Raw genomic sequence first — 71882 nt, forward strand, 5'->3', positions numbered from 1 at the left:
CTCAAGTAGCCCAATCTATTCCTCTGATCAGGATGCTCTCTTACCTGGATAATGCTAGAGGAACAAGGAAAACAGAACTTTCCAGCTCATCCTTTTCAACATTCTATGTCAGTCCCCCAGAAGTACAACCCACACGATGAAAATTTTCTAGATTATGGCTCCTCTCCTGTTTAGTGCATTCTGCACTGGCACCTTCCTTTAATAGGGAGGTAGCTCAGGGTATCTTTTCTGACTGGGGAAATGTCCTTGGTTGAGTACCAGCAACATGTTGCAATAGGATGACTTTTAAAAATTCTTTCCCCAGAATCTTAAAATATAGTCCTCCATCCTCAAGATTGAACTCAGGGCTTCATATGTTAGGCAAATGCTCTACTACTAAAGCTACCTCCTATCCTTGTTTTTTTTTTTTTTTTTGGTAGAGGAGATTGAACGCAGGGGCACTCGACCAATGAGCTACATCCCCAGCCCTATTTTGTATTTAATTATTATTATAATTTTTTTTAGATATCAATGAACCTTTGTTTATTGATACGTGGTGCTGAGAATCGAATCCAGTGCCTCTAGGCACTGTGCTCTGCCTCTGAGTCACAACCCCAGCCCCTGTATTTAATTATTTAGAGACAAGGTCTCACTGAGTTGTTTTGTGCCTCACTTTTGGTGAGGCTGGCTTTGAACTCATGATCCTCCTGCCTCAGCCTCCTGAGCAGCTGGGATTACAGGTGTGTGCCACTGGCCCCAGCAGAGGCTATTTATATATGGTAGCAAATACATCAATTTGAATAGGATGCAAACAAGTTTTTCAGAGTTCTTAGAATGATTTATTTGCGTGTGAAGAAGTATGTTAGCAAAGTGAAGGAAAAACAATTTTAAGGACATTCAATTATTTTTTTTTTGTACAGTATTCTCCTGGCAAAAGCCTTGGATGCTGAGGTTGCGCCTCAGCGGTAGAGTGCTTGCCTAGCACATGAGAGGCCCTGGGTTCAATCCTCAGCACCACATTAAAAAAAATATATATATAATATAATCTGGGTGAATATAAGAGGCACAGATCATCAACAGCTTTCAGGTTTCCATGCACAGGAGAAATGTCTGAGTTCTTGTTAATACCAAGAGATTCCCATGTCCCAAGTCCAGAGACAATGATTTATTAAATCCAGAGTTGGGCTCAGGAAGCTGTAATTTCAATGACCTGTCTACCTGATTCTGATGTTGAGGAGAGAACACTTTGAAAAACACAATGGGCTTGGGATATGGCTCAGTTGGTAGTGTGCTTGCCTTAAATGCACAAGAAGACCCTGGGTTCAATCCCCAGCACTACAAAAAAATTCCAAAACCCAACAAGACAGGTCTTAAAGGGGGATTTCGGCATACTCCCCCACCCCACCCTGCAGTACTGGTGATTGAGGCCAGGGGCACTCTATTGCTGAGCTACAATTCCAGCCCTTTAACAAATTTTTATTTTGAAACAAGATCTCTCTAAATTGTCAAGGCTGGCCTTAAACTTGCAATCCTCTCGCCTCAGCTTCCAGAGGTGGTGGATTAGAGATGTGTATCACCATGTTCCTCACAGGGACACACTTTTTAAAAGTAAAATAAAAAACCTTTTTCTGTCTTATTGCTAAGCATGTAACTTCATTTGGATTGAGATATAGTAACAAAATTATATTTTCTTTTTAAATTTATAGATTTAAAGAACAAATTAACATTTCACTGTCCTAAGCTGGGTGAAAATAGGAAGAAAAAAAAAAGTCTCAAACAACATTTCTGAATATAAAGTGCTGGTTCTTGCTTTACTATTATTTTGAAGGACAATTGCACAAAACTATCAACCATTCTATTGAATGGCCAAATTTGGTATTTGAGTCCACATCAATCTGTATTTTAACAGAGCCTTTAAAGTTTTCTAGTTAGTGCAAATTAAAATCCCCATAACATAAATTAGAAACAATTTTACTTTATAGTACAAATGCAAATTATTTTTCTTGACATGCTGGTAGTATTAATTTTTACAGTGCAAAAGAGATTATGGAATTTCTAAGTCACAGTATATTTTACAATTCTAGGCAAATACATTTCAGAAAGTAAACACTACATGTTCTTGACATATCCTAAAAAAATAAAAATAAATAATTTTAACTATAAAAAAATTTACAAACATTAGCATTACAATAAAGGTTCACATCTAATTGTTGCAGAAAACCTAAATAATTTAAACCATGTAATCTTACTACTAGACGACTCCTATTAAATATAACAAAGCACTGAAAATTATTATCTACCTCAGGGATCTATAAGAGCTGCCAGGTAATCAGTATTTAAGCCACTAAATTTATGAGGAATTAGGAATGTATTAGGGCAGTAAAAGATGAGAGAAATGTGAAAGTATATGGAAATATGATTTACTTCACATATTTCTTCCTGAGAATGTAGAAGTTATTTTTTAATATCAAGACAATTTTTAAATGGAACAGAAAAATCTTATGGTGAATTATTTCATAAAATGTAGAATCCCTGGTAATATAAACAATTAATACCCTAATATATAACTTGCAAACATGAATTATTACAAAATGTTTTTATTTAAACAAGGCACAGGCCTATACATTTATCTGAAGTGCTGGGCAACTAGTGCTAAAAAAGTAAGTGAATTTTGTTAAAATTAAAGATAGCAATATGTTTTGTGATATAGTATTCCGAAATAACTTTCCTAAATAAAAATTAAACCTGAATGAATCAATAAGGCAGCAGAAAAATTTCATGAAGGGTCAGCAGGAATAAAAAAACCTCATTAGATTACAACTGAAAAATGTGTTTAAATAAATAAAGGCATTGTACATAAACTTAAATCCAGTGTAACATTATGGTAGAGTAATTTCAACAATTAAAAATTATAGTTATTTTGATTATTTTAATTCTGATATTCCAAACTATTTACTTTGCTTCGATTACAATTAACACTATGAATTATAGGTATAACCTACAACAAAGTAAATATAACAATGTATTAATAAAGTGTGGTAACTATAAAAACTTTGATCATGAATTAAAGGATAAACTTCATTATACTCAAAACATGATCAGCCCATAAAAGAAAATCTTCAAAACTCTCCCACTATGTCTGCCATGGTTACCTGATGTGAAAGGTGCCTGAATAAGTTGAAAGTAGACTTGTGTACAAAATCTTTCAATACTAGAATTTAGCATCACATGTGGACATCTGAAAGAGGTTAATTTAACAATGTAAAAGTATTTTACATAACATACTGATTACTGCATACATTACAAAGTTCTTTCAAAATGTGGTCTGGGCCTGGGGTGACTCAAATTGAAGTTTATGGTTCATGTGGGTCATAGCAGACCCTTAAAGGGAGCCACTGGGATTTTCTAGTTTTTCAGAGATTACTGTCATGAAAGACCATTAAGCCCACAAATAGGCCATTTGTCAGAAAAACACGAGGCTGGAGGCCCACTGGGTGTGCCCAACTGCAGACCCTTAGGGTAAAGCTGGTTAAAAATGGCAGAAGAGCACCCTCTAACAGGCAGCCATGGAACTGCCCCTCATAAGTTTTTGGTATTGAGGGACAATGTCTGCATTTATCCAAAAGCACTTTGCCAGTGCTTTTCATGCCCTACCCACTTTAAACATAGAGGAATGAGAATATTTAGGTAATATTTCTGGGAGAATTAAACTAGGATTTTATTACATGTATTTTTTATTTTTTGGGACTGGGGATTGAACCAAGGGCCACTTTACCACCGGGCTACATCCCCAGTCCTGTTTTAAAATTTGAGAAAGGGTCTCACTAAGTTGCTGAGGTTGGCCTCAAACTTCTGATCCTTCTGCCTCAGTCTCCTAAATCTCTGGAATTACAGATGTGTGCCACTGCACCTGACTTCAGATTTTTATCTAATTATAACTAGGATCATTTATGTGACCAATTTAACTTATTAAATAAAACTATATAACACAGTGTAAACACTAAACACAAGTATCACACAACAAGGTAAATAATAAATAAGTTAAAAATATATCTCTCATTTTAAAATAAATAGAACATAATAAACATTTTAGCAGTGGTTTCTGTCCACTTACCTCCCCACTGAGAAATTCTTTTAAGAGTTTTAAATATGAAAGACTACCCTATTTTAAAATCTTAGAAGACCATTGAATATTGAAAACATGAGTTAGTCTTGAACATTTTTGAGCAATTAATCTGATCAGTAAGTTTCTTTTAACCATTTTTTTTTTAAAATTGTTGGAACCTGTAGCTTTTAATCCAAAACGCTCTAAATCTTATTTTAGATTAATCCCCCTATCTGGTTCTCTTTTGATATAAAAAAAGATCCTTGGGTTGGGGGTGTAGCTCAGTGGTAGAGAGCTTGCTTAGAATCCGTGGGCACCTGGGTTCAATCCCTAGCATTGCAAACAAAAACAAAACAAAATGAAAAAATACTGAACTTTAGCTCAACATGGTCATGGACAGGATTAATATCAAACAATAAACAGTATCTAGAAGTCTAAAAATGACCAAACAATAAAAATTATAACACTTTAAGCAAATTTTGATCATTGTCTTTCTTTTACATTTCTCCTTTAAGGGTTTGAAAAAGCATGCTGCAGGAGACTGCCTAGCATTCACCATTCCAGTTTGACATGAACCATTTCCATTCAAAACAGCAAGCTATTTTTTTAAAACAATATGGTGTCACCACATTAAAAATTAAGATGGAAATGATCTTTCTACCCACATCCTGTCCATCAAATATTTTATTTAAGATTAAGGAATGAGAGTGCGTATTTCAGAGTAAGCTTCACTCTCAAAATATATAACCATGAAAAACATTTCATGTTCAAGTAATCTTTAGTGATTTTTCCAAAGTTAGTAACATGGTCAAAGTATGCTGAAAAGAGAATAGGCATTTTGTACTAACTGGAAGTTTGACTGTTTTGGGAATGCTATTTACATAAATGTGTACCCATTAAATACTGTATTTTTTTTTTTTTTTGCTGTGATGGGGATTGAACCCAGCGCCTCATGCATTAGGTTAATACTCTACCACTGAGCTAGATCCCAGCCCTTACATGTATATCCATTATACTATGAGTGAAATTAAGACTGAATAGCTGATAGAGAATTTCTGCTTTTGGATGAACATGTTATCTACTGGCTTGTGCAGATGCTATACTAAGTTTTCATTTTCTCATTTATCTACTCAGTTTCCTTTATGTCCTCTTGCTCTGAAGTACTAGAGATGTCATCGTCCGTCTGTTCTCCAGAGAAATACAGCATTGAAGCATGTGTCTTGTGAGTTATGGTGACAGTGCAGGGACCCTGGGCCCATGGCTCTCCATCTACCTGCATTGGCATCATCGAACACTTCAAAATCAGCTGATGTTAGGAAAAAAATAATTAGAAAAAAGTCAGTCCCAAGAAGTTCAGAAAGATCTTCCTTACTAATACCACCTATGGTCCCTTAATCCTTCTGCATCTCATTTCTAGAAAACTAAACTGAATATATGAAAATATTCATGGATTGTTTAGGGATTCATTTTCAGGAGATGCTTTATTTCTTTGACTGGATTAAGGGCCATGTTTCCTGTTTCTTTCCCACCCACTTGAGCCTCTGAAGTAGGGTTACCAACAGCATGGGCCATAAACCTGTTTAGATAAAACACCACCATGCATCCTTTCTTCAACAGATGAATGGTCTGAAAATAGAGTATTACAGCATATTTTACCTACCCGAACTGTATGTGCCTGTCCTATTCGAAAAGGGTTTGCGAGTTTCACTTGAATCTGAGCACAATGGAACGACCCATACACTCCTACGACTTCCAGTAAACCATCATCATGCCTAACAATGGAAGAAGGAAATATGGATCATATTATGCAATGAAATAAAATCAGCCAAGTAAGGGCAGTTATTTTTTAACACAAATGGGGCCATCAACCTATTAAATGTTTATATTACTGCGCATATAAACAAGAAAAGCTGAAAAAAATGTGAAAGTCTATAATAATAGGGTGTTTTAAAGAAAATGGTGACATAAAAGAGATTGTGAATACACATACCTGGCTAGTGGGTAAGTCTCATCTCCCATTCCTTCCCATAATCTGCAGCCACCACCCCAGTAGCCAATGTTCAGAACAATGATGCCTTCCAAATTAGGCAGCTGTACTTGCTCACCATCCAGTTCTAGCTTTAAAGAAATGTAAGCAGTTAGTTACCACAGGGCGCATGACTTCCACACATACCCAGCTGGAATCACACAGAAGACATGAGAGAAGCAGGTGTAGGAGAAGACTATTTCCCACCTCTCACTGGAGATGGTCTGGGCTTTCCCACCTCCTCAGTGAAACATTTTTAAATTTGAGAGGGTCTCACTAAATTGCCCAGGCTGGCCTAAAGCTTATAATCCCTCTGCCTCAGCCTCCAGAGTGGCCAGGATTATAGGTGTACAACACATCCAGTCAGTGGAATTGTGTTTAATTAAGACATTAATAATGTCCTTTTTGTTAAATTCCATCATTCTCTTCAGGCCTTGTCTAACTCACAGCTTACCTTTGACCTGACACTAATGAAGCCTCTTTTGCACCTGAAAACTCCTTTGCTCGCTGGGGACTTCTACCTCTGGCCAGGACGTTCCTCTTTGGTCAATCCTGAGAACTTCACATCCTGCCTCCTGTTGACGGCATTCCTCATGGCTCTGTACTAAGCCCCCTCTCTCCATGTTGCAGGCTTTGGGGGGCAGTCTTAGCCATCTCTGTGTTGACAGTTCTACTTTGCTGGCACAGTTAGCTGGCAAGTTGGGCCATATTCAAAGGCCCACAAAACACTTCTACTAACTGTGGTATTTATTTTTTTATTTTATTTTTTTTTGAATTTTTTTAATATTTATTTTTCAGTTTTCGGCGGACACAACATCTTTGTTTGTATGTGGTGCTGAGGATCGAACCCGGGCCACACGCATGCCAGGCGAGCGCGCAACCGCTTGAGCCACATCCCCAGCCCTGACTGTGGTATTTATTATGCATATACAAAACAGACAAAACCCTTCTCAGCAACCTGCTTCCCCTCACCAACCTATTTCATATGGAAGAGCAACACACCCCTCACCTTCCCCAAGCCAGAAACATGGGATTTATCTTGGCCCCCTATACCTTTCTCCTCCACATTCATCAATCTGAAAACAGGTGAGGCTACTTTTCTCTTTTTTTGGGGGTACCAGGAATTAAACCCAGGATTGCTTAACCACATTTTGTTTTTTGAGACAGTGTCTCACTAATTTGTTGAGGGCCTTGTTAAGTTCCTGAGGCTGGACTTGAACTTGTGTTCCTTCTGCTTCAGCCTCCCAAGCTGCTGGGATTACAGGTCATTGTGCCTGGCTGATACTACTTCTCTATCATTTGGGACAGTACCTTAGGGCAGAACCATCATCTCCTTCTTCTGCATGTTCTAACCGGTCTGTTTATTACTAGCTTTACTTCTCTCCTGTGCACTCCTCACAGAGCAACTGGATTGACACAATGCACCTAATCCCCATGTTATAACCCTTCAGTGGCTTGACTCTACGCTCATGACAAAATTCAAACTCCTTAATAGGCCAATACAAACCTCTGTGATTTGGTTTCTGTCCATCTTTAGCTTTTGCTACTATGCTTCTGTTTGAACACTACTATATCATGTTCTCTCTTCGGCCACGTTTGCATGGCTGAAAAGGCAAGGAGAACATACCATAGAACAATCTTCTCTACCTTCTTCACTTAGCTAATTCTTAATTTTTAGATTTCAGCTTGTTACTTTTTCTAGAATGACTTCATGTTATTGTCATTTTCCTTAGAGAAGTATCTGAAGTTCCTAACTCCTATAAGACCACCTGCTTTTTTATATCGCTTCTCATACTATGTTGCAATGTGATTTAAGTACCTTTTTTCTCTCTGGGCTGTAAACTTAGAGAAGGAATTTATCACTGCAACTCCAGTATTTAGGACAGTACCTTGCATTTTGCAGGTGGCTTCACAAACACCTTTGTATAAATTAAAACTCAGACAACAAAATAAAGTGCTATTTTATATGTGCTACCAATATTATCAAAGCCTAGAAAGAAGGAAATATAATAAAGTATTCCGAGACCTTTTTTTGGTACTGGGAAATGAATTCAGGGGCACTCAACCATTGAGCCACATCCCCAGCTCTATTTTGTGTTTTATTTAGACACAGGGTCAGTGTTGCTTAGGGCCTCGCTAAGTTGCTGAGGCTGGCTTTGAACTCACAATCCTGCTGCCTCAGCCTCCTGGGCAGCTGGGATGCCCAAGACCTTCTTTTTGGAGAACCTGACTATTCTGTGTGGTGTGGCTCCCACAGGCTCTTGAGTGTTTGCTAACAGCATGGCTTTCCTTGGCTAATGTAAATTTGGCTCCTTACTCTCTGCTCACTTTATTCTCTTTTTTTCTAATATGTTTATTATCTCTTCCCATCTTACTTATTCCCATACTTACTTTACTAGTTTTGGGTCTCTCCATTAGCATCTTTGTTGTTTTTATAACCATTAGATTATTGTTATTACTTTTTATGGACAGAATGCCTTTATTTATTTTTATGTGGTGCTAAGGATTGAACCCAGTGCCTCACATATGCTAGGCAAGCATTCTGCCACTGAGCTACAGCCTTAGCTCATAAGATTATTTTTAAAAGCAAGCAAGAAATACACATAAGGTTTTGCCATCTCATGTTATCAGGTATACTGTAACAATAATCAATAACTAGAATTCTACTTTTACTGTTTATACATTTTTGCTTTGGTGGTGGGAATTGAACCAAGGGTTCATGCATGCTAGGTGAGCCCTCTATTACTGAGCTACATCCCTAGTCCTTATCGTCACTCCTTTACCATCACTCCTTTTTTCTGTTTTTTTTTTTTTTTTTTTTTTTTTGGTACTGGGTGCTGTACCACTTAGCTATCTCTCTAGATCTTTTTATTTTGAGATAAGGTCTAGTTCTCCATTCTGGCCTCAAATTTGCAATTCTCCTATCTCAGCCTCCTGAGTAGCTGGGATTACAGGAATGTGCCACCATGTACAGTATTATTTTGTTTAGGTATATAAGAGAGATATCGCACCAAAACAGTCTGAATTGAACTTTGCATTTAAATGTCTTCTGAGCATTTATGATAAATCAGGCACTCACTGTAGTAGACAACTTAAAGTGCAAATCATTAGAACATATCAGTTAAACAGATTTGGGTGTTAGATAAACCTGGGTTCAAACCTGACTACCCATGCCTGTGAAACCAACTGTGTGAATATGGGCAAATTACTTAAATTTAGTTTTCTCTTCTGTGTAATAGCAATATACTACTACTTGCCTTATAGATTATGGGAACTGTTTAGAGGGATAATGTGTTCAAAGCACTCAGCAAAGTGCTTGGCATACAAATAAATATCCCACATATGTTAGCAAAGTAACTTAAAAGAATCATCATCACTTCTGTTAAAAAACCTTCATAATCCTGAAAACATCTAAAACTTTGTGGAAGGTATTTGTGGCTTACCTCAATTTTTTTATTCAAATCTTTACATTCTTGCACTAAACAATCTTTGGTTCCATAGAATAAATAAACAGCCTATGAAAAATGAACAAAAATATGACATTAAAACAAATCTCACAAACCCTATTAAATGTTAAGAAAAAGACACTGTACAAAGTTCCCCATTCTGCCTTGAACAGCATTTCCTTGGAGTGGAATGAACACTGATGGACAGAAGGGCACTCCAAGGGATGCTCTGGTATATGATTCTCTATTTATTTATTTTTAGTTTTAGGTGGACACAGTATCTTCATTTTATTTGTATGTGGTGCTGAGGATCGAACCCAGTGCCTCACGCATGCTAGGCGAGCGCCCTACCCCTGAGCCATAACCACAGCCCCGTATGTGATTCTCTTTTAGCAGCCTTTTCATTTTACATTTCATTCTATTATGCTACTACTCTTGGCTTAAAGAGTACTACGTGAGCACATGCCTTTAGTCCCAGAGACTTGGGAGGCTGAGGCAGGAGGATTCTCCTGTTCAAAGTCAGCCTCTGCAACTTAGCAAGGTCCTAAACAACTCAGTGAGACTCTGTCTCCAAAAAAAAAAAAAGTAAAAAAGGGGTGGGGATGTGGCTAAGTGGTAGAGTGCGCCGGGTTCAATTCCTGGTACAAAAAAGAAATAAGATCAGTAGCCCCAGTTTAGGATGAGTCCATGGTCTCTCTTCCTAGGTATGCTGCTCATTCTTCAGGAGACTCAAGTCTGGCCCTTGCACCTGAGCTTCTTTGGAAACTTTCCCACCTTTCTCTTTCCTAAACAATTCTGACGTTATGCTGATATCACATTATACTGCCATTTAAAAAATTTGTTCCCGTGAGCATTATCTCCCCAGTTGGACTGTACACTCAGGGCAAGATTCCAATTATACAATATTTATTAAATTATACATTTTCTGAAAATGAAAACAAGAGTTGAACTGTAGTAGAACAGAGGAAATGTTAATCATCCCTCTTTTGGGTGACAATAAAGGCCATACTTTTTTTTTTGGTGGTAATGGGGATTGAACCCAGAGTACTACACCACTGAGCTATAGCCCAGCCCTTTTAGTGTTTTAATTTTGAGGCAGGGTCTTGCTAAAGTTGCCCAGATCTTGAACTTGTGATCCTCCTGTCTCAGCCTCCAGAGTAGCTGGGATTATAGGCTATTAGTTTAAAGTTTAGTCTGTTTTTCAGAAGGAATAGGGGTGGTGTATGTTTAAATGATGTTTTTCTGCTGATTACTCCAATTACTTAAGGAAAATGCAGATAAATTAAGCAAATATTTAATGATTCATTTTGAATATAAATATTGAATACAAGGTTGACAGAAGTACAGAAAAGTTAATTATCAGTTATATAAACAGCAATATTTATTGCTTTAGTAACTATAATAAAAGAGAATGAAATAAAATTTGAAATATTTGTAAAATAGGCCCAGGAATAGAATTATTTATTTTGCTTTAATTTAATTTTTTTGTACTGAGAATTGAACCCAGGGTTGCTCAACTACTAAGCCACATCCCTAGCCCTTTTAAATATTTTATTTAGAGACAGGGTCTTGCTGAGTTGCTAAGTGCCTCATTAAGTTGCTGATGCTGGCTTTGAACTCACATCCACCTGCCTCAGGCTCCCAAGCCACTGGGATTACAGGCATGCACCACCATGCCTTGCCAGCCTTTTTTTTTTTTTGAGACAAGGTCTTGCTAAGTTGCTGAGGCTGGCCTTGAACTTGGGTTTCTCTGCCTCCGACTCCTGAGTTGCTGAGATTACAGATGTGCGCTAACATGCCTGGTTGTATTTATTTTTCACATTCTTTTGTTCTATCATTAAAGTCATTTAAAAAAAATTCTGAGCCCAGCACAGTGGTGCACTCCTATAATCCAGTGGCTCAGGAGGCTGATGCAGGAGGATCATGAGTTCAAAGCCAGCCTCACCAAAAGCGAAGTGCTAAACAACTCAGTGAGACCATGTCTCTAAATAAAATACAAAATAGAGCTGGGGATGTGGCTTAGTGGTTGAGTGCCCCTGAGTTCAATTCCTAGTACCAAAACAAACAAACAAAATCCAAAACAAAGCTTCCATTAAAGGAACTGACTGTGCCCAAAACCAGAGCGATGACCTTAGCAAGAGTCATAGTAAACAAGTGCTCTTTTCCTTACCTCATCTGTCTTATGGATATAAGCCAATGGTTTATATTTTTTCATTAATGACTTAACTAAAATTTTACTCTGACTAACTGCCTTTCCAATTTCAGTTGCCATTTATATAAGTTATCATATATTTACTTTTCACCTAAACAAAATATGTTGAAAAACATTCCAACATTGAATTTTCAAAAATCTGCACTTGCCTAGCATGTGTGAGGCACTGGGTTCGATTCTCAGCACTGCATATAAATAAATAAATAAATAAATAAATAAATGTCCATTGATATCTAAAAATAAAATAAAATAAAAATGTGTTCCAGTTAATAAAATACATTTAAGAATCTAATTCGAGGGCTGGGGTTATGGCTCAGTGGTAGAGCACTTGCCTAGCACATGTGGGGCGCTGGGTTCAATCCTCAGCATCACATAAAAATAATAAAATAAAGGTATTATATCCAACTACAACTAAAAAAATATTAAAAAAAAGAATCTAACTTGACAGTCCTACACAACAGAGCAGGTAAATGTTTCTATAAGTTAGTTCAACTAGAATCTAAGAGATCTAAGAGTACTAAATATAATTGAACTATTGATTTTTACTGTACCTTCAGTGATAAGCAGGAAATGTTATTTTATCCAACACACCTTATTAAGAATTCTGCTAGAAAACAGAGATGGTGCCTTCTCACGATGAGCATGAAAATTGAGAGCCATGAGAGCATCAGGTCCAATAGAAAAATAGTTGTTCATTGTGAATTCCTGTGAGAAAGAGTAAGGATAAGCAATAGACTGTGCTCTCTGCAAGCCGGTGTCACACTTCAATATGTAAATCTTAGTCTTTTGGTCCTTTTTGAAAATCAAGTACTTTTAAAATTTTTCACACAGAGCTACTTTATACTCTCTGGTGAAGTTACTAGAAACAAACTTTAGTTCTAGGCTGGTAACTATGAATATGAATCTGACTTTCCATTTCTATTTACTATGCCACACTCATACCCCAGCATCTAGAAAGGCTCTCCTCTGTGCACCGAGGGTTTCACTTTGACAGTCCCAATGCATTTGCTTCAAACCTTCTTTGCAACTCTCAGTTTCTATCAGTCTCAATCCAGGCTATAGTTAGTTAGTTTATCTTATTTCCCGACCTAGCCTGGACGCCCCAATCTATATGTCTAGCTCTGTTCTTATTCCTGAGTTAACAAGCTCAAACTTCCAACTTATAGCTATTTGAGTTGCTATTCCCCAAATGTAACTATTTTCTTCCTACCTAAGCCTGAAACTTCCTGTTTTTCTTATCTTGGTTAATGCCGTTTCCATATATCCAATAATAAAAATCAGAACTCTAGTAGTAATATGCGTTTTCTCTCTCTCTTCTTATATCAATAAATTGCCAAGGCTTGATCAATTCCAGCTTTAAAATGTCTTTGAATTGTCCTCATTCTAAGATTCTCCTTGTTAATGCTCTCATGCGGCTTCTAACTTATTTTCACACTATCTCCAGAATATTTTTTTGAAATACAGATTTGGGTTGGGGCTGTAGCTCAGTGGGAGAGTGCTTGCCTAGCATGAGCAAGGTCCTGGGTATGATCACCAGCACTGCAAATAAAAACAAAACACAGATCCATTATCTCTGTACTATTTGCTGTTTGCTAACCACGCCTCATACTATTTAACTATTCCTTCTGTGGAAAGCCCTTTGTTCCTTTCTCTGTTGATCTAAACTGTATTAATCTTTTAAGGACCAGCTCCCACATCACTTCCTCTGTAATTTCCTCAGCCTTATCTGCCAAGGCAGAAGGAGGTATGCCTGCACCTTGTTCTTCCCCACAGCACCTTTTACAGAAGCTAGTGAGGTGGGCACATGATCTCTTCTGTTCCATTACCAGCTCCCTCCAGATAAGCACCAGGCCTCTGCATCCTACTAGATAGTGCTGCAACTTATGCACTGTGGACATTCCATGTCTGTTTGCTAAAACTATTCATAACAGAAGCACTAAAAACATACCTTAGGCTTCCTTAAGTTGTAGTATCCTTTATTTGTTATCTGAACTTTCCATCTGGAAGATAGTAAAAAAAAAAAAAAAAAAAAAATCAGAACTTTTAAACCAAAAACAGTACTCTGGATGGAGGTTTTTCTATTAAAATAACATTAGAGAAAGTAACCACATCTGAGAAAGAATGCAAATTTTGAGAAAGTACTCAGCATACTTTGCCTTTGGACCTTACAAAATAACAAAGACAGACATCAGCATCTACTTATAAGTAAAATTAATATAATCTTTTACATTCAAATTACATTTAAGTTCACAGCTACACAAGTCTTCATTTACAAACCAAATACTATTCCCAATGCTCAAGAAATACACTTTTTGGCAAAGTGTAACTTACCGATCTAGTTTGATTCCATCTGCTTCCATTACATTTCTTAGGACCTGTGTAACTGGTATTTCTCCAGCGTAACCTGTACCCCAACCCAGTGTATTGGACAGATCGTTGCCTGTTCCTAGAGGCAAGACTGCAACTTGTGGAATGTATTTTTCTTGTCCCTAGAACATGGAAGACATACTTCAGATTTTCTCTTTAAATAATGTATAAGATAATATTTTGTAAAACTTGAAAACCAAAGCAATAAAGACACAAATATAACAATTCTAGGTTGTACTAACTACTTTATCACAATATCCCATCCTTATCCATTTGAATTGATGATGTCTTCTAATATTTACCTTCATAATTAAAACAATACTGTATAATTAATCTTAGAAATGCTTCTGTAGTAGTGGTTTGTTTTTTCTTTTTCTTTTTGTTTTGTTTTGGTGCTGGGGATGGAACCAAGGTCCTTGTACATATTAGACAAGTGCTCCACCACTGAGCTACATCCCCGTTACAGCGGTTCTTAAAGACAAATACCTTAATCTTCATTTCATCAACTGCATCCAGGACCCAGCCCACAGTCCCATCTCCTCCACAAACAAGTACTCGAGCTGAATAATAAGGAAGAAGAGTACAAAGTTGTAGGGCTTTGAAAGGAGGAGTTTTCGTTACATCAAAAACCTAGAAATGAAAGAACAAGAAAAAAATTATTTTTATACAAATTGTCCTTCATCTGAGAGATTATTTCCCTGTAGATGAGTAGGCATACGGTTAACTAATACTGGCCACTGTGTATTTATCATTAATAACATGTCAGGTACCATGCCAGGCACTTTATATATTCACTGAGGCTTATGCCCCACACTGACAAAGTAGGAGTTCTTCTTATTCTATTGGCCAGGAAACTGAGGCACGCAGGAAGGTTAAATCATTTGCTTGTGTAAATAAATGAATGCTTGAGTCCATTTATGATATCATATTGCCTAGTTTCCATTCTAAAATTTTAAAAATGAAGTTATAATTTACATATCATAAAATTCACCTGAAGTAAACAAGTCTACCATTTTTATTCAGTTTATCAAGTTGTGAAACTGCCACTATAATCCAATTTAGAACATTTCTATTGCTTTAATAAGACTCTTCAATGGCCCTTTGCGGTCTCTCCTCCTTTCCAACCTTAGCCTCAGGCCACCAACAATCTACTCTGTCACTATTGATTTGCCTTTTCTGGACAGGTCACATATATGAATTGTATAATATGTGTTTGCCTGAGCCTGGCTTCTTGCACTTAGCATAATGTTTTTGAAGCTTATTTACTGTAATAGATAACTTATTCCTTTGTATCACTGAACAGTATTCCATTTTATTTGAGGGCACAGGTTTTGTGAATCCACTCACCGACTGATTGACAGTTGAACTGTTTCCATTTAATGTGCGATGAATATTTGCATACAAGTTTTTGGGGAACATGTTTTCATTTCCCTTAGGTAGATTAACGGAAGTAGGATTGCTAGGTAATATCGTTTCTGTTTTTCCACACATCTGAATGGCTTGATAGTTTTATAATTATCATTCTTTCCTGTTACTACATGATTAGTGACTTAAAGAATTAGTAAATGCTGAATTCAAGGGAATTGAAAATGCAAAGATTAATAAAGAAAGGAAGGTGATCTGTTTAATTACCTGGACTGGATTTAACAGGATCCTAAATTCTCCCAACAGTCCTTCTCCCATGTTAGTTCCACTGCGGGAGTTGGCCAGGATTATTACTGGGGTCCACTGTTTTCCAAACTTGGAGGCTAGCTAAAAATATTAAAATGAGTAAAAAAAGTCTCAGAGATGACAAACACAACATTTTTCATTCATTGATAACAATGGTGCTGGAATTTGCTGAAAAAACAATGATACCAGTACTATCAATGTAATATGAAAGTCAAATAGTTCTAAGAATAAAAGAAGACCTTAAGAGATTAACCTTCCAACTTAATGTACAATTTTCCTCTATGTTACTTTAAGTAAGTCCTCCAGCATATGCTCAGATATGTTAGGAAGGAAATAACAAGGCAGTCCATGCCACTGTTAAAATAGTATCAAGTTCTGGGTTAAACTGAGGTGAAAGTCTAAAGTCTTTCAATAACTTGCATTCATTGTTCTAATTTTGCTTCTAAAGCAACTGGAAATTACTTATTCTTCCACATAACGGCTGTGTTTAAACATCTGAAGCAATGTACAGGTTAAATATTCCTTTTCTGAAATTCCTGGAATCAGAATATTTTCTGATTCTGGAATATCTGCATATACATAATGGGATAAGGTCCAAGTCTAAATATGAAATTCTTGTTTCCCAGATACCTTCTATAGACAGCAGAAAGGTAATTTTACACAATGTTTTTAATGTGCCTACATTCTGACCACAACCCATCAAGTTTAGAATCTTCTATTTGTGGTGTCATGTCAGCAGTCAGAAAATTTTGTATTTTGCATTTTTTGATTAGGGATGCTGTACCTGTAACATGAGTTTGTCTCTCAGCAATACATTTCAAGTCCTTTCAACCATTCATCTAACGGATATTGATATGGATTTTTCTTTGATCTCTTTTCTTGCTTAATTTTCCTTTGCTGGTTATATTCTAGTTGAAAGTTTTTTTTTTGTTTTTTTTTAAATGGGGTACTCAAAAGTGGATTCAAAAATTCATACTTGTAATAGCCAAAAGCCAAATAAATTTGTATAATCTAACCATTTCTTCTCTTACCCTCTCTTTATAGATTTCAACATTAATAAAGTCATTCTGTGGTATTAACTGAGTGATTCTCATACCTCTTATAATTTCAGATTAAATTCAGATAAGGGGCTGTACATTTTTTAAAAAGTGTATCTTAACAATATTAAGGTTTAAAAATTTTAAAGTGTACTTTTCCTTGCAGGAATATTGACAACAATGACTTTTAAGATATAAATACTTAATTTGAAAAAGTACCATTTAATTGTAAAGCAAAACAGTTCAATTATTTTGGCATATTCAAGTAGGGGAATATATATACATAAATTTTTATAATTATTCTTTAAGAGGTACATAAAGATTGAGAGATATTTTTACATTGATTTTCACACACACACACACACACACACACTGCAAATCCTTCACCAACAACTTCAATGTCTGGTATTATTTGTTGGAGCATCCAATGTGCAATATAAACTTTTTTTTAGAGACCTCATGTAGAATTCCACATGGAAAATTCTTTTAGAACAAGGTGTGAGGAAAATCCATATTTTCTTTTCACTGCAATAATGAATTTCGAATTTGGCTGTTCATCAGAATTATGTGAGGACCTTAAAAAAATATGGATTTCTGGGCTCTACTCTAGATCTATTAAATCAAACATGACAATGAAACTGGACTAAGGAATTATTTTTTAGGGGTAATGGGGATTGGACCTAAGAGCACTTTACCATCAAGTACATCCCCATTTGTTCTTACATTTTAACAGGATCTTGTTAAATTGCTTAGGGCCTTGCTAAGTTGCTGAAACTGGACTTGAAGTTCTGATCCTCCTGCCTCAGCCTCCTGAGTCACTGGGATTATAGGCATGTGTCACCATGCCTGGCTTTAGGAATCTATTTTTAAAAAGCTAGGTTCAAATGCAGGCAGTGATTTAGAAATCACTAGTACATTTTTGATCTCCCTCTAGGCATGAAAGAACTCAAGAGCCAAAATTTTATCACACCTCTAGGAATTGGTAGGGTTTTATAGCTTACCATAAAGGTATTTATTTTACATCCCTTCTTGGTCTTGACCTTTTATTTTTTTTCCCCCCACATTTTTTAATTGGTGCATTATATTTGTACCTAATGATGGGATTTATTGCCACATATCTGTACATATATAATAATTTGGCTAATCTTTTATTTATTTTATTTCTGGCTCTGATTCTTCTCACAAATGCAGAATTAACAATCTCATACACTACCTTAACTTTATAGAAATAATAATATAAGAAAAATAATCTCTAATTACCACTTCATAATCTGTTTTTTTGTCTTTTCGCATCTGGTTAATGTAAGTTAAATAACTTGGTGGAATGATGATATTTCTGAATTCTCCAAAATCACACTTTTCATTCTTTAAGCTATTTTTCATGCACTCATCATGTACTGTTTTCTGACACCAAATACACCTGAGGGAAGGAAGAAACAAAGACATTAATTAATTTTAAACTATAATCTTATTGAGCTGCAAACCAATTTTTTGGTCAAAAATGTAAATAATAATTTCATCATTATTGGATATAAAATCTGGCACATGTAAGATATGTATCTATGCCTGCATTGTGAAAATAGTTACAAGTTTTGAATGTTACAAGGTTTGAATGAAAATATAACAATGGTTCTCAAACATCTTGAGCCCCAAGATCCTTTCAGGGCATCTGTGAGATTAAAACCATTTTAATAATAATACTAGGAAATTATTTCATCCTCATTCTCTCAAAAATGTAGTTTTTTTTTCCCAGAAGATGTATGATGTGCTATAACAATAGACTGAATGTAAACATTTTCATAAAAATATGTTATTATTTTTAAAAATATGTATTTTAGTGATTTCTTTCTTTTTAAATACGTTTTATTTTATTCTATTCATTTATTTTCATGTGGTGCTGAGGATCAAACCCAGGGCCTCACAAGTACTAGGCAAATGCTCTACACAACCCCAGCCCAGTGATTTTTTAATTCTGATTTATAACATGGTAAATATCAATAGCTATAAGCCACGTTAACAAAAGCCATCTAGAACAGCAACTGTTATGTGTTAGTTATTTGTGCTTTAACTGAAATATGTTCATGAGGTCTGCAGGCTTTGCTGCCTAGATGTGCCACTGCCGAGCCCTAAAGACATTCTCAGGTCTAAACTGAAAATTTCAACTTATAAATGTAAGTAAAACGGTCAACTGCTTTTTGGGCAGCTCATAAACAAGTTATGTTTGCTTTTGAAATACAGATAAAACAAGTATATTTAGATTTGCCTCTGTGTTCAGTACCAATGTATACAACAGGCAGGGAACAGTGCTGGCAAGGTCTGGGGTTTCTATTTTTAATCTGCTAAGTATTTAATCCACTCACAGATAAAGTAGATTGGACTGTACAAAGTAGGCCACCAGAAAAAAAATGGTTTTAGTTAAATGAATAAAAAAAAAAAGAGGGTAAACATTTTTCCTCCATATATTAATTCTCTTGGTCTTCTATTTTAAGGGTGTTTTTTCCTTTCAGATGTTCAGATTTGTCCAATAACTGCTATTTACCCAAGAGTCCTGTTTTGATTTACTGCTAAAAATAATTATATGCATATATGTAAAACTATAATAGATGATTTCACAACTAAAGTATAATACATCTCTCTACTGGTTACCATCAACTTAAAAATAGTAATATTATATATATATTTTCCCAAACCAACACCAATACACTTATTTGTGGGAGACAGGGTCAAATTTTACCAAGAACTTTTAAATTGGGTAGGACTAGAGACAATGATCTACTTAACTTGTGGGAATTCATAACTGCACAGGTAACCAGATCCTGCCTGTGAGGATTACACAGAAAGCATTCAGAGGAGAGGATACATTTTGAGGAGTCACATGGCTTCCCATTTAGAAAACTAGTGCTGGAGGAAAACGAAGGCAGATCCCTGCTTTAGCCTCTTCCCATGGGCTATAGATGATTGTGGCCTTGGAAAAGGGGATCATGCTCTAAAAACAGGGTAGTGTTATTGAAAGAAATTAGAAAGGTTGTAAATATGTCAAATTTTCATCTACATGAATGTTTTGTTATACATTAATTTGAAAGGATGCCCACAGAATTACTTCACAATACTAGCTTATGCTTGAGAATTGAAATATTTAGAAAGGTATAAAATGAAGATTATCGGTGGGGAGGGGAGGGGAGGGGGGATAGTAGAGGACAGGAAAGGTAGCAGAATACAACAGACACTAGTATGGCAATATGTAAATCAATGGATGTGTAATTGATGTGATTCTTCAATCTGTATATGGGCTAAAAATGGGAGTTCATAACCCACTTGAAGCAAAGTGTGAAAGATGATATATCAAGAACTATGTAATGTTTTGAACAACCAACAATAAAAAAAAAAAATTTGAAAAAAAAAAAATGAAGATTATCTACCAACATTCTTAATTCCTTTGATATGCTTATTTTCAGTTATTATAATACATACAAATTTCAGTTATTATAATATAGTTAGGAATATGATATCTATATTGATCTATAATAGATACTACTTTTTTTTCTGTTACTATTATTATTATTTTTGTGGTGCTGGCTGGGGATTGAACCAAGGACCTTGTGCATATGAGGCAAGCATACTACCAACTGAGCTATATCCCCAGCCCCTGCTTTTCTTCTGTTATAGCATGAATAATTTTATATGCTATTAAATATTTACTTAAAACATGGTTTATAATACATCATGTGGATATAACAATTTATCTAGCCCCTTACCTGTTTTTTTTTAAAAACATTACTTTGTTCTTGTAAATATAAGCAATGTGTTGAACAACCTCAAACATAAAAGAGGTAATTTCCTTACAATCTGAGAAGTTTCTGAATCAAAGGGCATACATTTTCCTAAGATTCTATTTAAAGGTCCCTGGTCACTAGGTCAAACTGAACTGTCTTTTGCTTTGTGAATTCATTTATGTCCTATATTCATCTTTCAGGAGGTTTTAAAAACTGCAAACACATGTGTTTACCAATCTCTTTTGTATATTAATTGAAAAGATGCTTCAGTATTATCTCTCTGTGGCACTCAGGATTAAACTCAGGGGTGCTCTACCACTGAACCACATTCCCAGCTCCTTTTTAAAATTTTGAGACAGGGTCTTGATAAATTTAAATTGCCCAGACTGGGCTCAAATTTGTAATCTTACTGCCTCAGCCTCCCAAATTGTTGGGATTAAGGTATGTGCCACTGGGCCAGGCTAGTTTCCTTTTAAATGTACTTTTTAAAGTATTTCAGTTTATGTTTTGATGTACAGATCTGTACTTCTCTTTGTAGTTTATTCACATACTTTTATGCTTAAAGTCTTTTATCATTTCCAAATTATATATTCATCTGTAGCTATTTTCTCCCCAAAGAGCACTTGTCCTAGCACAATTCATAATATTTTTGATTCCCACTGATTTATGACACATTTATCATTCACTAAATTCTAATTAATTTCAGAAGAGGTTCTTTTTGTTGTTGTTATTGAAGTGCTGAGGACTGAACCTAGGGACTGACAGTTGCTGCTAGGCAAGCGCTCTGCCACTGAACTACATCCCCAACCCAAAAATAATTCAACAAAATAACTGTTATTAGCTTTTGCTCTGTAAAGATAAAACCAAAATGCTTACTAGTTATTCAGTATTATACTTTTTCCTTAGAAACAACATCTTCAAACTTGAGATCTGTTCTTTTACTCACCTTGTACCTTAGTATTTAGCTTAGCCTAGATTTCAAAGCCAATGGAAAAATAAAAAATTGGGGCTAGATCTGTGGCTCAGCGGTGGAGCGCTTGCCTCGCACGTGCAAGGCCCGGGATTCAATCCTAGCACCACATAAAAATAAATAAACAAAATAAAGGTACTGTGTCCATCTACAATTAAAAAAGATATTAAAAAAATAAAAAATTAATACTATTCTGATATTTTAGTTTAAGTACCATGTCACTGGGTAACTGCTTATGAGTTTTATTTGTTCCTATTTTTACTTTGAAATTTTCAAACTTTCAGAGAAATCAAAAGGGTAGCAAAATGAATACCCTTAAACTCACCCTTCACTCTGATCCCCCTGCTTCTGGAATGTTAGGCAAGTGCTCTGCTACCAAGCTACACCCCTCAAATCCTGATTACTTTTTTTGGTGGTGGTGGGGGGTACTGGGGATTAAACGCAGGAGCACTCAAACACTGAGCCACACCCCCAATCCTATTTTGTATTTTATTTAGAGACAGGGTCTCACTGAGTTGCTTAGGGCCTCGCCATTGCTGAGGCTGGCTTTGAACTCTGGATGTCCTGTGTCAGCCTTCCGAGCTGCTGGGATTATAAGTGTATGCCACAGCACTGGGCCCTGATTTTTATATGACAGTGGAATGCATTACAATTCTTATTATAAATATAGAGCACAATTTTTCATCTCTCTGTTTGTATACAAAGTATATTCACACCAATTCATGTCTTCATACATGTGCTTTGGGTAATAATGACCATCACATTCCACCATCATTTCTAACCCCATGTCCCCTCCCTTCCTCTCCAACCCCTCTGCCCTATCTAGAGTTGTCTATTCCTCCGATGCTCCCTCTCTATACCCCACTATGAAGTAGCCTCCTTGATTCTTAATTAATATTTTCTCCCATGACTTGCTTTCTTTCAATATAAACGTATACATTGCTGAATCATCTGGAAATACATTTCAGATATTGAGATTTCACCCTTCAAAATTTCAGCAAATATTTCCTAAAAACAAGGATAACCTTGTTTTTAAAATGTTTTGCTTTTTTAGCACCTGCCTAGCATGTATAAGATCCTGGGTTCAATCCTCAGCACTGTAAAAAGTAAAAAAAAAAAGGTAAAATAATTTGCTTTTTAATTTTACACTAAAAACTGGTATCCCTATGACCTAGCATTCAAGCATTAAACATTTTACAACACACTTCCATATCCATTAATTCATCTTATTTTTGGTACATTTTCAAATAAATGGCAGATATAAAAATACTAAATAACTCAGCCAGTAGGTTTATCATTTTCTAGAGTTCATTATTTGTTTATAGGTTTTTCTTGTGATGTAAAATTTATATACAATGAAATGTACAAATATATACATTTATTGAAATTTGAGAAATGAATGCCTTCATACTGAAGTCCTTATCAAGATACAGAACATCATCTACACTATTCCCTCATAGGAAAACATGGAATGCTTTGCAGATTTACCTTATTTTTGCTCAGGAGTATAACTGCTTTACTTTTGTTAAATCAAATTATTTTAGAGACACAGTCTTGTTATATTGCCCAAGATGACCTCTTTTTTTTGGTGGTACTAGGGATTGAAACTCAGGGTTACTCTACCACTGAGCTATATTCCCACCACTTTTTAAACTTTTTACTTTGAGACAGTCTTGCTAAGTTACCAAGGCTGATTTCAAACTTGTAATCCTCTAGCCTCAGCCTTCTAAGTAGCTCAGCCTCCCAAGTAGCTGAAATTTCTGCTATGGCACTCCTGGGATCATGCCATCCTCGTGCCTCAACCTCCTGAGGGTCTGGGACTATAGTCACACATCACGATGCTTTTATGTTTTAAAAGTTTAGCAACGAAAAATTCTGCTGGCAAAATCGCTTATTACTTTCTTTTAAAATAGTTACTTGTTCCCAATAGCTTTTTAGTATGCTGGAGGAGGCAGCTGTATTATACTTGTTGTGATGGTCAATTATGGGATTCATACCAGAATGGGTTTGGTAAACTATGTCTGCCACCTGACCTTGTGGACAAAGTTTTATTGGAAAACAACTATACCTATTAATTTATATATGGTCCATTGCTGGTTTTGTACTAGGCAGAGTTAAGTAATTACGACAGACCAAATGCTTCCCAAAGCCTAAAATGTTTACTTTTGGCTCTTTATGTATCATAATATAAGAATATTCATTTGCTTTGCTTTGGCAGTACTGGTGATTGAACCCCAGGGTGCTCTACCACTGAGCTATTTTCTGGTCCTTTTTATTTTTTATTTTGAGACAAGAGATTCCCAAATTGCCAGGGCTGTATTTGAACTTGTAATCCTCCTGCTTCAGCCTCCCAAGTTGCTAAGATTACAGGTGTGCTCCAACGCATTGAGCTTTACCTCTGACTTAGAAGATGGCTTAGTATCTTTTATTGTTTCAGATAATTAATGAAATATGACATATACCAATAGAATACAGAAATATAAAATTTAAGATCAAAGCTGAGACTAAAGTGGCTTTGTTTTACTAATTATAGTATGTGGGGAGAGAAGAGGGAGAATAATGAAGAAAAAGCCTTCTTACAAACAAACAAACAAACAAAAAAACAGGGCTGGGGTTGTGGCTCAGTAGTTGAGCACTTGCCTAGCATGTGTGAGGCCCTGGGTTCCATTCTCAGCACCACATAAAGGTAAATAAATAAAGGTATTGTGTCCATCTACAACTAAAAAATATTAAAACAAACAACAAACAAACTTAAGTTCCTTTTCTCTTACTAAGAGAATATTACAGGGAACAAAGGTTTAGTTAGTAAATAGAACAAACACTTAAATATAACCTAATTCCCTACTGTAGTCAGAATCGAGAAGAACAAAAGGAAGGACAGAGAAGTACTGATTCAGATATGAGGTACAGAATTCACTGTAGTGGTTGGGGTAGAGGCAGACACACACAAAACGAAAAAAGTCTATAGGGAAAACAGACTCTAGCACAATATGTTGCACAAAATAGATGACAAATAAGTAAGTATAAAGACCTATTTTGCAGAGTTTAATAGGGCTGCAGGTTTAAAATCAGTCACTACCTGTTATTACCCCCTTTCAAATGATCAGTCTCAGCTCACCAGCTTCTCTAAGAATGTGAAGCAGAAAGGAAAGGAGCCCTCCCCATGGCTGGATAAAATCCAGAGAGGGACTGTTTTGTGATCATATGTTGTAAATAATGATGTTTTCTTTCTCCTTCCAAAATCTCATTTCTACAGAAGATCACAGTAGACTATAATCCTGAATAAAATTATTGGCTAAAATAAATCAGTTTAGAATATTGTAGAATCCATACAACTTGAGGATACTGCTTTTTACTTTTCGGAATAATAAATATTTCCTAAATTTATATAGAGACCATAGCAGGCTGTGAACAGACTGCTCAGTAACCCTAGGAATAAGCTAATCAGAAGGAGATCTATCATTACAAACTTTCACTGCACTCATTGGGAGGACACATATTAAGGAATGAGACTCAGGTTTTAAGAGATACAAAAACATGGCAGTGATTCTCCAATTTCAGAGTTATCTGCTATTCAAACAAAGACTGCCAGGTTTCTGGTTTAGTGGGTCTGGGGTGGGGCTAGGGTTGCCAGATACAAAACAGAAGATGCCCCGGTAAATGAGAATTTCAGATAAACTACCATTTTTTTTTGGGGGGGGGGGTATAATTCCCAAATGTTACATTTTTACTTGTCAAATCTGGCAAACTAGAATTTACATTTTTAAATAGATTTTGAAGTGATAATGATCCTGCTGGTTTGGGGATGTTACTTGAGAACCCTGAGATAAAGGATATGTCATCATCAAGAAGGAAAAATTTGGGGAAGCAGAAGTTGAATAAATCAGGAAAGGGTTTGTAGAGGCAAAAACAGGAGATTTAATTTGCGCACAGAGAATGGAAGGAAACAACAAAAGTCAATTCACTGTGACATTTATTTTAAGTCACTGGTAACTTTGCACTCACTGATTAAGGACAAAAGACAGGATAGACAGAACAACATCTAAATTCTAAAGATACTAAAAACAAACAAATAGTTAAAAATTCTAAAGTTGTCTAAAATATATTATTTTGAAAACTTATTAAATCTAAATCTGATAATGTGTAAAATTATTTAGGGTAAGATTTAAAAACCAGTATTGACATACCAGTGCTCATGCCAAAAAACAAAACAAAAACAGAGAGCTTGTTCTACAAAAAATAAAAAAGTGGCTTATCCTATTTAGTCCCAGCTTTCTACTACAGCTTGTAAGTATGTTCATAAGCTTTTATACTTATCAGAAACAAACCCCATTACAATGAAGATGTCCAGACTTATGGAAGGCTTGGTATCAGCATTCCTAATCCTGTTCTGGGGGTAAGAATTCCTTTGTAAGTCAGTCCCATTTTACCTTTAATTTCCTCAACTGTGAAATGAGTTAGAACAGATGACCTGCAAGACATCATTCCATTCTACCAATCTCTAACAAGAGGAGGTATATCTTCATCTATTTCAGACACTACTTAACCACATAAATGTGTTGTCCATGGTGTATGCAGAAGCCACTGAAATATTCTTGGTTTAATCAAAGTCGTGTATCTAAGATACTACACAGTCTTGCAAGACCATCTTGAAACTCAAGAGGAGTTTTCATTTCAGTGTTGTTTTTTTTTTTTTTTTTTTTTTAAAAATGTGTTTCACTATGGCACCCATAGCAAAATACAGTTAAAGTGCTGCCCTGGAATTACACTTCTTTTTACAATACAAAGCCAAGGATGAATCAGTTTTGTGATTGAAAGGAAAATTTATTTGGCCATATTTCATTTTTTCTTATGTAAACTGGAGAAACATACAATGGCCAAGATGCAGGTAGCACTTAAGGAAGATAAGAGTCAAGTTTTATTGCCCCAAAGGGCATGCTGGCAAAGAAGCAGAGGAGAGAAGCCTCTTCTCAGCAAGACTACTGCAAAGGCCGTTTTCCACAACATCAGAAGTGTCTGTCCAGAGCAGTTCGGGCGGGCCAACGGCTGTGATTACAGGAGGCCTCTACACGCCTTCAAGAAAACCTGACTCCTGGGGGGCGGGACCAGGGTTCCATCCTCAGCACCACATAAAAATAAAGGCATTGTGTTGTGTCCATCTACGCCTAAAAATAAATATTTAAAAAAAAGAAAACCTGACTCCCACAGATACAAAAACATGGCAGTGATTCTCCCATGGAGCGTTCCTACAAAGGCCATACCTGTAATCGCAGAGCTTGGGCTGACTGCCACACTGCTGCTTGCACACCACACAGTAACTGCACAGGGGCACGTTGCCTCGGATCCAGTGGTGGGGCATGACATCCAGGGCCCTGCCCTCACTCTTGAGCATGATCTCCTTGCACTGGAAGCGTTTGTCGGCCTTCTTGAGGCAGCCCTCGTCCACTCGGAGCCCGCAGCAGTCGCAGAAGGCACCCTGCAGAATGTGCTGGGCGCACACGCAGCAGTAGGTGGGCTGGCTGAACAGGTCCGTGTCCCGCCACCCGTGCTTGCTCTTGCGGAAGATGTCCCTGCGGTGCAGTTGCCGGCGCGACCTCTGCAGGCTACACCAGAAGGTGATGAACACGGGCAGCAGCACCGAGCACAGAGTCCACAGGATCAGGTGCCCGTCGGCGAGCAGGCCCTCGGCGGGCGGGCCCGACCCCGGCTGCCCCTCGCCTTCCATCTTTTCCAAGGCCGGAGTCTAACTAGGAGAGAGCAGGCGGTCAGTGGGGGCTCGCGCTCCCCTCGCAGGGCTCCGTCCGGCTTCTCCCGGGCGAAGGCGGGCTCGCTCCCGGCTGCTCGGCCTGTTTCTGGAGTCGGGAGCCTGGGCCCGAGGACACCTCAACTCGCCACGCGAAGCGCAGGCCTGGCGCACCAAGGGGCACGATACCCATTCACAGGCTCCCTCACCTCCAAGACCGGCTCTGCTGACCGAGTCGGTAACCGCCGGCCCCAGCCCCGCGCTCCCCTCCGGCACTCAGCCGTTTGGTACCGGCGCGCCGCCTTCTTCAGGGCCCCACTGCCCTCGCCCCTTTGGCAAGGCCTCCGGAAACCCACGCCTCCTCCCCGACCACCCCGGGCCCTATCTCTAGCTCAGGCCTCCGCGGGCGGTCCCGCGCCCCCACCGCAGGGCCCGACTGTGGGCCCCCAAGTGGTGAGGAGACCACCGCGCGCCAAGCGCACGAGCGCAGAGGCTACGCACGCGGCGGCGGCCGGGGCGTGGACTGGGCGGAGCTTGTGGTGGCGCACCCCGTGGCTGGGCGGGGCCAGAGCTGAGGGGCGGGGCGCAGGCTTGAGGTGGGTGGGGAAGAAGGACAGGCTTGAGGGTGGAGACCACGGGAGGGGAGGGGCAGGGGGAATTGGGGCGTGGCTTAGGGGAAATGGGGCGGGGTTATAATGGAGGCGGTAGGATGGGTGGTGTAGTGTTACACGTTGGTAATTAAAGAAAACTTTAGGTAAAATTTTTTTAAAAAGATGACCTTTATTTTATTAATTTATTTATATGCGGTGCTGAGGATGGAACCCAGTGCTTCACACATGCTAGGTAAACGCTGGACCACTGAGCCCCAACCCCAGCCCCTAGTGTAAATTTTTTGTGGTATAATGACCTTCAACTTGGCTACCTCCTCACTCTCGGAGTTGAGAGCTGGCATTCTCTTATTTGAATGGACAGGTTTTATTTTTTGCCCTACCAGGAATTGAATCCAGGGGTGCTCTACCAGTGAACTACATCTCCAGCGCTTTATAAAAAAATTTAAAAATTTTTTCATTTGTTCTTTTTGTTTATACATGATGGTAGAATGTATTTTTGTACATGACTTGGTATTACGCTGGTTGTGTATTCATACATGAACATAGGAAAGGAAAGTCTGATTCATTCTACTGTCTTTCCTATACCCATTTCCCTCCCTTCTCTTCATTCCCCTTTGTCTAATCCAATGAACTGGATAGCCCCCTCCTCTTTATTTTGTGTTAGTAGTTCTGCATATCAGAGAGAACATTTGGCCTTTCATTCAATCCCCAGGAGAACTCCAAGTAGTGTGAGAACTGCAAAGTAGCTGCAGAGGCGGTTAGTAATGCCTCGCCTGTCAATCAATACTATTGGCAAAATGCCAGGGGCCATTCCGACTCAGCTGTGGCTCTCAGCAATGCCATAATTCATTCTTCTTTATGGCTGCATAATGTTCCATTATGTATATATACCACATTTTCTTTATCCATTCATCCGTTATAGGGCACCTAGTTTGGTTCCATAGCTTAGCTATTGTGAATTGAGCTGCTCAGAACATTGATGTGGCTGTATCACTATAGTATGCTGATTTTAAGTCTTTGGATATATGCAGAGGAGTGAGATAACTGGGTCAAATAGTTGTTCCATTCCAAGTTTTCTGAGGGAATTTTATACTGCTTTCCAGAGTGTTGCACCAATTTGCAGTCCCACCAGCAATGTTTGTTGTTACCTGTATTCTTTATATGTCCTGTATTCTTTGTGTGTGTGTGTGTGTGTGTGTGTGTATATATATATATATATATATATATATATATATATATATATTTAGTTATAGTTGGACACAATATCTTTATTTTATTTATTTATTTTTGTGTTGTGCTGAGGATCGAACCCAGCGCCTAGCACGTGCTGGGTGAGTGCTCTACCACTGAGCTATAACTCCAGCTTGTTTCTTGTATTCTTGATAATTGCCATTCTGACTAGAATGAGATGAAATCTCAGTGTAGTCTTTATTTTTTTTCATACTAGGGATTGAACCCAAGGGAGCTTAACCACTGAGCAACATCCCCAGCCCCGCCTTTTTTTTTTTTTTAAATATACTTTATCTAGAGACAGGGTCTCTGATTTCCTTAGGGACTCTCGAAGTTGCTGAGTCTGGCTTTGAACTCGTGATCCTCTTGCTTCAGCCTCCCAAGCTGCTGGGACTTCAGGTGTACACCACTGCCCTGCTCAGTGTAGTCTTGATTTGCATTTCTCTAATTGCTATAGATGTTGAACATTTTTTTAAAATATATTTGTTGATTGATCGTATTTCTTCTGTGAAGTGTCTGTTCAGTTCCATTGCCCATTTATTGATTGGGTTTTTTTTTTTGGGGGGGGGTGTTTTTTTGAGTTCTTTATATATCCTGGAGATTAATGCTCTGTGGTGCAGGTGGTAAAGATTTTCTCGAATTCTGTAGGCTCTCTGTTCACATTCTTGATTGTTTCATTCGTTGTGAAGAAGTTTTTAGTTTGACACCATTCTATTTATTGATCCTTGATTTTACTTCTTGTGCTTTAGGAGTCTTGTTGAGGAATTCGGTTCCTAAACTGACATAAGGGAGATTTGGGCCTTTTTATTCTAGTCAGCACAGGGTTTCTTGTCCAATGGCTAGGTCTTTGATCCACTTTGTGTTTTGTGCAAGGTGAGAGACAGGAGTGTAATTTTATTTTGCTGCATATGGATTTCTAGTTTTCCCTAAACCACTTGGTGAAGAGGCTATCTTTTCTCCAATGTCCATTTCTGGCACCTTTGTCTAGTATGAAGTAACTGTATTTATGTGGGTTTTTCTCTGTGTCTTCTATTCTGTACCATGGTCTTCATGTCTGTTTTTGTTATTATAACTTCGTAGTATAATTTAAGGTCTGGTATTGTGTTACCTCCTGCTTCACTTTTCTTGCTAAGGATTGCTTTAGCTATTCTGGGCCTCTTGTTTTTCCAAATGAATTTCATGATCACCTTTTCTATTTCTATGAAGAATGTCATTGGAATGTTAATAGGAATTGCATTAAATCTTTTTAAAATTTTGAGACAGGGTCTGGCTAAATTGCACAGGATGACCTGGAACTTGTGATCATCCTGCCTCAGCCTTCCCAGGAGTGTGCCTCCACGCCCAGTGAAAACTGACAGTTTTTGAGAGTGATAAATACTAGCGAATAGGACAGTCCAGTCAGATATTGATAAATGCCAACTGTGCTCACTGCTGAGTGCTCCTATGTGTCAAGCACTGTGCAGGAACTCCCAGCTCTCACAGAGCTCCTGGCCTGTGAAACAGGCCAAACAAGAAGAAATATTTACCTGCCCCATTGACAATGGCTTACTGCACCCCAGCTGTTTCCTCCATACTCTCCAGGTGCTATGTTAATTTTAATATGCCCATTTTATTGCTGGGGAACACTGAGGCACTGAGAGGTTGCAACATGCTTCATGTTATGCAGGTGAGATCCCTTTTCAGATCAGGTTTAAATGGAACCATCAGAGAAAGTTTCTCTTATGTTTTTACTTCTGGGGTAACCTTACCCTGGGGGTCTTGCTAGTATGCAGTTTCTGATTTCCTTTCTCTGGGAAGGGGCCTGAGAGTCTGCATTTTTTTTTTTTTTGTGGTACTGGAGATTGAACCCAGGGGTGCCTATTAATTTTTTTATTTTGAAGCAAGGTCTTGCTAATTGGCTTAGGGCCTCGATGCATTGCTGAGGCTGGCTTGAACTTGCGATTCTCTTGCCTCAGTGTGCTGAGTTGCCCGGATAACAGGCATGCACCACCACCCAGGCTGAGAGCTTGCATTTTTTATGTGGCTTGTACCAGGGCCGCACTTTGTGTATGGAAGCTGAAGTGTTTGGATTAAGAAGACTGAGGAGGTGGTATGGTGAAACCCTTCAAATAGGATTTGAAAAGTTAACAAAACACACTTTTAAAAACCGACTTTAAAATTCCTATTATAGAATATTTGGAAAATAGACAGAAAAGCAGAAGAGAAGAAAAAATGTTCACTGATCTGTTGCCTCAAAGATGACCTAAACCTGTGTTTGAAGATTTTGGTCTATTTTTGCCATTATTTTTAATGGAAACAATGGTTTGCTTTTTTTGTATACATCCTTTGAGATCATGTGGTCGATATATTTTCCATCTGGCTATGTTAGTATTACAAAATAACCGTTTTTTTGTTTGTTTGTTTTTAAAAGTCATGTGCAGTGGCTGTGTAATATTTCATTCTTTGAATGATGACTACAAATTACAGTTTATGTGACCTTACCTCTGTTGGCTATTTAAGTTTCTTTTAGTATTTTGCTGTCATAACAGCTCCTCTGATGAGGATGATTTCTTTAAGATTCTCACATTTAGCTAAAAGATATGAAAAAAGTTCAAGGCCTATGAAAAAGTTTTTAATAATATTCTTGGTTGGGGATATAGCTTAGTTGGTAGAGTGCTTGCCTTGCATGCACAAGGCCCTGGGTTTGATCCCCAGCACCCCCCCCCCCCAAAAAAAAAAGTCTCTCTTTGCTAAGTGAAAATCATCTGGAAAAAATAAATTTGTTCCTGTGTAGGGACAGATTCATAGAAATTATCACATCTGGGTTGGAGGTGTAATCAGTGGTAAAGTGTGTGCTTAGTATCAGGCCCTTCAAGAAAAAAGAAAAACACACAAGCACATTCTTATTCCAGTAAAGATGGTGATGATAATATAACAGCTTGGCACTGGGGATCCAACCCAGGGCCTTGGGCATGCCGAGCACTGTCTCAACCACTGAGCTACACCTTCCAACCCCCCAATTGTTACTCTGATAGTCAGCCTGTGTTGACTGGTTTGCAGGTCCTAGATGCTGTGCTGTTAGTCATCCTTATTTTATACATGAAGAAAGCTTGGTGGATATCACGCAGCCCCAAGTTAACTGAAGGGAAACTTTGACCCCAGGTTTGTGTCATGCCAAAGCTTCGATGCTGTTAACCCAGGCAGGGTATCTCAGGTGTGGTTTTGGACCACCTGCATGAGCGGCATTTAAAATTTCGGATTCCCAGTTCCTGATCAGATCTCCTGAATCAAAATTGCAATGGAGCTAGGAATCAGTCTTCTTCCTGAGTTCCCTATGTGGTTCTTCTATTTGTTCGTTCAAACTTTTTTAGTGTGAAATGTATCATCTACAGGAGGGTTTACAAGATACATCCACACAGCTTAAAAAATGATGATAGAACAATCGAACACCTGTGTGCCCACTGCTCAGGTTGATGTGTTAAACATCAGGGGTCTCTCATGTGCTGGTCTGATTGCTACCCCTCTTCCCCTATCAGAGGAAACCTCTATCCTAATGTCTGTGGTCTTAATTTCCTTAGCTGTGACATACCTGCGAGTATTCCTAAAGGATAGAGTTCTGTCTGGAAAGATCCAATAGCACACCCAAACCTAGTGCTGTTGGGAGATACCATAAAGCAGTGGATATGAGAAGGTTCCCAGGAGAACTTAAGCTGAGCACTTTAGGGACAGAGTGAGTTCAGCTTCCCTGAGAAGATCCCACCTAGGGAAGTCAGTGGGCAAGGTCTTGGGAAGACTGCTTGTCACAGAGGGGACATCTGAACGGGGATGTCATTTGAACGTCTGGCAAACATATGACTGAAGAGGGAGGAGTCTGCTTTCTTGTTTTGCATCTGATCTCATTAGGGCCTGCTTTAGTGTCTCGGAAGGTAACGTGAACGTTCTCAGAGAGAAATGAGGACTTTTGCAGATCCAGGTAATAGGTCGTGAGGACTGGGAGTGGGAGAGCGGGAACTCGCCAGCTCCTGGTCTTTAAGATAAACAAAATCCAGATACACAGTGACTGAGGCCCACCAGGCAGTCTGGTGTCAGACTGCCTTCTTTCACTTTTTTTTTTTCTGGTGCTAGGATTGTACTCTGGAGCATTTTACCACAGAACTACATTTGCAGTCTTTTTTACTTTTCTGTTTTGAGACAGGGTCTTGCTAAATGGTTGAGGCTGGCCTCAAACTTATAATCCTCCTTTCTTAGCCGCCTAAATCACTGGGATTACAGGTGTTTGTGACTGTGACTGGCTCTTTCATTTTCTAATGAGAATTTAAGGCTCTTCTGGTCTTTCCATGTCTCTCTCTCTCTCTTTTAATTTCATTGGTGTATTATAATTATATATAGTAGGGGGGTCATTATGTCTTAATCACATATGCACATACCATAATTTGATCAATCTTCCCCAGGGCCTTCCTTTTCTCTCCTCATCTCCCTGCTCCTGATCTGATCTGCTTTCTCTACTCCACTGATCCATCTTTTATTATTATTTCAATTAATGCATTATAGTTATACATATAAGCAGGATTCCTTATTATATGCACACGCGGACATAGCATAATTTGGTAGCTTTTCCATGTCTTTTTTTTTTAAATGGAGAAAAAGTTTATTTTGCCTCACGGTTTCAGAAGCCAGAAGCTGACGCCATAGTTCTGGGCTCAAGGTGAGGTGGACCATCATGGTGGAAGGGTGTGGTGGAGGAAAGCAGCTCAGGACACGGCAGCCAGGAAGCAGAGAGAGCTTTCTTGATAGCTCATGTCTTTTCAGTGCTGAACAGCATTCCATTGTCTGAAAGTACTACAGTTTATCCCTTCTCCCCTGGAAGGACATCTTGGTGGCTTCCAAGTTTTGGCAATGGTGAATAAAGTTTCTGTGAGCATCTGTGTGCAGTTTTTCATGTGGACCTAGGTTTTCAACTCCTTTGGGTAAAATTTGGGTAAATGTCTAAAAAAAAATTTTAGTTTTATCCCTAAATCTATTTATTGATTTTGTATTTTTCCCTGTTGTGGTTTCCAAGGACTTCTCTTCTTTTGAGACAGGATCTTGCTATATTTCCCAGGCTGGCCCTTGACCTCCTGGGCTCAACTCAGCCTCCTGTCCCAGCTTCCTAAGTGCTAGGACTACAAACATAAGCCACTACACTTGGTTCAGAATTTATTTTTCATTGTTTGATTTTTCAAATATTCATTTTCTCCCCCAAGCTTCCTGTTCATATTTCATGAAAGCAAAACTTTTCTCTGGTCTCTTACAAAAATATTAATATTTATTTATTTTTTTCATTTCCTAGATTCTGATGGCCTCTCAGTTCTGCTTTGTTTTTTTTTTTTTTTTTTTTTTTAGGTCTTATCTTCCCCTTCAGAAGCTTCTCAGATGTCTGGTGAACCTCCAGGTGATTCTTCCACAGGTCTGATTATCATCCCAGTAAAAACAACTTGCATTTCAGTATTTCCCCCCCAAACTAAAACATTCTCTTCCTGTTCAAGGCCCTCGTGCTTTTCCTGAATAAATATAATGGGACAGTAGCCCTCAAAGTGGCTTCACCAGTTATTCTCCACTCCTGTGATCATCGGTCCCCATTCTACATTCCTGCCTCTCTGCCAGGGCTCCTCTCCTTCCTGTTTAGGTTGGACAGCAACCTGGCTCTGGCCGACAGGAACCCACTGCTGACCTTGGCTGTCCTCACCTGTGGGCAGACACCAGTGGAGGCCAATGTCCTTGATGCAGAGGAGAAATTATAGCCCATTTGTGGAAGCACGAGGTAGGCCGGAAGGGCCCTTGTCCAAAGCCAAACATCTCCCCATTGTGTGGCTGCTCCAAACAGGAAGGGGTGTGTGACTGTGAAGTCCTGAGGAGAAGGGAAGGGAGGGGAGGGGAAGGGGAGCCTGGGTTGGCTGAGCAGGCGGGGCCGATCAGCTCACAGTGGAAAGGGGCCATGTTTTCTTTTCTAATAAAGGCATATATTTAAAAAAATTCAACAATATATAAAGTTGTGTACCTTAATACATGTGTGATTAATATCTCTATCTTCGGTCCTTCAAAATGTTCTTACATACATTCTATCATGTGACTTGAGAACGGAGCAGGTATGCAGATACAAATAAGGGTGATTCACACAGAGGAGGAAAAATGATAATGATGACAGTCAGAATGATTTCTAGGTGTGGGACCTTTCCTGTAATGTAACGGCCATAATGGAAACATCATCACAATAATGGTGTCCAAATATTAGGCTCCAAGTAGAGACTCCTACTGTTGTGGGGCAGGTCACTCAGAAAACACACCAAGTGCCAGTTTTGTCCAAATCGAAGAGTCTTCATTTAGCCGCTGGCTGGTGACTGCTCTCTGCAGGACCCATAACTGTCTCCGCAAGGAACAGCCTCGAGCCTAAACATTTAAAGGCAAAACCTGCAAAAACCACATCTGGGTTGATACAGCTGCAAGCAAGCAGGGGCACAGAAGCTGAATCGAGCAGTTAGTAAGGCAATGTGATGGGTACATTAGTATTTCCCATGGGACGTTCCAGGTTGGCACAGCAGCAAGCGAGCAGAAGGGAAGTGGGTCAAAATGACCCTGGTTGAGTACAAGTTAGAGAATGGTTACTAATATCTAGATAATCAATCTCAGACAGAGTACATTGGCCAAGAAAAATGGGAACCAAAGAGAGAACAATTTTACATTGTATAAGAGTTGACATTTTGTGTTGCCAAGTATGCTGTGCTAGGTAACTATTAAAGGGTACAAAGGTGGGGCTTTCCCATGGGAAAGGCCATATCTTACATGATATGGAGTATCAGGATAAAACAGAGTCTGTTTGATCATTGCCCATAGAGCCTGGCCCATAACACTATGTATACCGCCTCTTCAAATCTCAAGACAACCTTGTAAGGTAAACTTGATTACAATTCTTCTTGGTTTGAATAAATGAGTGAGCAGTGGGTTGGAAAGCTTCGAAATTTGTCCAAGATTGAGCTGCTCCAAGGGTAGTCAGTGTGAAAGCCAGATTTGAGCCCAGGCCTATCAATGCCTCTCCAGCCCACAGTCTCCACCATTTACCACATTGCTTGCAGGGTGGGTATTTATTTGATTTTCAATGGATATTCTGGAAGGACCCTATTATTTTAAATACCTTAGGCCCAGGAGCACCAAGATTTGGAAATGCTAGCCATCCCATTAAAATCTCCTGCGTGTGTTAGCTACTGTCAGGATAATGCTGCATAACAAAATCATTCCTAGACTCACTGGTTTTCAGTAACCATCATTTATCCTCAAGGTTCTGCAGGTGGATGGTGGCTCTGCTTCAGGCTGTGGTGCTGGGGCTGAACAGGGTGGGTGACCTTCACCAATGGGTTACATTGACCTTCACCAATGCTATTATCCTGTTGCCCTAAAGCAAGTCACTTGGTTGAGCCCAAGTCAGGTTGCAGGTGGTGAAGGATAGATCCTAATAGTTCAACCTACCACACCTGCCCAAGCCTAACATCTGCTTGAATTGTGTACTTCTCAGTTAATGTGCTTGTTAGGTATGCATATAGTTACTTATCACTACTTTAAAAATTATGAAAGAATTTTGTGTATATTGAGAAAATAAAGAGCTTATAGTCTGATTGGAAAGATGGACAATAAAAAGATGAAAACGCGAATCCCAGTGACTTGGGAGGCTGAGGCAGGATGATTAAGAGTTCAAAACCAGCCTCAGCATCTTAGTGAGGCCTTAAGCACCTCAATGAGACTCTAAGTAAAATATAAAAAAGGAATGGGGATGTAGCTCAGTGGTTAAGCGCCCCTGGGATCAATCCCCTGTACCATTAAAAAAAAAATGGGACACTTATTATTCTCTTTCTTGAAACATAGATATTTATGTTGTTCCCATATCTCAGAAATTTTTTTTTAGCTAATGGAATTTGAAATCACTGTCTTTTCCTATTAAACCAGTATTAGCATGACAATGTTGAGAATTCTGTGGCATTTGCTTTATCATTGATCTTTAAATATTGGTGTGACTTAGGAGTCCTTTCAAAAAAGAAATAGGAAACCCACACAAATGAAACTATTAGTTATGGTAAGGTGCTGTGAATATGGGTTGTAGCCTTCTTTCTATGTTCTTAATATTATCATCTTGGTAATATAGCTTTCTTAGGCCTCGGAATCTGATGAAGACCTTCAAGTAATTCATTAGCTAAAATAGTAGGGAAATAGTCTTGGGCACTGCAGCACCATCTCTCTCCACCTCTGGTGATATGCTGGGCCCCTGGCAACTTCCTGAGTAGTTGGCCTTGGCCTTGAGTTTCTTTCCTCTGACCTTGGTCCTCCCTAATCCCCCTCTCTACTCTGCCACCTTGTGGATTTTTTTTGCAATTGCATCTTCTCTGGAGAATCTGATTCAGGTATCTGACTGCTGCTTTCACTGGGAACAGGGTAGAGGAGTAGAAGAGAATTCCCCTCACCACAGTGACACTCACAACAAGGACCTTACTCTTTCAGTCTTTCTATAGCGCCTTCCGCTTTGGGGACAATATCCCTGGAGGCCAGCTGAAGGGCATTTGAATGACACCTTTGAATATCATATCTGACCAGCTCTCTCCATCTGAGACCTTGTACCAGCATCCCAGGGTGTGATACAGGCCTGACTCTCTGGAATCACCTCTTCAGTCCCTTATAAAAACAATACAAGATTACTTAGATTTACAGTCCAGGGGAGGAAACAGATTTAAAAAAATAAACAAATATTTGTAAATTCTGGTAAGTACTCTTAGACGAACAGTAGTGGTAGAGGTGATGGAGTTAGGAAATTTTATTAAGTAGACTAGTAAGGGCAGTCTTGTCTGAGCAGGAGAAATTTCAAGTTGAAGCTCAAAGGATAAGAAGAATGTGGTTGTGAAAAGAGCACGGGCAAAGGTCCTGAGGTGGGAAAGAACTTGTTAAATTGAAAGCAACTGAGTGATTGCAATGAATTTTAGGGGCGTGGAGTTGGAAAAAACAGTATGTGTAGATAACCTGGGGTCCTATAGTGCCTAGTAAGACTCTTATTTTGTTCTGAATCCAAAAGGAGTTTAATAATTTATTTATTTTTTAAAAACTGGGGCGATCGAACCTAAGGGGTTCTAGCTCTAAACTATATCCATAGTCCTTTAAGTTTTTTTTAAAAAAATCTTTTAAAATTTTGAGACAGGGTCTTGTTAAGTTTCCCAAGCTGACTTCGAACTTGTGATCCTCCTACCTCAGGTTCCCCAGTTACTGGGACTATAGGTGTGTACCACTGTACCCGGCTTACCACGAAGGTTCCCATGCAGGGGAAGGATGAGGTCCAACTTAGATTTTCTGTTGATCATCCTTGTTGCTTCGTGGGGAGGAATGGGAGAGAAGCTGGGAGACCTGTCGGAACCTGGTGCAAAAGCTGGTTGAGAGGTAACAGTGGCCTAGCCTTGTGTAGTGGTGACGAGATGCAAGAATTTAGACCCAGGCTGTTCAGCACAATAGTCATTAGCCACATGGAGGTAAAATATCCCATTAACGATTTGTTTATATTGATTTTATGTTGAAATAATATTTTGAATATTTCATTGTGTTAGATATAATAGTAAACATTTAACTTGTAGTTTTAAAAAATGTGGCTCTGCTGTGCCTGGTGGTTCACGTCTGTAATTCCAGGGACTCTGAAGGCTGAGGCAAGTTCCAGACCAGCCTGGGAAACTTAGTGAGATACTGTCTCAAAATAAATAATAAAAAGGGCTAGGGAGGTGGTTCAGAGGCACAGTGACTTTGGGTTTAATTCCCAGTAATAAAACAAAACAAAACAAAACGAAATAAAACAAAAAGCGGCTACTGGGGAACTTTAAACTGCCTGTGTGGCTTGCCTCTGAGACTCACATTATGGTTTTTATTGTGTAGCTCTGATAGAGACAAAAATGACTCAATTAAAAAAAAGGCTTTGATTAAATTTACCCTCCACACACTGGAAATTTCTAGCTAGGTATCGTTTATTTTCTGGTCCACGGAAGATGTTTATTTAATAAAACAAAACAGCATAGCTGGTATTCTATCCAACCACAAAGACTAAAAGGAATGAAGTGTTTGAATATGCATATAAAAGACCCAGGATATTTCATGTGACAGATGCATGCATTTCTGAAATAACGCTCATAGAATTCCTTGAGTTTTGGAAATTGTATGAAAACAGAGGGATGTTCGTATCAAAAGAGTACAGAAAACCAAACACCACATTTTGAGCAAATTATCCTGTGAGGCAACTTAGGCTAATAGTGCATGACTTTTTTTTTCCTTGTTTACAATCTGCTCAGAATGTCTTTATGCCAACCAAGTAGGCAGAATATTTTGGTTTAATATCAGTTACACAGCATTAGCATAGACTCTGAGGACTACAGAACAGGTTTTGTTTTCTTTTGAGCTGGAAAAGTGACCACAGAAACATCAGTCTCCTGAATGGAGACTTTTATCCAAAAAGATGACACATCCCTCCTAGAATATTTTATAATATACTTAAAAACTTCTTCATGTAATATTTATAAATGATTTTAAGAGAACTTCAGCATATTGAGATTTTCTTATCTTTATGAAAACAATCTTGAGTCTGGTGTGAGGCTGTTTAAGGTCTTACTGATGGCATATTGCATAAGGCCCTATAAAAAGATGAAGGGCCACCCCTGAGATCATGGGATGTGATAGTCAGCTTTCTACCACTATGGTGAAATACCTGAGGTAACTAACTTATAAAGAGAAAAGGTTAGATTAGTTGAGTACAGCAAATGAAGGAGGAAGGAGGGAAGAGAAAGGAAAGATACTAGGGAATGAGATTGATCAAATTATGTGCATGTTCAGATATGGCATCATGAATTTCATTATTATGTATGACTATAATGTACCAATAAATATATAATTAAAAAAAAGAGAGAAAAATTCATTTTGGCTCGATATTTTGGAGGTCCCAGTCTGTTATCAGTCGTCTCCATTGTTTTGGGCCTGTGGTGAGGGAGCACATCATGGTGGGAGTCCGTGGTGGAGCAAAACCGATTACATAAGGAGCCCAGGAGAGAAAGAGAGGGAGGAAGGGGCTGGGTTCTACAACCCCTTTGGAGGCATGCCTGGAATGACCCTAGGGCTTCCCACTAGAGGTCAGCTCTTAAAGGTTCCTCTGTCTCCAATAGAGCCACCTTGGGGACAAATGGCCTTTAACACATGGGTCTTAGGGGGCATTTAACTCTCCACCGTGGGGCACAGTGGGAAGAACACACCCTGCTGGTTTGAGCACAGAAGATTGGACTGTCCCTCAGCATCCTAATGGGTGAACTTTGGGGCTAGGGATGTGGCTCAAGCGGTAGCGCGCTCGCCTGGCATGTGTGCGGCCCGGGTTCGATCCTCAGCACCACATACAAAGATGTTGTGTCCGCCAAAAAAACTAAAAAATAAATATTAAAAAAAAAATTCTAATGGGTGAACTTGGACTTGATATCTCTGGATCTCACTTTCCTCATTTGTAAATGACCCTAGAGCTTTTGGGTGACAGTGCTTAGTCACAGCTTACCCCTCACTCTTTATCACAGCCCACGAGGAAGTTTCTGTTATCTCCTTTTAATAGGAGAAAACAGAAGTTCAGAGAGGGTAAGTGGCTTACCTAAAGTGTCTGTGTCAGAGAGACCTGAAGCCAGGAGTTGAACCCTGGGCTTTCTGGTTCCAAAATCAGCTGGAAAAAAAAAAAAACACAAACAAACAGAAAAACAACTTTGTGACTGGTAAATGGGCTTTGGAAAAATGTCCTAAAATAGGCAAATGTAAGAGATGATTGATACTCAGTGAAACAGGAGCATAGACTGCATCTATAGGTAAATACCCACAAATGACTAAGGAACATATTGGAAAGTCTGTTGAAATAAACATCACGTGCACCTTCTGAAAGTCAAGCCTTGGAATTCATCTTGCAGAGGGATAATTTCCTTCCTCAGGATGAAAAAAACATCACAGGAATTCAGAGGAAAACATTTTAGCAGTGGGTTGTTATTACATCCGAGAGTCAGACACACTCAGCGTCACCTGGCAAGTCCTATTAGTTGAAGCATCAACAAGCATTGAGACTGACTGACTTGGCTGCCTTCAAGTAGGCTGACCAGCCGGGAGGATCCGTTCAGCCACAGGCAGAGGGAAGCCGGGCAGGATGAAGAACCTGTCAGCACTTGTGCTTGCAGTCGCCTTACTGGCTTCCTTGGCAGGTGGGCACAGACTCAGACCACACCACCTGTTTCTGTGCTACTGCACTAACCTGGAATAACAGTGTGTCTGGTACTTTTGAAATATTGTTTCATTTCAAGTAGTATATTAGTGTATATTGAATAGATATTTCATCTCTCTCTCTCTCTCTCTCTTCCTCCCTCCCTCTCCTTCTCTCTCTCTCTTTTTTTCTTTCTACTAGGGATTGAACTCAGGTGCACTCGACCACTGAGCCACAACCCTAGCCCTTTTTACTTTTTATTTTGTGACAGGGTCTCATTGAGTTGCTTAGGGCCTTGCTAAGTTACTGAGGCTGACTTTGAACTTGCCATCCTCCTGCCTCAGCCTCCTGAGCCGTGCTCTGTGGCTGTTTCCCTTCCTTCCCTCCCTCCCTCCCTTCTTTCTTTCTTTTCCTCCCTCCCTTTCCTCCTTCTATCCTCTCTTTTTTTCTGTAAGATCAGGCTTCCAGAATTGCTAACATAAGGGAGAAATTCTTTGTCAACAACGTCTTAAAGTCTTTTTAGAATTAATTCTCAAAAATGCTGATAAATCCTTAACTGCTTTTGGAATTCACACGAGATCACCAATATCTGATAGAGTTTGGTTCTGTTAATAGCTTTTCCTATTGGCATGTGATTACCAAAACAATATGATTTTATTAACACAGCATTTTCTTTGAGGGGCTTGTGGGATGACTGAGTTTACATAATCTTATTGTCCCTGGGAATCGTTCAATAACAACTTTGGACTCAATTTTGCCTATTGAGAATTTTAAAAAAAGAAAATCCCCCTGGAGGGAACTCAAGAGAAATGCAGACCAGAGAACTGGAGAAAATGTCTTAAAAATATATTCATTAAGTTCATGCCCAGTTTTAAAGGAATGGGTCATTGAAATAGGTAAATGGTTTTAAATTTTGTGGAGCTTTTTTCTGAGTTAACTGTATGAGAAACAATTTTAAATTCTTCTCTGAGCCTTCTGGGATGCTGTGTCCTTTGGGACAGGTTTCTCAGAGAGAAGTTTTGTATTTTAATTGAAGTTGAACTTGCAAACACTTTGCCTGGGACTGTGGAGATGGAGCATGAACTCCTGAGAGTCCCTGAGGCCCCTTCCTGATATTTTCCAGAGGCCTCTCCGATTGTGAGCGAAAAACAGGCCAAACAGCTCCTGAGATCCCGGCGACAGGACAGGCCCAGCAAACCTGGATTCCCTGACGAGCCAATGCGGGTGAGTGTGGGCCCTGGCAATTTTTAAAAAAATGCTACCTGCTGGATGCTCATTTACCTTGAAACTAAACTGGGTGCTGGTCCCAGTACAGGCTGCAGGGTGGGGGTCCTGTTACTGTCTCAGGTATGATATACATGCACTCTCAAACTCTTTTTTGCGGGGGTGGGGTACTAGGGATTTAGCTCAGGGGCACTGGACCACTGAGCCACATCCCCAGCCCTACTTTGTATTTTATTTAGAGATAGGGTCTCAGGGAGTTGCTTAGCGCCTTGCTTTTTTCTGAGGCTGGCTTTGAAGTCGTGATCCTCCTGTCTCAGCCTCCCAAGCCACTGGGATTACAGGTGTACACCACCACACCCAGCCACTCTCAAAATTTACCTGTGTTTTATCTCTCCTGGAGGTGCCAGCTCCACTTACCTATTGTGAATGGAGTATTTAAAATAGAGGTGGCAGGGCTGACGGTGGAGCCCCCGTATGCTGAGTGGGCTGTGCAGTGTTACACCCCTGACTTGGTTGCTAGGGAGCTGTACCCTTTAACTGATACCAACCTCACTTTCTTCCGTATGGGCCCCAGGCAGACTGGACCAGTATCCTTGGCCCATGATGGTCTGTCCAGGCAGGCAGAATCTGAGTCACAGCTGCCCGCGGGGTTCTGCCCTGCCCTGTCCCTCTGATTTTGGTCTTCGGCCTCAGCTCTGCTTTGTGACTTCACAGTGTTCCCCTGCCTAGTCTTTCTTGCTTTCATGTTGTCAATTTAGTGGACGCAGTTAGACCTTGCCATGCTCCTCCCAGCACAGTTCTGGCCTAGCTGGGTGCCTCCTGTGGCTGAAACAGTCCTGACATTTCTACCCCAGAAGGTAAGTAGCAGCGACTCAGCCGGGTCAGGAAGCCGGGGAGTGTCTCTGTGGTCCAGGCTGGTCTCCCATCCTGGGCCTATTTGACTGGGCACCAGCTCAGCCTCTTTTCACTGTGTTCTATGTGGAGGCCCAGAAAGCCATACTTCTCTTCACACTCTGCAGACTCCTGTGCGGATCTTGGCGATTTCACTGAAAAGCCTCTATTGGATACTGCCTGGTATGATCCTGGGGAGGGCTGGCTGGGGACACACGCGCTTGAATCTCTTCATTTTCCATCTGTGTAATTTTGGGGAAGTTTCCTATACATTTCTGCACTTCAGTACCATCTTCTACAAAATGGGGATAATAACAAATATTATGACTTATATTACTGTAATAGCACTATAAATAAAATGTAAAATAACTCTTTTAAGAGGATACAACAAAGTAGTTCACAGTGAAGCACTTAGAACAGCACTCAGCAAGTGGAAACGATTCCTTTACCAGGTGCTGAGCTGGGTGCTCAGGCCATAGCAAGAGTAGCTGAGGTCTCTGCTGGGTCCTGTGAGACAGGGAAGGGAGCCCATGGCTCTGACTCAGCGGGGACTTAAAAATGAATCAGGACTTCAGGCTGTTAAGGATAGACGTGCCTCTTTTGGCAGAAGAAATAAGAGGTGGTTCAGAACACCCAGGTGCAGGATGGGAGGGGACTGGGGAGTGGGCAGGGGTAGGGGTAAGAAAGGTTTCAGTACCCTGGACTTCACCTCATGTTCAGAAGAGAGTAACGGAAGGATTTTCAAATGGAGCAGAACAGATCTGGGTTTTAGACACAGTCTAAAGAGCAATTTAAAGAGGGGAGGCCCAGGATTGGAGTCTGGGTCACCGACACTCAGAGGTGGGCAGAGCAGGAAGGAGGAGCCCTGAGGATGCTGAGAGGAATGTAGTAGGGTGGCTGAGCAAGGAGACCAGGACCAGGAATGGGGGTGGGGGAGGGTGAGGGAGGGAGCTACAAAGGATGCCTGGAGTGAGGGCCTGAGGGGAGGCAAACTTCGAGTGCACAATGTTCACAACTGAAAGACAGTTGTAAAGGAAAACTCACCCACCTACATTTCTATTTATAAGTATGTGTGTGTGTGTGTGTGTGTGTGTGTGTAGAGAGACATGTTGTCAGACAAAAAGGACAATGTTTGCTGGGTGATAAGATTTGGGACAAATTTTTTATCTTCATCTTTACACTTGATGCAGTTACTCAGTGTATTAGTTTCGTAAAGCTGCTATAACAAAGGACCACGAACACCATTGTGGTGCTGCAGTGCTTGTCTTCAGGTAGTAGCCTAACATTATGTCACAATGCTATGTTCTCTCCCTCTCTTCATCTGCTCGAGTAGGCTACGGATCATCTCACATCATCACTACAAGAAGGGTAGGGCTTTGGCACTTGCCTAGCAGGTCAGAGGCCCTGAGTTTGAACCCTAGTATCACACACACACACACACACACACACCAAAAAAGGAAAAAACAAAACAATGCTGAGCACGGTGGCACACACCTGTAATCCCAGTGGCTCTGGAGGCTGAGACAGGAGCATTGCAAGTTCAAAGCCAGCCTCAGCAAAAGCAAGGCACTAAGCAACTCAGTGAGACCCTGTCTCTAAATAAAATACAAAATAGGGCTGGGGATGTGGCTCAGTGGTTAAGTGCCCCCTGAGTTCAATCCTCCGTACCCAAAACAAAATAAAACAAGCAAGAAGAAGAATGAATGCAGTACAATAACAAATTTTGGGAGCTGGGGATGTGGATCAGTGGTGGAGCACTTGCCTAGCATAGCTGAGGCTCTGGGTTCCATCCCCAGCAATGTAAAAAAAATTTTTTTTTAAATTTTTTTTGAGAGTGAAAGAGAACACATTTATATAACCTTTATTATAGTATACTGTAATTGTTTTATTTTATAGTTAGTTATTTCTGTTAATTTTCTACTGGGCCCAAATTAAATTTTATCATAGGAACTACAGAATGAAATTGACCCAATTATACTATGTATACATACAAATACACCCAGTGAATTCCACCTTTGAGTATACCTATAAAGCACCAATTAAAAATCAATGAATAAATAGAAGAAAGATCAACAGAGTAGAGGAAGGGAACATGGAGGGGGAGAAGGGGAAGGAAGGAGGAAGTACTGAAACGTAGCAAATTACATTCCACACATGTATCATTATGTCAAAATGAACCCCACTATTATGAATAACTATAATGCACTAATAAAAATATTTTAAAAATCATCTTATGTCTGTACGTATAGGAAAAAGCAATGTATATAGGGCTCAGCACTACTTGCAGTTTTTAGGTGTCCACTCCAGGTTTTGGACTGTGTCCCCCATGGATAAGGAGGGAATATTGTCCTCAGCCACAAAACAGTGCTATTCACTATTTATATGGGTGCATTCACATGGATGTATATTTCTAGAAAAACGTCCAGAGGGATGATCAGGTGAATGTTAAGCACATCATCTCACTGAGAAGGACTGCAGGTGGTGGTCTAGTGAACTTCATATTTGGTGTCGAAATTTTAAACAACAGTATGCTTTGGGTATTATGTGTATAATTAAAAAAAATTGAAACCATTCACATTTGTCGTAGAAAGATTGGAAATCAAAAAGAGTCAAAGAATAAAGGAAAATCACCTATAGTTCTACTCTCTCTCCCTAAAGAGCATTGGCATTTGAGAATGTATTTCTTTCTAGTCGTTATGAGTGGGTGTATATATTTCTTTGTAAGTTTTTAAAAAAGAGAATCTATAGTTTTGTTTCCTGATTCTTCTCTTATTACTATATCACACACATTTCTTCATATATATACGTATGTATGTGTGTGTGTGTGTATTTTATGTATTTATTTTTTTGTGGTGCTAGGGATTAAACCCAGGGCCTTGTGCACTCTACCAACTGAGTTTTATCCCCAGCCCACATTTCTTCATATTTTAATGGAATATTTATAACCATAATTTTGCCGATTTATTACCTTTTATTACTCCCTCATTGCCAATATTTTCCTATCACAGTCAACATTTCAAACTTTTTTTTTTTTAAATAAAATGCTTTGCTATGAGTACATTTCCAGAAAATTGGTTGTTAGGTCCAAGGGCCCAGCTGTTTCAAAAAGTTTTTAGTATCTATCATTGAATCACTTTGCAAAAGAGTTCCGACACTCTATGTTCCTGTGCTCTGATAGAATGTTCTAGAAGGGATTCTAGGGTGAAGCTATGGTGAGAATGAGATTATGGTGCTCAATTGGAGACCTGTGGCTGTAGCTGGGGCAGGAGGAGAGGGTGCAGAGAGGGAGGGTAGGAGTAAAAAGAGTTGTGGGGTTCCGCAGGGCCGACACGGTGCCACACTGACAAAAGGTGACTGGGGACAGAGGCAGCTTATGTGGGATGATGGTGTGTTTCAGGTTCTTCTCTCATGGCACCTGCTCTCGTCCAGTGGTTAACCCTTATTCACTCGGAGGCTCCCTTTAATTGATGCCCTTTTTTGGGGGGGCTTCCTACTGCCTCTCCCCCCCCTAATGAATCAGAACACCCCTCTGGCACTTGCAGCACAAGATTGCTCTTTTTGGCATTTTTTTGGTCTCTCCTAATATTCTGCTCTAAATTGCTTGAAGAGGTAGACTGCTCGTTTCATTTCTGGGTCCCCAGCACCAAATACACTGTGGCGTTTACTAAATGCTTACTACTTATCTCCTTTACTTTCTCTGCTTCTTTCCGGGGGTGGGGGGGGGAAGTTTTGTGGGATATGATTTTTCCATAGAACCTGGAGGATATTTCAAAGAAGTCTTTTCTATCGTCTCACTTAAACTCATTACACCTTTCTTACTCTTCCCAGATTTTAGGGAAGAAAATATTTGCTCATCATGGGGGTGAACCCTGGAGATTCTTTAAAGATATGTCTTTTGTGATTGTGTTCAAAAGAACTTGCATACCTGCGGATAAGACTTCCTAGAAAGCTTGCCATTTTGGCCTGTGTGTCTTTAAGAAAAAAATATTTTTGGAGGGGCGTACCAGGGATTGAACTTGGGACTCTCCCATACTAAGCTACATCCCCAGACCAATTTTGTATTTTATTTAGAGACAGGGTCTCACTGAGTTGCTTAGGGCCTCTATAGGTTACTGAGGCTGGCTTTGAACTCGTGATCCTCCTGCCTCAGCCTCCCAAGCTGCTGGGATTACAGGAATGTGTTGCCATGCCTGGCTAAGGAATGCTCTTGTTGGGCAAATATAAATCATATTAACTTTGTTATAAGTCATCTTTGTAAAATATGCCTTCACGCTCAGGCCTTTGACAAATGTATGTAGTAACCCATTACCCTTTTGTTCCCATGATCTCAAAGATGGTTCTGAGTGACTGAGATGTAAATCACACTCACCAGCCAGACTGACGGTGGGTGGAGCCTTCAGGGTCCCAGGGTAGTTCAGTTCCAAGCCACCATCCAGCCTCTGTGATTACCTTGCTTTTACTAATGAGCAAAATAGTTTTTCCAAATGTTGACGGACTTCTACTTCTGCCCAAATGTCACAGAAAAGATTTTGCCTTTTGGGAAAAATTTCTGCCTTGATAGATTAACTATCTACTTTGTGATTCTCGGCTTAGATCTGGTTTCAGAGCATATTTAATTTCATTATCACACCATTCTGGTGCCGTCACAAGGGTCTATTTCTAATTTCTATTCTAATTTACTGGGGAAATTATTTACTTAAGTTATTGCCATTGGCATTTGACATGGAACACAAATACTGGTTTTTGTTTCGTTTAATTTCCCCTGCCCCCGAGAAAGGAATCTAAAGAAATTAAAATCCATTTTCCATCTACCCTTTCTTTCTTGGTCCAGGAACATTTGAGATTATCATTAATGTGGGTCATTTCTAACCCGGCCAATGCAATTGTTGAATTTGTGGTTTTTTAGCAGATTTGCCGTTTGACTTTTCCTTTTTGACTAATGACCACTTTTAGGCCTTTCTGGCACATTCTCTTTCATAACATTTTAAATAAATAGTGAAATGTCATGGAAACCGGTACTGATTTCTTTCTTTTTCTCTGTGTGTATTTTGATTGTTTTTCTTCTACGATGATTTTAGCTGCTGTTTAGGAGTGTGAGATAGATAGTCCTTTTGAATGTTTTTTACGTACCTTTGGCGTGGGCCAGCACCACAAGCAGATCGACACAGGTGTTGAGGAAACTTCCAAGGAGGATTTATTAAGATTACAAAGAAAAAACACTGGCTTTTTTTTTTTTAAATCAATTTGCTCATTTGTATGTTTCTCTAATGAGTTGTCCTGAGGTCCTACTTTGTGTCAGTCACTAGGTGTACCTCAATTACTGCCATCTGGGCCAGAGGAAGTAGCACATGCCTGTAGTCCCCAGCTACTCAGGTGGCTGAGGTGAGATGATCACTAGAGATCAGGAGTTCAAGACCAGTCTGGGTAATGTAGCAAGACCCCATCTCTCTCTCTTTGATACCGGAGATTGAACTCAGGGAAGCTTAACCACTGAGCCACATCCCCAGTCCTATATTTTATTTAGAGACAAGTTGCTTAGTGCCTTGCTTTTGCTGAGGCTGGCTTTGAACTTGCAATCCTCCTGCCTCAGCCTCCCCTGCGGCTGGGATTACAGGTGTGCACCACTGCGCTCAACTAAGACCCCATTTTTTTTTTAAAGAGAGAGAGAGAGAATTTTTTTTTAATATTTATTTTTTAGTTTTTGGCGGACACAACATCTTTGTTTGTATGTGGTGCTGAGGATCGAACCCGGGCTGCACGCATGCCAGGCGAGCGCGCTACCACTTGAACCACATCCCCAGCCCCTAAGACCCCATTCTTAAAAAAAAAAAACAAAACACTGACTGGATATTTGGTTGAGGAGAACTAAGTTTAATTGAAGAACAATGCAAATGGGCATCTAATTGCAAAAGAGGCTGTATATTACTGGTGACATTGTTCACATCCTCAGGGATCTCATCAGCAATGCCATTAAGTATTGGAAAACTGTCAAGCTCATAGTAGCAGGTGTAAGTTTTCCAAAATTCTAATTTCCTCCTGAGAGCTCAAATTATATTATTTTTCAGCAAATACTGTCAATCATTTTCCTTGAGTGACAGACTGTTGGCTCATTTTCAAGATGTCACCAAACGCACCTGTGAAGCACAGTTAGTTCAATGGATCACTCTCTACTGCCTCCCTGGGCATTCTTCTGGAGAACTAGTGCTTTCAGGATTTTTTTTTTTGTATTTTTGTAACTGTGAGTGTGGAAATGAAGAATCCAACAGCCATGAGCACAGTGGGTACCTGGGCCGAGATTCCTGCCAACGTGCGGTCATTTCACCCACCGCTACTTTGGCACATCAGTTCAGATCTGATACAGCAAGAAGGCAAATTAGGCCCAAATATTATTCTAAAAATAATTTAGGCCTCATGAATCTCCAAGGGAGTATAGACCTCACTTTGAGGAAGGCTGCTCTGTGCTTTATTCGACAAGCCATTACAGAAAGTTACCTGTGTACCATTTCCTGAAAAAGATGCTTTCCTCAAAGTGTACTCAGATCTTGCTTATCTGATAGTAACTAAAATGAATGGCTAACATGTATTGGATTCCAACTATGTGCCAGGAATGTTGTGCCAAAGCCCTCAAATATCAGGTCCCCCTCGGGAAATCGGGTAACTTAAGAAAATTTAATAAAGAGATTTTTACAGGGATGTGGATAGACTACAGGGGAAAAATGATATAGAATCTGTGGCTAAGAACCCCTAGGCAAGGAGGAGTAAGGGCTAGAGATGGTTCCTGCACCTAGAGAAGGCAGCTCCTAGGAGCTGTGACCTTGAGGAGGGTAATGCAGCCACCTGCTCTGGCTCCTCTGAAGGAGCCAGGGTACTAAATACCCTGTCCTCAGTCCTCCAACCTCCTGCTGGTGCCTCCGTTGATCAAACCCAACTGGAAGCTATAGAACGAGGGCATCTGGGGTTATAATTAGTCTGGGTCACAGGGCCAGGTGAACAGGGAGAGAGAATGGATCAGGAGGGTGAATGCAAGCTTCTTATTTGGCACTGAACTTTATTTGTATTCTCATTTAATCTTTTTAATCTTTTTTTTTAAGTGGTGGTAAGGGTGGAATCCAGTTATTAATGCATGATAGGCACAAGCTCTATCACTGAGCTATGGTTTAAGATTTTTCTGCTATAGATACAGACCAAAATATTTTAATCGTGTCATACATACTGTATTACCCCAGCATCTGCTTTCTCCCAAGGTGAAATGCCACTTTTCTGAGTAACAGCTGGCTCTTCTAGGTACCTAAATAATATTTATGTGGATCTGTTTCATGTTTACTTTGCAATGGTTTGCATCCCCCCATTAGAGCACCCAAAATGCTTTTGAAGGAAGGCTGACCCCTGTGGGGTCACCTGGTTCACTAGGTGGCAGGCTAAGGATTGGGTTCTGTAGAAGACTGAGGGCAAGAGGTGTTCCCTGCTCACCCTTACTCTGCAGATGCTGCAGCCCTCTAAGACCAGAGCCACCCACCCCCGTGGGCCACGGCTCCAGCTCTGATGGTATCCTCTTGCCCTTCTGTACCCTGAGCCTTGCAGGCCTAGGTATGGTCCTGGTGTCTCTATTTCTGGTCCTTGGGTGCTGAAATGATCTACACCAGTAACCTCGCTTACATGGCTGTGAGTGGTTTCTTCTTTAAAGTTTCTTCAGGTGAACCATCTGAGGGGAACTTGTGGCTCAAGAGAAGCTCAGAGATTAACAAAGGCTAAATGACAGCTATGGACAGGGAAGGAGGGGGCCTCCCTGATGTGAGGAAAGAGGGAGGGTGGCAGACCCACAGGGAACTGCCCCCACCTGATGGCTTACTTGTAGGGTCATTCCTAGGTATCCCTGAGGGTTCTGTTGTAGAACCTCCCACAGATACCAAAATCCAAGGACGCTCAAGTCCCTTATATAAAATAGCTTCTGCTTTTCATAGAACCTCTGTGCATCTTCTGGTATATTCTATATTATCCTTAGGTTACTTATAATGCCTAATATAATGTAAATGCTATCATACATTTGCATTGTTGGGGAATAATGGCAAGAAAAAGTCTGTGTATGTCTGGTAAAGTGGTAACCAAGGAGAAAGGAAATTTCTAGATTGTAGTCCACCAAGCTTCTCTCAGATTGGTGGCTCCCAGTTACACTCCACAAACAGGCATGGGTCCTGTGGGGACACACCCCCTTAGCAATGGACCCCCTTGATTGTGGGTCTGACTGGGCTTCCCCATGGAGAGACACAGGCCTGGCAGGTGGTTTTTCCTCCCTGTCTGTCCTCCTACCCTCCCCTGACCAAGCTGTGCCCTCAGGAAGCACAGCCACCCCATGCACACAGGCAGTTTGACTGTCACGGTCTCTGTGGATGGTGCCTCCCTTCACTGTTGCTTGTCCCCACAGGAGTACATGCATCGCCTGCTGGCCCTGGAGCACCGTGCTGAGGAGCAGTTTCTGGAGCACTGGCTGAACCCTCACTGCAAGCCCCACTGCGACAGGAACAGGGTCCACCCTGTGTAAGGGCGTGGGCCGGCCCTGGTGCGGCCCGGCTTCTGTTGGAGGTGGGTGGCTGTGGATGGCATGTGCATGGGCTGTGAGACCTTCTGGAACAATGGTGAGGGAGCCAGCTGGTGGCTGCTTCTGGATTGTAGGCAGCAGCACAAGGCAGGAGAGAGACGGGAGCCAGGCGAGAGGAGCCCTGGGGAACACAGGGCTCAGCCACCAGGAGATCCCAGCTAGAGGAGGGATAGGACCCTGAAATCCACATCTGGGCTGTGGAGACTCCGGTCTCTCCAGGTGGGGTCAGCATCTGTGGGCTTGACCTGTGGCGTTCACCACAGTCATTCCTATTGGCTCCATGACCAGACTCCCTGACCCCCGCCCCGTCTCCCCACAGAAATCCGCCTGCCCTCTACCTTCCCTCTTCCCTGGCCTGCCCTTCCAGGCCACCTGCTGCAGGCTGCCCAGTGTTCCCAGCATGCCCTGTGTGCCTCTCCTCTGCTCCCCTGGTCCTGGAGGAGGTTGCCTCTCCCTGACTGTCCCTCTATTCCCAGCTCCTTCCCACTTTCCAAATCCTGTTAGATGAGGTAACAAAATCCCATCAGAGGTTAAGCCCAGTGTTTTAGTCAGCTTTTTTGCCACTGAAGAGAGAGAGAGAGAGAGAGAGAGAGAGACTCCATTGTCCAGATATAAAATATATACCCCATAGCCACGTCCCCAATGCCCCAATAAACCACTTCCTCCGGCCACACCCCACTGCCTCCAGCCACCACCCAGTTAATCCCATCAGGGGGTTATTTCACTGATTAGGTTAAGGCTATACAATTCAATCATTTCTCCTTCATACCTTCTTGCATTGGCTCACACATGAGCTTTTGGGGGGCACCACGGCTAAACCATAACACCCAGTGAATTTTGTTCTTTGCAATTTTTGTGGATCTAGCAGGACAGGACATAAGTGGGTAGTTAATGGTTAAAAGCAATCTTATATCTTTGTTGTTTATTTCATGATACTGTCAATTGGGAAAGAGATGCTTCCTTTAGAGTATCACTCTATGACTTCCAGGGCATTAGCATTTGACCTCCTTACCCCTCTCCTCCTCCCCCCCCAGGTGTCACTGTAGGGCATGGAGGAGCTAACTGAGCAGATGAGGGGACCCATGCCAGGCAGGGACTGGCATGCCAGTCTTCTGACAACTCCAAGTCCTGTGATCTTAACGTGGACCGAACTGCTTTGTCCTGTGTGGGGAGGACCCCTGAGGGGAGCTGGGTGTGGGAGAGAGACTGCATGTTTGAGGGCTGGGGCTGTGCTGTCACCCCTCTTCCAGTCCTCCCAGCCATGGGAGCCATTCTAGGGTGGGCATCCTGGTGTGCCTAGGAGGTCTCCTGACTCCCTGGTGCTGCTTCCCCTGCACCAAGGACCTTTGTCTTCCATGATAGGAAGCTCTCTCTTGGCTTCTTCCAGAAAACAGATCAGAAGAATGGAGAAGTTAGATGCTTAGACTCGGCCCTGGCCAGAGCGGGGGTTCCCCTTTCTGTGTCCTAGCTCTATGACCTTGAGCAAGTTGTTTCACCTTTCTGAGTCTCTGTTTCTGCTTTTGTAAACTGAAATAAGGATGTCCACGGAGCCCGGTGCTCAGCGAATGACTCTTTAAATGGTAGCACTTAGTACCGTTGTGTGAGGTCAGTGAGTGGGGAGGTTTCTGCACCCAGGGCCAGTTAGCCTCTCTCAGTAGGACAGGCTCTGCTGTGGGCCAGGAGGCCTGGCTCCTGCATATGCAGGTTCCACAGCAGCTACCACTTACATGAAGACGAGGAGGCAGTGGCTGGAGGGAGGGGACAGCTTGCAATCTGGGGTCAGTTTTCAGATCTTGAGTCCCCAGGTCACTGGCTGAATGGGGAAAAAAATGCCTGCTTCTCTGTTTCCTCATCTGTAAAGTAAGGACGGTAATGCTTCTCCTCGTGGTGGTTCTGAGGATAAAAAGTCAATGTGCCAGGCATGGTTATGCACACCTCTAATCTCAGTGACTGGGGATGCAGAGGTAGGAGGATCACAAGTTCAAGGCTGGCCTGGGCAACCTATCGATGCCCTGTCTCAAAATAAAAAATAAAAAGGGCTGGGGATGTTGCTCAGTGGTGGAGCACCCCTGGGTTTAATCCCAAGTACTGCAAAAAAAAAAAAGTAAAAAGAAAAATAAAAGCCAGTGCATGTCACATCAGAGTTGCCTGAGGCTACAGGTGAGGTGCTCTGGAAATGACAGCTGCTTGGTCTTCTCTTCCCCTCCTTCACCACCATCATCCTAACATTATTTTCTTCTTTTCCAGCCAGCATCTTGATGAGTAATGACCTGGATAATACTGCAACTGGTCAAAGCTTCTCTTCCTTTTGATTTTGAACTACAGAAATGGTTGTCTTCACTCCTCCTGGGCTTGGGGCCCTTGTGGGCAAGCCAAAGGTTGCTTTGGGGATGAATGGCGATTATAGTCTGCTTCATTGTACTAACCTACAGAAATCATTAGAACTAATAGCTCAAGGTGCAGAGCCCCTGAGGCCTTCCTACCTGTTCTTAAGTGTGGGTGGAGCGAGGGTCTTTCCTGGAGCTGATGGGTGGGTCCTGTAGAGGGGGAGTCGGGCAGGCTGACTGCTCTGAAGACCTCCGGGGTGTCTTGTTCACAGGAATGGACCACACTCCGGGGGGCCTCTGAGATTTTGGCCATCTTTTCTCCTTTTTTGTGTGTGTGTGCTAATAAACTTGGTGTTAAATCTGCTGTGACGTCACTTTTCGTTCCCTACAAGAAGAGGAGTGGAGATTTCCCTCCCTTGTTTATTTTGTACATCTAGTATCAGAAAACTTACTGGTTTTTGAATACACGAATGGAAGAAAAATGAACACCTAACAATTTTGCACACAGGCTTTTTTTTTTTTAAATTTTTTTTTTAATTTGCTCAAGGTCAACTCTGAAAATAGGACCATACCTCAGTACCAGGTACACACCCTCGTCTTCCAGCAAAGGAGACATTTTTTGTGGAAAGCAGGGTGCTGCTCTTGTAACCCATCACCTCACCTGCCCTCAGCCCCAGGGAATGGACAATCAAAGACCAAGAAAGGTGGGCTGAATGGTTCCAGGGAACATAGCATCTGGTGGCCTCAGAAAAGGGTAAGGAGGAATGCTGCCTACAGAGGAGGGCCTGGCCCAAGGCAGGTTGGATGGGTTTGTTGAGGGAGAAGGTCACTGAACCTCTCAATAATAACGTGAAAGAAATATGAAAGTTGTCAGAATAAAGATGGAGTGGCTTGTGTCAATCCTACCAAAAGAAAAAAAAAAGTAAATGAAGCTGGTGGGTTATGAAGGAAGGGTTCTTATGCACGATTTCCTGGGAGTAATTATCACAAAAGACCACCAGAACATGAGCTTGCACAGAGGCCACCAAAGCTTATACAAAAAGGACTTCTACAAGGACATCTGCCCAGCACCTGTTCAACCGTGGACTGATACCACTCTCGTTATTAATCACTATGACCAAGGGTTACTGTTTTAAAATATCTATTATAAATGTTTTAAAATATCTATTATCCCCCTTGCCTCTTTGAACGGACCTGTAGTTTACTTGGGCATGTGTATTCCCATTGCAATGCATTTCCCAAATAAATATCACAGTTCTTTTGAGAGCCCCCTCCTTGATATCTAGGTGTTGATGATAATCCTACCAACAGTTATTTTATACTTACTGTGAAACAAACCCTATTTTGAAAATAGATTACTTCATTGAACATCACACTTAGTCTATGCACCAGATGTGGTTGTTATCCCCGATTTATAGATGAGGAGGCTGAGGTTTACGAATTTAGGTAGCGTATTAGTTTTTCTATCTCAGCTGGACCAAATTACTTAGAGGCTTAAAACAATACAAATTCGTTATCTTGCATTTTGCATGGCAAAAGTCCAACATGTGTCTCAATGGGTTAAGATCTGGGTGTCAGAGGGCTGTGCTCCTTTCTGGAGTCTCCGGGGGTGAGTGTTTTCTGGACTTTCCAGCTTCTAGAGGCTGCCTGTGTTTCTTAGCTCTGGGCCCCCAGTGGCTAGGGAAGAGTCCCTCACCTCAGTCACTCTGACTCTTCTGTCTTCCTCTTTGACTTTTAAGGACCACTGTGATCACATCTGGCCCATTTGTGTAGCCCAGGGTAATCTCTAACTCCTCAATTCTACCTCTCATTTGCCATCGTCATGTAAGAGCACCTTGCAATTCACTCATATTGACAGGTTCCAGCATTAGGACATGGATGTCTTTGGGGAGGCCATTATTTTGCCTCCTTTAAGTAGTTTGTTCCAGTTCATGCAGCTGGAGGCTGAAATTGGAACCTAAGAAGCCTCTCCCTACTCTGAGCTCCTTGACACTCTGTACCTCTGCCCTAAGTCTGGGATCCTTCTGCATTGAATTAGGTGGTTTTCTTGGGCCAAGCTCCTGAAGACTGAGGATGTGTCCTCACTGGGCTCCCTGCACCCCTCACCTAGCAGGGGCATCAGCTGGGTGCCAGACATATTCCATGGGCTCTGACATTTGACACAGGGACTTGCCCAGGGCACAAGAAGCAGGGGCAGACAGAAGGCTCCTGCTCAGGGCACCTCCTCACCTGTGTCTCAGAGTAAGGGCTGAATATGGGCGCATGGGACAGAGACAGGTTCCAACAGAAAGGAGAGAGGCAGAGTAAAATAAGGTTGACCCAGAGGGAGCCAGGGGCTCGCCTGCAGGCCAAGGAAGGAGGGCTTCCTTGAAGTTCTAGGGAGCCTGGGTGTGGCTCATGCATCAGGACCTAAGTTCCCCAGAGGAACAGAAGGGAACCTTGATCAGCCCGTGGATGGAGCCCGGTTCTCAGGTGCCTCTCCTGGGCACACAAGATGCATGCTTTCCCAGAGCACCTTGCAATTCACTCATGGTGTGCTTGCGGCAACTCCACCTTCCTCTAACTCACAGAGCTTCTCAGAAGGCAGGAGAGACAGCAATGGTGTTAGAGGACTATCTAGCATACACATCCTGGCTCCATCACAGCCTCACTGTGTGTCCTGGGGCAAGCTGATTAGCTTCTCTGGGCTTCTGTTCCCTTTTCTATAAAATGGAAATAACAGATATTATAATAATTACTTTATTGAGGAAGCACTCCATAAAACTAGCTATTATTGTTCCCAGGGATTGAACCCAGGGGCATTTAAGCACTGAGCCACATCTCCAGCACCCCCCACCCCACCCCACCCCACCCCTCGCCTTTTTTTTTTTTGAAACAGGTTCTCACTAAGTTGCTTAAGCCTTGCTAGGTTGCAGAGTCCGGCTTTGAACTTGTGATCCTCCTTTCTCAGCCTCTGGGATTACAGGTGTGCACCACCAGGCCTGGCTCTCCTATTATTTTTTAGAAACTTTTCATTTAGGGGAGAAGTGAAGAGTGTTTGCCTCCCTACTTGAGAAAGAATTTTTGCATTTTCAATATTGATTTTCCTGTCTATGAACGTCTATCCACTTACTTAGGCCATTTTTAATGTCCATTACTAGAATTTTATAGTTTTGTTTATAAAGATGAAATAAATCTTTTATTAACATTAGTCCTACATACCTTACAGGGTTTTTAAAATTATAAGTGGACTTTAAAAAATTATATTTCTAGTTGGTTATCCTGGTCTGTATAGGAAGAATATTAATTATTATTATTATTTTTTTTGCATTTCGATTGTATCTGGAGGCTTCCCTCCTGGGAAGGTTCTGTGGTGCCAGAGAGACAGTTTCTCCATGGGTGTCTCCAGTGGGAGGCAGCTTTCAAGCCTGAGAGCTATGTGAAGGAGAAAGATCCAAGTCCTGGGAGCATTGACTCATCAACATGTGCCTACAGAAGAGGGCAGAGACCATTGGCTCTGATGGCCTGTGTTTGGAATCAGAAAGGATGAACATAAGGACTTGGATGGGGGAGTGCGGTAACCAGCACTGAGCTCCTTACAAGGAAGTGTGTTTGTTCTTTCTAAGATTTGAAGATGAATAAGACCCCAGTTCAAATGAACTTACCATGGAGTAAGCAGGTGGCTGCATTGCAGGTTGGGGTTGGCAACCTTTTTTTGCAAAAGCCCTGGTAGTAAGTATTTTTGTCTTGTAGGCCTAAAGGCTCCGTGGTAGCCACTCTGCTGCTGTCTCTGTAAAGCAGCCACAGACAACAAGCAGATGCATGGCTGTGGCTGGGTTTGGCCTGTGGGCTGTAGTTTAAGGACCTCTATTTACTACAGAGAATAGGGCCTTGGGACAAGATGGGGAAAAGGTGGTGTCATGGAAAGAAAACTAGTTATAGGGAGAGAGACAGATTGTAAATACAATTTAACATTGTTCTGAGCCGTGTGACGAGGTAAGTTGCTTAAACTTTTTGAGTCTCATATTTATTGTGATAATAATATTGGCTTCTAGATTGTGAGGGTTATTATAAAACTGCATAACTTTTTTTTTGGGGGGGGTACCAGGTATTGAACTCAGGGGCACTCAACCACTCAACCACATCCCCAGCCCTATTTTGTATTTTATTTAGAGACAGGGTCTCACTGAGTTACTTAGTGCCTTGCTTTTGCTGAAGCTGGCTTTGAACTTGCGATCCTCCTGTCTCAGCCTCCTGAGCTGCTGGGAATATAGGCATGAGCCAAAGCACCCAGCACCAGTGACTTTTATTAGAGTTAGCTGGGCACAGTGGTTCATGCTTATGATTCCAGTTACCTTTTTTCCTGAGGAACAAATAAACAAATAAGCAAAAACAAAACCACTAAAAAAAGTAAGAGAAAAAAAGAAAAAAAAAAAAAAGAAAAAGAATTTAAGCCATTCCAGTGGGTACAAAAGGGTATCTTCCTGTGATTTTAATTTGCATTTTTCTTCTGACTGACAGGTTTGAGCATCATTTCATGTGCTTATGGGCCATTTTTAGAACTTTTTTATTTTGGAGAAATAACTACTTAAGTCCTTGGCTCATTTAAAATTTTGATTGTCTTTTTGTAGTTGAAGCACTGATATTTTGGTAGTGATGGGAGCACAGCTTACCAAGGTAGAATCTTGGACCAGTCACCCCCCATCCCCCGTCCTGCCTCAGTTTCCTTTTCTGTACAATAGGGATAATGCAAGAGTCTGCCATGAAAGGGGGTCATGAAGGTTAAGTGACTTAGGATGGATGACACTTCTGAAACTCTGCCCTGCGCACGGTAGCCTGAGTTGTCATTACGCACGGAGTGAGGGTAACAATGGTAACTAAACAAGAAATCACCAGACATGAATAACTGCTGGGAAGCAAATAAAACAGTGACGCAACAGAGGGTGACTGGAAGGCTATTTTGGGGTGGGTGGACAGGGAAGGTTTTTCGGAGGAGGTGACATTTGAGCTGACACCGGAATGACAGGAAGGAGCCAACTGCGTGAAGATCCATGTACAGGAAGGGCATTTCAGGCTGAGGGGGATGGCTCAGGCCAAGGCCCGCAGGCGGGAGCCAGGCTGGTCAGTTCATGGAACTGCTGAGGGAAGGGGACAGGGGGGCTGGATGAGGCCAGGCTTACCCTGTGAGAGGGTCCTGGTGGACCGTGACAACGTGGGAAGCAGCAGCTTTGGGGCCATGAAGCCAGGGTGCTTGGGGTCTCTGCTCATTCTTTAGGAAACTCAGACAAGTGACTTATTCCATTTGGAAAAGACTTCTGTTTTCTCATGTTAAAACTGGGGCTGGGGCTCAGTGGTAGAGCGCTTGCCTCGAATGTGTGGGGCACGGGGTTTGATCCTCAGCACCACATAAAATCAAATAAATAAGATAAAGGTAATTGTGTCCATCTACAACTAAAAAAAAATTTTTTTTAAAAGTTTAAAATAATTGAGGCTGGTTATACCTATTTCATGGGGTTACCATGAGACTCAACTGAGATAAACTGCAGAGGGGCGCACACATTTTAGAAGGTGATAATTATATCCGGGTAGAGTAAGGGATGCTCAGTTGCAGGTTAACTAACCCTTTTGTATTGGCCAAAAACACATATGTGTGGCACAGGTGTGTTTGAAGTTCCCTTTCCCTGGGTGGTCATGGGGAACATGACCTGTGTGTTAGTACTCAGCGTTCTGCATCAGGCAGCTGCCACCTTCCTGGAAACTTCCTTCCAGGCCCATCCAGTTGAGCTTCTGCTGAGGACCGCCCACCCCCCCATGCCAGGCGCAAGCTCTGCAGGTGAACAAGGAGTTCTCGAGGAACTTAGTACCACCTCCTCTACTAGGTTTCCTCCTTTTGAGACGACAGGAATTATTGCTCCCTCTCCTGCTTTGCATAGCTCTTCCTCCTTAGAGAATAAAGGAGAGGCTGTGGCAGGAGGATTGAAAGTTCAAAGCCAACCGTAGCAACTTAGAGAGGTGGTCATGAAGCGTGGTCTCCCACGCTGCCCCTGTCTCTCAAGAAAACAAAACAAAACAACAACAAAACCCAGTGTGTGTGTGTATGGGTTTGCTGGGAATGTGGCTCAATGGTTAAGCACCCCTGGGTTCAATCTCTGGGGAGGTGGTGGGGAAGGAGGCATATAGGGCCTGAAGGCCACTGGTAGAATTCTGGTCTCCTCTTTGCTAGTATCCATGATACCCACAGCCCAGTGCAGTGCTGAGAGCCCTCTGAAGCCAGACTGCGTGGGTTTAATGCCCAAACCATGCTTCCTAGTCAATAACCTCCCAGGGTCTCATTTTCCTCATCTGTGAAATGGAGGTCATAGGAGTTCTTACGGCATAGGGTGGTGATGAAGTTTGCACCCAGGTCATTTTAAGGTGGGTTAAATGCTAGAAGAATGCCTGGCAGGTAAGTGCTATGTAAATATTTGTTTATTAAAATCAAACCAAACATTAGGTGGGTGACCTGGGCAAGCCACTTAGCCGCTGAGCCTCAGTGTGCAGATCTATACATGGGGGCTCCTGTGAGGCTCCTGGGGGGGTAACTGAGTGTAGCTCCTGGCCCTAAGAATGTCTTCTCAAATGCCAGCTGCCTGCCTGCCCCTCAGCAGTGTCATGCTGGGCGCTGTCAGCTTTTTCCACGAACTCCTCATGTAAGAGAACCCTGACTGGACATGGTGAGTGTGCGTGTGTGTGCCCGGGCAGCGGGTGGAGACGCATCCTTGGCCACATCGCGCTGGCCCACACACACACACTCTGCTCTGTGAAGGAGCGATTTTTCTTGAGCAGCTGCGGTGGGGAGCGAAGTGGACTAGCTGCTAGGGCTCGACCGGCCACTAGGGGTCAGTGTGTCTCCGCCACAGCCGCCCGCGGGCGGCTTACCTGATCGCCGCAGGCTCCCACTGACAGTTCCCAACAGTCTGCGACATCTCCTGCCTGACATTAAAAAAAAAAAAAAAAAAAAATTAATTAATGTATCTTTCTCCGTAGCAGAGAAGGGAGCCCAGACAACCGACGTAACAAGCCAACTCTCTTTGCAGGAAAATGCTGAAGGTGGTTAAACCGTCCGGTCCTTCGCATTCCTGGGCTGAAGGAATAAGGATCCAATTGTGGTTTGAGCTCTGGTTATCTTGGTGCCGCCGAGGGTGCCACCGGGGAAAATCTGCTGAATTCTTCCTTTTCTATTTTCTGCCTCAGCGAGGAGGAGGGCGTTAATGCCGGCTGGCAGTTACGTGAAACTGAGATGGATGGTAATGGGGTGTGTTAACAAACAAGGGCAGGAAATATAGTGTCATATTTTCTGGAGAGTGAACCGCTCCCAGGAGTCAGATCTGGAGGATTCTACAGAGGAGACACACTTGGAAGGGGAAAAAAAAAAAAAAAGAACAAAAAACCCCAACCTTGCATAATTCAATTTTAGCCCCAATCTACATAAAAAAGAATAGCAGATCATCCACTTCAATTTGATTCCTGCTGCATGCTCAGTAATTCTTTTGTCAGGAGCCAACTCTGGTGATATAGAAGTCTTCACTGCATCAGAGCTACCTACCTGCCTGGAACCCAGACCAGAGTCCCATCTGCATATCGCCACCTTCCTGAAACCCACGCAGCCAGCAGATGGGATGCCTCGGAGCTGCCTCCTGGAAGGGCTTCACACTTGCCAGAAGCGCGCTCACTCATCCCCTCAGCCTCGTCCTCCTTACACTTTTTCTGATTCCTTCTACAAGGACCAAAGACCCCCACCTGCCTGGCGGCACGCCTCCCACGCTGCCCCTTTCTCTGAACCTGTATGGCAGCCTCTCTCTGAACAATGAGCTCTTGGAGTCTGGTTGATGTCTTGTTGTTTTGCATCCCTAGCACCTGGCACAGTGCCTGGTGCATTCATTATTAGTAGGGGCTTGGGTGTGTTTGTGAATGAATACATGATGATATCCTGAGCTCTTCTGCTAGAAACGATAATGGCCAATGGATACTGAACACACCCCCCAAGTGTTCTGTATGCTTTCTCTCATTTAACCCTCATACCACCCCTGAGATAGGAGGGAGCTTGTCATCATCCTCACCCTCATTTTACAGATTAGGAAGGTGAGACTCTATGGGGGTCACTGATGTGCTCTCAGTTGCAGAAACTGGCAAGCACAGTTGGGGTGCAGATCTGACCACTGATATATCAGGGCTCTCTCTTCACAGATAGCCAACGCTACTACGCCTAGATTCCTCTCATGACACTTAATGTTTCATTTGTGCTATTGTGAATCATGTGTGTGTGGTGTTTTTTTTTTTTTTTTTTTTTTGTACTAGGGATTGAACTCAGGGGCACTCAACCACTGAGCCATATCCCTAGCCCTATTTTATGTTTCATTTAGAGACAGGGTCTCACTGAGTTGCTTAGCATATTGCTTTTTGCTGAGTTTGACTTTGAACTCACAGTCCTCCTGCCTCAGCCTCCCGAGCCTCTGGGATTACAGGCATGCCTTACAGCACCCGGCTCATGTGTGTTCTTGTTTATCTTCCTGCAAAGATGTTAGTCAGTTCCTTGAGGCCAGAGCTGTGGCTCCAACCTCTCTGTAACTCTCAAGAGAGAAAGAATCAAATCAGGGCCCGGGCCGGGGTCTTCTGGCAGCAAACCCTGGGTCTGGCTTTGGGTTATCTTGAAAGGATACCCCACAGGGCCTAACTCCTTCTGGACTCTGGAGCAGGGTTGGCTGGGGTCCGATTTTAGCACTGCCACTCTCTACCTGGGCCAGTCACTCAACCTCACTGGGTTTCAGTGTCTTCATTTACAAAATGGTGCTGATAGCAGCCACTTCATAGAGTTGTCTTGAGGAGTAAATGAGTTGATGCATTTGCTTTGAAGGGTGCGTGGCACAAAGACTTACGATGTGTGAGTGGCTCTTATTTTGAGGAAATGGGCACAGAATGTACATTCTTTGCTGCCACTTTTGAATGATCTCTACACAGCTCACCAAATGACTGCGGGCCTCAAACTCCCTCCTCTTTCTCGGACAGTAGTCATTCCATTAAACACAAACAACACACCAAACATTGGACATTCCACCCTGGTCCTTCACTTCATGTCCCCTATTAACAACATGTATATATGCCCTTATAAGGCCTGGTATTCAATACGTTGGGGGCATGGCTGCTTTGGGTGGACATACACTCACAATTAATGAAGCCAGCGGGCTTCTCCGGATGGATATAAATACACTAGGAAGAGAAACCCAAGACCAATGGCTCGGGCCATCCTGTGCCGTCGCACCAGCTCAGGCTCTTCCTGTGTGTGATGCAGCGTGACTGACACTTATCCCTTCCTGAGAGCTGGGTGAACCCACTATGGCCACATTTTTGTCAGTGTTCCCAGTGGTGTTACCAGATATCACGTTGTTGTCTACAGCCAGAATGAATGCTATTGCATTTTCTTCAGAAGGTGGATGGAGAGAAGGAGGCAGCTCTCGTGTGTGTGTGTGTGTGTGTGTGTGTGTATGTGTGTGTGTTGGACTCAGATTGCTTGGGAGTGATTCTCATAGAATCTTATTAAGAGTCATCTTGAATCTTTATGGGGTGCTTGCTATTTCCTTGGGCACCATACTAGTTGAAGGATGCTAGTAGGTTCCCCGTTTCCATGGAGGGTACAGCCTGAGGGGGGACAGCTAAATGAATATGAGCCATCTTTAAGCTGACTGTTGTGAAGGAAAAGACCGGAGTGTTCAGGGTGTGATGGAGTTGATAAGGGAGTCTTGTCTCATCCTGGGGATCAGGGAGGTCTTCTCAGAGGAGGGCTGTCTAAGCTGATTGCTGAGGAATGAATGGGAGCTAGCTAGGCGAAGGGAGGAGAGAGCCTCTTCCAGCCATGGACAAGACCCTGAACTTGAATCCATAGAAGATTTGAGAAAAACGGAGAAAGCTCTGTAGGACTAGAAGGGAGAGAACAACAACAGGCAGAGAGAGATTGAGTTGAGGTGGGCATTCAGAGGCAGGGAGCCGTGGGTCACCCAGAGCCTTGGTGGCCATGTTCAGGACTTGAGGATTAGGTAACAGGGTACAGCTGGAGGACTTTAAACTAGGCAAATATGGTGATGAGACTTATATTAATAAGCACATCACTTGTGACATCTGCATCACAGATTGGAGAGGATTAGGGAGAAACAAAGGTGGCCGTGTGGGATCAATTGGGAACCTCTTTTGAAGGCTCAGAAAGATGAGGGTGGCCTGGAGGAGGTGGGAGGGGCAGGTGGCTAGATTCTAGAGACCTTTAAGTGACAGAGTTGATAGAATTGAATGTGGGGATGAAGCGGGAAGAGGAATCACGAAGGACTCACAGGTTTGGGTTTGAATAAAGGAGTGGATGGTGGAAGAGACGTTGACATCCTGGTTTGATGCCCAAATAGGGGTATTGGGTGGGATCTGGAGTGCAGCAGACGGGCAGGGCTGGTGGTATAGGAGTCACTGGCTCATGGATGGCCAGGGAGGGGATGGGGTGGCCTGGCAGAGGGAGCAGGACAGTTTGGCATTTGTCTGGGTAGCCAATCTCAGGTGGCAAACCATTTTTTGCACTTTGAAGTTTTTGGAAGAAATAGTACTGACAAAGACCCTTGAAATGTCAGCCACGTGATGGGTCTTCTCTGCCATTCCCAGCCTGCTGTGGGGAGCTGGTGGAATGCTGTGGAGGTCAAAAAGTCACAGGTCTTTTGCTGCTGGTGTTTTGCTGAAATTCTGCCCATTGAATCCTGTTGGAACAAGGACCTCTCTTGGGTGTTCTGCTCTGTCTCTTGGCCGATTGTAGAATAGTCTTTGGGACAAGGTGGGGGTTCTTGAAGAGAACAAGGCTGCAGGAGGGAGGTCATGGCTGATGGCCTGTCTGATATGGTATCAACTAGTGGTAAGAGCTGTCTTGGAGGGAGTGGTGCTCTCTAAAATCTGATAATTTAAATGCACAAAGGGTTCTTGCCCTTTCACCTTTATCTCCTGATTTGGTCTTTTGGAATGTGTGTCATGTGCCCTGCTGATGTTGGGGAGATGATTCCACATGGTAGACAGGCACGACATTAAATGACCTTGAATCACAAAGTGATAAACTTACTATATTTTCAGTCCTGCTATGGAAAGAAAAACATTTCCCAATGTTTTTAATATTTACAAAAACTCCCCTTTTAACAAAGAGGGAACAGGCTCATGGGGCCAGATGTCCTCAGCCAGCACCACTAACTAGTGACAATTATTTTGTTTTCATTGATTTTTCTTCTTTTTATGGCAAGATGTGCTGGTTTGCTTTTATAGTTGTAGCGCGGTTCTGTGTGTAGTCCAGCTCTCTGTTTTATGGAATTACTTGTTACCTCAGCTGACCTGGCTTGTCCTGATTGTTGCAGTCATGATGTACAATACTGTTTTGAAAAAGTTCCTCACAGCTATAGTAAAACATGGGAAAATGATAACTCGAGTGTCAAAATATGGAAAATGATGAATTAGGTTTTAGAATTTTTATAAGGAGCTGGCCTAATCAAGGTGACACATCATCCTGGTTTTCCTGCCATTGTGATCTGGGTGTGTAGAACTTGCAGACTTAGAACCGGGAAAGTCCCAGAAAATCTGGGATGTGTTGGTCAGCCCTGTCCTAAGTGAAACTAACTGGTCATCTTCACCAGCCAGTCTGATTTCAGATGGTGTTGCCGGCTGTCTTCTGAGTCTCCAGGGGCATGGGTCCATGTAAAGGGGTCACTGGGCCTTTGCCAAGCGCCCCTGCACAGTCTGGTTGAACTCCTCACCAGACCCATGAGGAAATCAAAGGACAGGGAATCGGCGATCTGATCAAGGTCACACAGAGAGTATGCAGCAGCATGGGCGCCTGCCATCTCTCCTGTTAATTCCAGTTAATTTTCTTCCTCCTGGATCTCCAGCTAGGGATCTTTACACCTTCTGTTCTTCCCTTCACGGTCTCTGGTTGTTTTCAGGGTCTCTATAATGTTAGAGCAGTTGATAATTAGATGGCATTTACTAAATCAAGACCTTGTCCTAAGAGTTTTGTATATATTAATTATCAATCTTCATAATAATCCTATAAGATAGGCACTTTTATTATCCCCTATGTGGAAACTGAGGCAACAAGAGGTAGAGCCACTTGTCCAAGGTCATCCTGCTTGTAAGTGACAGAGGTAATACTTAGAACCCAGGCTGTCTGGCTCAGAGGTCTGTGGGTCTAATCACCATAGTCACCAGGAGACCCTGCCTCTCTGCTGATGCCCTTCTACCAGTTGATGCCAGTTAGAGAGAGCTTCTGGGGGTGCCGTCCACGTCAGTGTCCTGTGCTGTAGTGGGAAAGATCAGGTTGAAGCACCTTTGGGGTTTAGATATGAGGAGTCCCTCAAAAGCTCACACGTGAGACAACATATGATGTACCATATTCTTTTGAAAAAGGTATATTTGACTAATCCCCCACTCCCTCTTCCCCGAGCATGTTATCTAGGGGTATCGGGAAAACGCTATCAAAACAGGTCCCATATGTTGCTGAAGTCGTGGAAGAAGAATACTCACATGATAAATTTACGGGGTCACTGGAAGACCCTTTAATTTTCTGGGAAATGACAAGGCGTCTGTGGCCATGTTGTGTAAAATTTCCTCTTTTATACCCAGGTTCCATGCCATGGACTATTTACTTGGAGTCTGAGGGTATATTTACCATTCAGGCAACATCACAAGCTGTCAAAGAAATCTACTCAGGGTAGGATGTGCTGGGTGTCTCGCCTTTCTAAAAATGACACTCGGCTCTCTCTCTCTCTTTTTTTTAAATTTAATTTTATTTTTTTTAATAAATCCTTTTAGGCACTATGTTCACAGTGCAAATAGCTCAGAAAGGACACTGGTAGCAAGTCAAAGTTTAAGTGAGGGCACAACGGGTGGCATGGGAATAAGACATGACCCAGTCGCCTTGCCAAGGAAGGAAGCTGCCGTACCTCTTGGGCTCCGTCTGCGGGGCACCACCAAAGCGGATCGCTGGGGAGGATGAGGTATTGATCTGCTGAATAAGCACCTCACCCGTTGGAAAGTGCCGTGTATCGTTCCCAGCAAACAACCGACAGCCACACGGTATCGAGAAGTTGCCTCCAAAGTCAATAGCGGAAGGAATGCTTTGGGGAGAGATTGGGGAAGATGTTTTTCCAAATTTAGAACCCACTCACATTTCGTGGGTTCTGACATTAATATGGAGCTTGAACATAAAGTTCTGGCAAATTACAACTTAACTTCCTGATTCAAAACAAGATGCTGTCTAAGGCTGCCTGCGAGGGTGTCTTGCAAGCTCACCGGCTCTTACAAAACAGCCTGTTTGAGGATTCAAGTGTGAACGAACCAGGACCAGACTGATTTCATTTCCTTTGAAATCCATGTGGCTTTTAGAATTAAGCAGCAGCAGGGTGGTAGTAGGGGTGTGGAGAGGAGGAAAGAGCTCTGGAAAAAGTGCACTTGGGGTTTTGCTGACCTGCAGACATTTGAAAATGACTATGTATTCTTCTACCAGGTCCTGATGTCCATGAATCTTGCAGCCTTGGTTTTCAGTCTGATAAACAGCCAAGAAGAGTTGCTGGGGATCAGAGAGGGCATTAGGCCACCCTCTCCCGAAACAAGGATGGCACTCGGGGTTCTGGCTGTTTGTCTTTTTCACAGGGTCTTAGCCTCCAGCATTGCTCTGCCTCATACTTACTTCCTGGGAGGGGAGTTTGTACTGCCTTACAATGGTTTTGGTCCTGGGCTTGAGACACCCACAGCCTTGAGGTTAGGCTTGAGGGACCTCATATCCCAGCTCCTACAATCTGCCTAAAATCCTCTGATTGTATCATTTCAAAGTTTTTTTTTTTTGGTAGCGGGAACTAAACTCAGGGACACTCAACCACCGAGCAACATCCCCAGCCCTATTTTGTATTTTATTTAGAGACAGGGTCTCACTAAGTTGCTTAGCCACCTCACCTTTGCTGAGGCTGGCTTTGAACTCGGGATCCTCCTGTCTCAGCCTTCTGACCTGATGGGGTTACAGGCCTGCGCCACTGTGCCCTGCTTCACTTCTAAGTTTAAGACTGCTTTGTAGCAGTTCTGCTGCTACAGCTTGAAGTCTCCAGGCCTTGGCATGGCCTGACCCACGTCACCTGACTTAGACCCTGCCCTCCTCTCTCCTGCTGCTCCTCTTACTGGGGGTCTCCAGTTAGAATGCTGTCGTACACCCTGGTGCAACGAGCCCTCTCTGACTCCTCCATCCTTCTCATTTATTCTACTTCTCATCCTACATCTCCTCTTTTTCTGGAAACTCTTCCCAGAGGCCTTTCTGTGAGCCCTGGGCCAGGTTAGATTCCCCCTTTCTATGCCACTCTCTGTGGGTACCCGACCTTTGCAGTGCCTCTGTTGGGGTGCTCATCACACTCCATGCTGTAGTGCTCTCCTTATGTGTGTGTGCAGTTGGAACCCATTAGAGCCAACAGATTCTGGGGACCACTGCTGTCCTGGGGCTATTCATCTATGGATACCTGGCGTAAAGCACATGGAGCTCAGGGGTACTTGTTGGATGGATGGATGGATGGATGGGTAACTGGGTAGGTGGATGAGTGGATGAACAGATGGATGGAAGGGTAGATGGGTGAGAGGATGAATAGATGGAAGAGTGGAAGAGTGGTTGGAAGGATGAGTGCATGGAAGGGTGGACGAGTAGTCTAAGACATCCATCATGAACTTCCCTCTGCCTCTGCTGCCTTTCCTCACCCTGCCCTCTTCTTCAGCCAGATCACTTGCAGCTGCCCTTCATAGCACATCATCGGAGACAGAGGGAATAAGTAAGCGAAGGCCTGGAGGCCAGAAGGAGAAAGACCCAGCTGGGAAATGGCAAGATGATGTGTGTGGTTGGAAAGGACATTGGAGGGATGGGGGAAGAAGTAGGCAGTGAGTGCAGCTGGAGAATTTTAATCTGGGGTCAGACCACAAAAGGACTCTGTGCATCCGTCTAAGCCTTTGGATTTTGTTCCGTGAGCAACGGGAACTGGAGAAAGGTTTCATGCAACGCAAGATCCTGGAACATTTGCCTTCCATGTCTCTGCTTATGTGGCTTCTTGAACAGATGCTTGGATCTGCACTGCCGGGAACACCACAAGGCAGAGCAGCGAGCAGGCCAGATCTGTGTCAGCAGGAAGAACCCTGGACCCAGATGCAGAAGGCCTGGACTTACTGTGAAGCCTCTTTCTTTCAGTTGTTATCTGAAGGACACTGACAGCCATTTACCTTGTGCCTCAGTTGTCTCTGGCTCAGGGCTGGCCTCCTGTTCTTGGCACCTATACGGTGACACAGGGCTCCTTGATTGCAACAACCCTGCACTTGGTTCAACGCTCTGCTGTTGTGATCTTGCAATTCTTGTTAATATTTGAACCAGAGCGCCACGTTTCATTTTGCACCAGGTTCCACAAATTGCTTTGCCAGTCCTGAATCCACCTGACAGGGACATTGTGAAGATAAAAATGATATCCCAGAAAAAAATAAACCAGAGAAAGTCTTTAAAATGATAAAGTCCTACCCAACTGTAAGGCCTTACTGATTTACCCAAGGTTACCTGACTACTCTAAACGTGTTGGTGTCCCTGTGTGCCGAATGCTGGGACCCAGGAGTGATCAGCTTGGTCATTGATCATGAGGATCTGGGTTGCTCAGTAAAGGGCAGAGCTAGAACTTGAACCCAGGCCTTCAATATCCTCTACCATAAACTATCGTGAATATGTCTGTCGGCTCGCTTTATACGACAGCCTTGGAGGTTAGGGCATTTTCCCTATCTTTATAGTACCAGGCTCAATCAGTCACTCACATCCACCACTCACATCCTGCCACCCCAGGGCTTGACACTTGCTGGTTCCTCCTGTCTGCAACATTGTCCTTTCCTCCTGTGAAGGCCTGGGTTCCCCTCAGCCCTTTGTTCATGTTGCATCCCAAGTCTGACCTTCTCAGGGAAGTCCGTGCTGACCTCCCCAGCCGGGCCACTCTCCTCCTGATGGTGTCAAAATCCTGCAAATCCCCCAGTATTCCCTGCAATTGCGATTTTGCACTTCTTGGTGGGGTGGCCTGTCTCCTGCATTAGCAGGACCCCAGGATTCCCAGTAATGAGAGAAGTACCTGTCACCATATAGTTGCTCAATAAATATTTGGTGAGTGTATGAACAAGCAGAAGGTGTGCATAGTGTCTGTGCATGGCTGTTCTCTCTATCACAATGGAGGGTGCTCCTCTAGGTCCAGAACCCTATAATAATGACATAACAATGAACATGTAATGGGGATTCCTTGTATGCACCTGTCCTCTAAATGCACCATGGCATGCTGTCCCCTGGTACATATATGGGATGGGATTGTGTTGTCTCACTTTGTAGGTGGCAGGGTTGAGACTTAGAGAGATTAAATGGTATCCCCAAAGTCAGAGATCCGGTAAGGAGTCATCTGAATTTGCAGATAGCACTGGCTAACATTAAAATCTGGGCTTCTCATGCTGCTCCTTTTACCACCTCCTGTTGCTCTCATTCCCTCCTCCCCAAGAGCCATGTTGATCTCTCTAGGCACTAAATGTACAGGCATCTGCAGCAGGGCCTGAGCTACATACATACATCAGCTGTGACACAGCCGGTTCAACACTGGGTAAGAGGGTCAGGCCCAGGGACACCTCCTGGCTCTTCTTCCATTGCTGGGTTACTCTGAATCTGTCAGGATTTCTCTGAGAGCCTCAGATTTTCCAACTATAAATCTGGGAATCAAACCCCGTCATCTGTAAATGTCTCCTTGGTGTTAATTCTGAGTTCAGTCCCACTGGGTCTGGGTGGTTCTCTGTGGCTCTGGCCTTCCCCATGCCCCAGTTGCGCTACCCTTCTTTCTGTCCCTTGAACATACCAGGCTTCTCTGTGCCCCATGGCCTTGGCCCTCTGCCTGCAGTGTCCTGTCCTGATTTTTAGGGGGTAGGCAGGCTCCTGTCATGCAGTTTCCGCTGAAGTGTCAGAGAGGACTTTCCCGTCCACCTGAGCAAATGCTGAGTCCTGCTCCAGTCTCTGTCATCAGGGCCTGGTTCATTTCCTTCCCAGCTTTCGTCAACATTTGAAATTATATTTATATCATATATGCATATTTACATAAATTTATATAAAGTAAAATTATATAAAAATGTGCTTCTTTATATAAAATTTAAAATCTTTCTATTGATAATGAATATAAACATCTGTCTCTCTCTATCATGTATCACCGTGCATTGAGCAGGGGTCTCCCATCACCAGGATGTGAGGCCTGCGTGGGAGCCTGGCAGTGGCTGTCTTATTTATTGCTGAGTTTTAAGTTTTTTGGGGGGGACGGGGAGGGGTACTGAAGATTAAACTCAGGGGCACTAGACCCCTGAGCCACATCCTCAGCTCTATTTTGTATT

General features: G+C 41.9%; 2 protein-coding genes across 3 annotated transcripts; one reads left to right on the forward strand and one right to left on the reverse strand.

Moving 5' to 3' along the window:
* Positions 1-1761: 1761 nt before the first annotated feature.
* Dgke (diacylglycerol kinase epsilon) lies at positions 1762-27821 on the reverse strand. Its single transcript, XM_046420555.2, has 11 exons — positions 26848-27821; positions 18104-18263; positions 15768-15887; positions 14622-14765; positions 14100-14257; positions 13717-13768; positions 12360-12473; positions 9554-9625; positions 6075-6202; positions 5745-5856; positions 1762-5390 (listed from the first exon to the last, which is right to left on the reverse strand). The coding sequence occupies exons 1-11, from the start codon at positions 27309-27311 to the stop codon at positions 5211-5213; spliced, it is 1704 nt and encodes a 567-aa protein (XP_046276511.1). The 5' UTR covers positions 27312-27821; the 3' UTR covers positions 1762-5210.
* Positions 27822-34548: 6727 nt separating this feature from the next.
* On the forward strand, positions 34549-52073 carry CUNH17orf67 (chromosome unknown C17orf67 homolog). 2 transcript variants are annotated; one of them, XM_046420679.1, is made up of 3 exons: positions 34549-34949; positions 42535-42635; positions 51949-52073. In XM_046420679.1, the coding sequence occupies exons 1-3, from the start codon at positions 34901-34903 to the stop codon at positions 52063-52065; spliced, it is 267 nt and encodes an 88-aa protein (XP_046276635.1). In that variant the 5' UTR covers positions 34549-34900; the 3' UTR covers positions 52066-52073. The 2 variants fall into 2 exon arrangements, with proteins under 2 accessions (XP_046276635.1, XP_046276634.1); XM_046420678.1 differs by lacking the exon at positions 34549-34949 and adding an exon at positions 41272-41412.
* The last annotated feature ends 19809 nt before the right edge of the window (positions 52074-71882 follow it).

The sequence above is a fragment of the Marmota monax genome, unplaced genomic scaffold (genome assembly GCF_021218885.2).
Source record: "Marmota monax isolate L192 unplaced genomic scaffold, Marmota_monax_Labrador192_F-V1.1 WCK01_AAM20220418_F8-fsc00064, whole genome shotgun sequence".
In the NCBI taxonomy this organism is placed as follows: Eukaryota; Metazoa; Chordata; class Mammalia; order Rodentia; family Sciuridae; genus Marmota; species Marmota monax.

Bases quoted from the DNA above. Each gene is read 5' to 3' on its own strand.
- Dgke (XM_046420555.2), bottom strand. From the start codon at position 27,311: ATGGAAGGCGAGGGGCAGCCGGGGTCGGGCCCGCCCGCCGAGGGCCTG. The intron at 15,888-18,103 runs GTAATTAGAGAT...TAATATTTTTAG, and splicing joins AAAAAACAGATTATGAAGTG to CTAGCCTCCAAGTTTGGAAA. The intron at 13,769-14,099 runs GTAAGTTACACT...ACTATCTTCCAG, and splicing joins GATGGAATCAAACTAGATCG to ATGGAAAGTTCAGATAACAA.
- CUNH17orf67 (XM_046420678.1), top strand. From the start codon at position 41,358: ATGAAGAACCTGTCAGCACTTGTGCTTGCAGTCGCCTTACTGGCTTCC. The intron at 41,413-42,534 runs GTGGGCACAGAC...GATATTTTCCAG, and splicing joins CTTACTGGCTTCCTTGGCAG to AGGCCTCTCCGATTGTGAGC. The intron at 42,636-51,948 runs GTGAGTGTGGGC...TTGTCCCCACAG, and splicing joins TCCCTGACGAGCCAATGCGG to GAGTACATGCATCGCCTGCT.